This window comes from Meleagris gallopavo, chromosome 1, assembly GCF_905368555.1.
Source record: "Meleagris gallopavo chromosome 1, MGAL_WU_HG_1.1, whole genome shotgun sequence".
NCBI lineage: Eukaryota > Metazoa > Chordata > Aves > Galliformes > Phasianidae > Meleagris > Meleagris gallopavo.
In genome coordinates this window covers 125,314,950-125,387,038 of record NC_139404.1, presented here as the reverse complement: position 1 = coordinate 125,387,038, position 72,089 = coordinate 125,314,950, and the positions used below count along the sequence as shown (strand labels likewise).

Here is a 72,089-nt window from a genome sequence, read left to right as displayed (position 1 = left end):
ATGATTTATTGTAGAAATGGTGTAAATGTAGTAAAAATAAAATAAAATAAAATAAAATTATTCCGTGTTTAAAATACAAGAAGGATGTTTTTTCAAAGTATATGGTAAAATTAAAAAAAAAAAAAAAAAGTATCCTGGAATCGCAAATTAAATCATTTTAACCACTATCCAAGTAGAAATTAAATCATTTCTTTTATATGTCTCTTATCATCTGAACAGAAATTCTGATGGTTTTAAATGGCATGAAGTATTTGGTTATATATTTTAATACAATAATTGAGGAAAATTAAAAAATAAAAATAAAAATGGTATCAGTGTAGTCATCTAGTCAGTGTTATCCTTAATCTTCAACTACAATAGAGATTACCTTCTTTTATATAAGAGTAAACTGTCTGAAGAGTAACAGACAGAAAATATTTTTATGTCACAAGGAATCACAAGATTTTATAAAAAGGGTATCAGAAACCAGTGTGGACACTGGGCACATTAAAGCTAAAAAGAAAGACAAGTGAAAATGTCAGACTATCATGATCTGCGTACACAGTTTAACAAATAGAGAATCTGATGAATCTGTATGGATTCTGACATAACCGAACAACGGGCGATAGCCTCCAAGTAGCAAGTCTACATTTAAGAAATGATTTACACAGTTACTAACATGAAAGTGACTCTAAAAGTTATATAGTGACCTATATACAAAGTTACATGCAGCTCTCAGCAGTATTCCAAGATCTAAGCACCCATGTGTTCAGACAAATAAAAAAGACAGGAATATTTTTAAAGCTAATTTTGATAATCATTAGAAATTATTTACCGAACAGTCTCAGACCTTGTGCACTGTGTTGATCCTTCATCTGTCTTTAAGTAATTAATGGCTCGGGTCCTTTTCAACCCAGGCCATTCTATGATTCTATGATTCTATGATTCTATGATTCTATGGCACAGGTTACACAGGTTACAATGAAAGCAGTTCATTTCGTACCTAAAAAAGAAGCTGCAAAATAATTAATAATTCTAATGATCCTTTGTTTTGAAGATTACTAACAATAAAAAAATACATATATTCTTACTTTTCCCCTTTCACCTATCTCATCTCCTTTATTCTTTTTCCTTCCCTTTATCTGTCCCTTTCCCTTTTCCTTCAGCTGCTTTTCTGTACGAGGTTTGTTTTACATGATTACTGCTTTACTTCTTATTAGGATATATTCATATCCTACATGAAGACTTTTCCATTGTTTGCACCATTTTTTTCTGAAGCAGAAATGGTATTAAATATTTGATTAGTAGTCTTGCTTCATTTCCTCATCTGTCCATATTCTGTAAGTGTATTAATTTTTGTTTCCCTGTTCAGTTCAATCAGTAAGACAATTCCTTTTCTCTCTTTTTCTGCTCATTTTTAAGTGTTCTCAGCCATGACTTTGACAGCTGTTTTCTCTCTTTTTCCTCGTTGATTAACTGGCTCCACCATGAAGAGTCAATAACTTGGAATGCATTTCTTTCTTTTCAGACTAGACCATTGTGTACTTTACAAATAAATTTTGTCCTGTACTTGGAAGCTTTGAGAGAGTCTGGAGGGACCTATTTGCCGCAGAATGAATCTCTGATGAGCAGCTCACTCACTAATCCTTAAACACTTGGCCTTTCTAAAGTGAATAGATGCTTCAGCATTTCATCTGTTTCTGTGATTCAAGCTGTGGCTGATTTTGCAGCCATTGCTTTCTTTTAACAATATCACTGACTTGCCCTGATGATGTTTCTATGGCAACCTGTAGTACTTTCAATTTGTTTGACCAGAGAGCACGCAATGTGAAACTGTAACTTAAAAACAGCAGGTGACATTTTAAAACAAAAGAGTAAGCTCCAGTAAAGTCAGAACCTCCTGCTCCTTTAATAAATGCGATCTCCAAGCCTCTAAAGCTTTCACTGGTAATCATTTATTTCAGGTAAGAAAATGACATCAAAAAGAAAGAAAAGCATACATAGTGCAATGACTACTACCATAAAAATACTGAAATAAAACTCAAGAACCCACTAAAAAATACATATTTATTTCTTTCAGATTTTCTCATCTCTGGGGTTTCACCTTGAACTAAAAAATTTTAGAAACAACAAAGAAAAGACTGCTTCTTTGTATTGTACAGTATAATTGTGCAGAACTGCCACATAGATATTAGTGACTCATAACATTGTGACTGAGAATGGAACATAGTTATATTTGGTCACTGTTGACAAAAGAATTAAAATTACAGTTTCATAAATAATCTTATATTTCATTTGCTTTTTTGCTTCCCAGAAGAAATGGGAAAAGGTTTCATGTATTATAAAGGTTTAGGGCCACATTAACATGGGAATAGGGGAATATGAACTCAGCTCATACTGATTCATGCTGATGATCCAGTTACTTCTATACCTGTGTTGAAGTCTCAATTTTTTACCTATAACTCCTCTTGTATTCCTCTTAATATAGAGCCTTTGTCAGTTATAAGATGAATAAAACTATGTGGCCTAATGACTTGAAAATCCTTCTAGGTATACTAGCTGCTTGAGCAAAATCTTTATTGAGATCCATTTTATATTTCATCTAATTTAAAGTTTACCTCTTTAGGGACGCAACATAAGAGAAGCAAACATACTTAGGCTCTCTTAAAGGATCTTAAGGGAAATTATCTGCTATTTTCTTAGGATTTAGCTTTTATTTAACAAGAAATAAACATATTTGAATTATGTATATGTAACTATACATATATATATATAAATAAAGAGATTTAGATACTTATACATCTTCTGTTCCCTCGGAAAGCATTATTGATCTTCTTTTGGATGGTTGAATGTAACTTATCTTTATAGCATATGAAAAGATTTAAGTGATACTCTTGAAATCTCACCTCTTTTTCAGGTTTAGAGGGTTTAGATATCCATCTATGAGACAGATAAAAATCTGAAACAAGTATAAAGGCTCTGAGCCCTCTTAGATTAAAAATTAAGATTCAGCAGTGATACAAGATTTAATTGATCTAATCTAATTTATCTCAAAATTTGATCATCAGATCCTTGTTATTTAGACTGTACTATAAGAAAATTTACCATCACAGTGTATGTGACATTAAAAAAAACTTGGAGGTACATAAAGCATTTGTTCAAATTAATTATCTTAATTCTTATTCTCTGTAGAAAAGTAGATGTAAAATGAATTTTCCTTGTTTTCTCACAGTGAAAATAAGGAGGCAAAAACATGTGGTGTACTGTGAAGAAGTAGATGTATGTGCTACATTTCTAAAGTGAGTTTTCATTATTTATCAAGATAACTGCAGTACTAGGAAACAAAGACACAATACAATACACAATACACCATGTCTTGGTGGCTTCTGATGATCTCCAAGAGCCCCTGAGCTCTCCTGGTAGCCTGTTATACACTGTTTCCTCTGTTCATCTAAATTGGATCTGAGGCATACAGATCCTTGACACAGATCCTCATAGAAATGTAAAATAAGATGACCTGTTGAAAACTCTAAAAACAAACAAACAAAAAAAAAATAGATAAAAGCTCTTCAGATTCAATGTACTCCCTCCAGTAAAGAAGGTGCAATTTGAATACTCTGTGCAATTTGATAAAATACACAGACCGAAAAAGAATGTAGTTTTGTTAAAAAAATACCTCATGATAGCAATAATTCTGTTGGAAGCAGACAGAAAAGTGTTTGTTAATACTGAATATATATATACATTTCAATAGGAAATATTTTGTCTTACAAAGTATGCAATTACAGAACACTTGTAGGAGATCTTTAATGAGCTGCTTAAGGATTAGAGATACAAGCAACCAAAACCAATTCATAGATAGGGAAATAATACAGAAAAATATGAATGGGGATACACAAATGAGGTATTCAGGAGAAGACAACTATAAGATCAAAATACAAACATACATCTGTCTTTTATTTGTTGAAGCGTAAGCTATATTTCAAAAAACTAGAAAGTGAAGATGGAGAAAGGTTCAGGAAGAATTTCATGTTTTGGGATATTGGTTTGAAAATAATAAATTATGTTCTACAAGAATTTTCTTCAAATGAGATGAAATACAGGCTGATTAATCAAAATATTTAACAAAAGTTAAGAAACAAGAGTGTGTCTCAGATTAATGACAAGTGAATGATGAAGTGAGCAAATGAAATCTTTTAGATCCTGTTCTCCGTGATCTTTCAAAGATGATAGAGTGGTTCTACAGACATTCCTGCCAGCTCCATCAACACACATGGTTGCATCCTGTTGAGGCCCATGAATCTGTGTATGTTGAGTTTGCCTAGGTGATTTCTAACTAAATCCTCTTCAGTCAAGGGGAAGTCTTCCTTTCTCCAGCCTCTCTCTTACTTCCAGAGTTTGGGAGGCAAGACTGTTTCAGAGAGTCTAGTCATATTTGGATACGGTTAGAGATGGAGCCAGACTGTACAGCTAACTGGGTTGTACTATAGTCAGTAATTAATTTATGGTAAACAACATCAGAAATTTTGTAATTCATCCTAAAGAAATTCTGATCTTCAGTCTGAGAAACCCTAGTAGGTACAGGCTAGAACTAGGAATTCCTAGTTTAGGAATTAAGGAGTTGGGTTTATGGAATATGGTTTGCAAGATTTCTCAGTTTTAATTTAGACTCTATTTACAACCAAGCTGAGCTTTAATATATACACATCTATTAAAAATATATGAGAGATTCTACCTATGAACCGTTCAGCAAAGTAAACTCCTATTTTCCTGACAAAAGATGAAAATGTCAGCTCAAATTGTGAACAGCTTCTCCTTCATTTTAGTCTTTACTTCGGCTTAATTTATAAAAATTCCTGTTTGGAAGAGATTGAAAGCTACTTCTTATGTATTCCCAATCTTCCATCCTTTTTAAATGGAATTCTATTTTCCTAGACTTTAGCTGTCTTTCAGGTTGTAACCAAACGCTGTCCCATGTTGATGTCCATAGAACAAGGTTTGAGGAAAGTGAGGTGGTAACTGATTGGTACTGCCATATCAAAAAAAAAAGCAGATTACGGCTGAGTTGATCGTGAACTTTTCAGAATCAGAGGAGAAATATTTAAGTGAATCATATGGATAATTATAGCTACAAAAGGATCTTGTAGCCATCACATTGTGCTCAATATAAATGTGGGACACCAAGCATGATCTCATGGTAAGATGTTGGTTTTTAGCATGCATTTGTGATGGAGTTTTATGTAGGGTCATATATTATTTTGGCAAAGATATTTGGCAAATATCTCTTTCAGCTCATGTAAAAGTATTATTAGATTGAAATTTACTGCTCGAGATAAAAACTTAATTAGTACAAACGTTCTGGATATTTGGTATAAACATGTACTTTTTATGTTTAAAATCTGATCTAAAATAGAAAAATTCCTTTTGTTTAAGATTTTATTATTGTTTTATTGTTATTCTTACACTTTCCTGGATGAAATTAACCCCCTAAGGGTATCTCATCAAGGCAGGGATATCTCAAGATACTTGCTGATATGTTTTCTGTTCTTATTATGATCTCTAGGGATTAACAAATAGAACCACAGTAAGTTTCAGTAAAGCAAACAGGACTAGAGTCTATTGTTTGCCTTCAGGATTTGATTAGGACTAAATGATTGATATTGTAATATAGAAGCTGTACAGACTCTTTCTGCTCTCATGGGCTATCCTGGCTGGTTGGCTTGCTATCAGGGTAGAGTTTCCCAAGTCTTTACTTCTGAGAGCTCAGTTTATGAAACTGGTAAACAATCTCCTTGAAGCCTTTTTTTTTTTTTTTTAATTTCTATTTTATAATCTGGTCTCAATCTGGAAATTATGGTACAAATTCTATTCAGGAACCAACCAATCAAAAAATAATAATGCAATAAATAGATCAATACTTGTAATGTTTTAGCATGAAGGACATTAACAATGGTTAGTAGAATGCAGCAGATAACATCACCCTTCCATTTACCATGTTTTCTCTCAGTAAACGATAAAGAGCAAAAGTGTATTCAGAACTTACTGTATGTAATGGGAGATACTGAAACTCACAGTTTGTAATGTTATTTGTCATCATGTGTATAAATGCAGGGGTTTGACCTTGGCTAATAGCAAAATTCCCATGCAGCTGCACTCTCACTTCTCCTCACCAGGACAGGGAAAAAATTGGATGAAAAAGCTCAAGTCAAAATAAGGACAATGAGATTGCTCACCAATTACCTTCATGACAGAAACAGACTTGACTGGAGAAAAGTAGTCTATCTTCTTGCCAATTAAAAATAGAGTAGGGTGGTGAGAAAGAGAAAGTAAGATTAAAAGAATGTGTCTCTCCCTTCCCATTTCCCAGGCTTGACTTCACAGATTCATTCCAAACCTCGCTACCTTCTCCTCTGAGTAGTGCAGGGGGATAGAGAATGGGTACAGAATAAGTAACTGTTCCAGTGCAGGGCCTCTCTATGAGTTGCAGTTCTCACAACACAAAAGAGCTCTGCAGCCCTCACCACCCTGCTGGCAACACTTGGGCACCCACAGTGCATGCAAAAAGAAATTATAAAATTAAGATCTCTGAAGTCTTCTTTTCAGTAGTAACAGTGAACATACATTACTGTAATGTGCAACAGAGTAAGAATAGAAACCTACTGCATTAATGAAACAAGTAAACCAAACACAGGACAAAAAGTAAAAATATAGTAAAGTTCTCATTCACCTTATAAAGTACTAAGATTTTTTTAAATAATCCATTTTTACTCTTCTAATGAGAAGAAACACAAGTAGATTATGAAAAGATGTGAAGAAAAAATGGGTATGCTTCTTTTTTTTTTTTTAATTCAGTTAAATAAGTGAAATTAGTATTTACCTTGTAAACTTGAAGAATTATTAGTAATGACATATACCATCCATTCTGTAGTGCTTTAAGTTATCATGGAACTAGTTAGACCATACAAGCCAATATCTGTCACGTAAAGGCTGAAAAAATGTCAAAAATGATGTGTTCAAGCTTACACAGGTGTGATCACCAGCTTCTGGGAATAGAAGAGTGCCAGAAGAAATGAAGTTTCTCAAAACTCAGGCGGATAATCATTCCTGACAATTTCTAGAAGCATTACATTCCACCCTCAGTGGTTATTTTGTTATTCTACATTATATTCCCATTTGTTTAGTCAGAACAGAATAGAAGTCAGCACATGAGAACACAAAGTAACTGAAATGTTAGTGATGCTTGTAATTAAATTATTCCATATAAATTGAATCAGTGTACTTAGGTGAATTATAAATATTCAGAAGTCTCTGGGTCCTCTATGATTCAAGTTTACAGCCATGTATATCTTCATAGCAAAACAGATGAAAACATTCAGAGAACTTTAGCAATAACCATTGATACTCTTGTCTCTTTGGAAGTTTTACAACTTCCAAAATCCTCCATGGGCCTGTGTAAGAGACAGATTTTTTATATTGTATGTAGTTTGGGCCCACACTTTTCCATATTCATACTAGGTTTAAGGAGAGTAATTCAGATTTTCTGATAAAATCCTTCATAAGAATGAATACTTTTTTCTTGTGCTAGACCAGGTCTTGCAGAAAGAGTACAATTTTACAGCAAAAGAAGTATTTAACAGCAGAAAGTATGCTAGTTCTATGCTGAAATATCATTAAGGACAGATTAAAATGAAGTCAATAAACAGAAAATGTTGAAATATATGTCTGACATTTAGTGTTTAATGTAAATCATATAACAAGTTAAGGCTATCTATAGAGACTCACTCTGATTTGATGCCTATATTAACTGAATTGACCTATATAGTCTTGATTATTCCAGAACATGTGAGATGGCATTTAACATTCTACCTAGCCATCTGAATTTTGTCCCTAAATAATACATTAGGTATTACAGAGAGATTTACAGTTCATACTGAAATATATAGTAGAGATCATTTGTATTGCTCATTCATGGGTTTCTAATGTTATGCCAATTGCACTAGGCCCTCAGATCCATCTGAGTCCATCTGGAATTGTTAATTTGCCCCCATGCACCCCAACACTGTGCATGGGTACTCAACATCTCGCACTGGTCCCAGGTTGAATAGGCATCTTCTGATTAATAAGTTAATGTGTGCAATTCTCAGCACCTCCAAAGGCTGCTTCTTGTCTGCCTATTTTAACTTGAAATGAATGTCCATCTGGGAATATTTAATTGTTTTTGTTGGCCAAGACAGGGAGATTAGACTTGGTCATTCAACTTCTCCATATCAACACTGGGAAAAAAAAGTGAATCAAAATATCAGTTTTTCTGAATAATTTCCAGCTTTATTACTTTCTGTTTTGTCTTAAGAAAAAATAAACAAAACAAAAAACACAGTCCTTTATGTATGAAACACTGAATAACTGGTTTAAATATTGCATTAAAAAAAAAAAAAAAGAACCTGATCTAAGACATTACGCAATGTTAAAACACCTCAAAGGTCTGCCTATTTACGTCTGTTGTTTGTCTTGAAAGGGTATTAAGAAAGAAAACAGTTATGCAAAAATTTAGGTTTCAGTTGGTGAGCTGGAGCAATGGGAAAATTAACAGATATGCACTATATATAAGTAAGAAATAACAAACATCCATTCAATAATTTCAAGAATTATATTTTGAGAACTTTAAATTTCTTTTTAAATGATTTAACTGAAGAAAAAACATTAAAAGAGATGTCCTCCAAAATAATACATAGTATTTTTGGACAAATAGCTCTTCTTACTGAAAAAAACTACTACGCTGAGGAATTCCTGACCAATTCTTACACTGCATTACCCTCTGCTGTGAACAAATAAATGGTCTGTGTGAAAGGTAATGAGATAGTGGCTTGGGAATAATATTATACCATAATAGCAGAGAGTCACAGGTTATGCCCATACTGTGCAACTGAAGGAAGTGCAGATTTACTTAACTAGTCCTGACTGATTCAAAGCTGTAGCAAACAGCAGGATAGTTAAATACAAGGATTATTCTGTGTGGTTTGATTAATCATGCTAACAGCGATATAGTATTACTGGGGCTGAATCATAAAACACATTTGTGGTGCTATGCTATGCCACATAGAAATGATTGCTGCTCCAACCAGAATTAATATTGCTATAACAATATTTTATTCTGTAGCATGATTTTTTTTATTTTCAAAGGGAAGTTTTGCAACTCATTTTTTTTATTATAATTGTAACAAAATTGTTTTGTTTTGTTATTTTAGGAGTAAGTAAATCCATACTTTTTGTAAAAATAAACTAGAGGATATCTCATTTTGAACTGAATTTTGGAATAATTTGAGCATTGTGTCTTCAAATGTTAGTGTTCGTTATAACACATAATTATATCTTGCTTTTAAGAAAAGTGCTTCTAAGACTCTTGGCTTTAGTATGTATTTGTTTTCTAATACAAGTCTGATATATTTCACTGGCCTATGCAGTAATGCAGATTAAAAATTGATTTTACAGTAACACGTTACTGATTAAGTGATATGAAGGAAACTTTTCTCCTCTTCTTCAAAGTTAGACTTGTCACATTATGTTTCAATGTTCTTATTGCCCTCTTGCCATCACAATCTTCATTGAGAGAATTCAAATGAATGTAAAAAAATTACACCAGCAATTATACCAGTAATGCCAAGCATTCACTCATTATTCTCATTCACTTCACAGTTGGCTGTAAACCATTCTCACTAGGTAAAGCTGTGTCCCAAAATTTTGGAAATTTTTCCATTCTGGATGCTAAATCCTGTAAGATACTAGCTGTTACTGGAATTAGAGCAACACTACTTGTCTGAAGGTTTCATACTGAAGTTAAGTTGTGTAAGTATTTGTGAAATTTGTGAGAAAGAGAAATGCATAGCAACGCTTAAAATACGCAGACTCCAGAAGTAGCAACAGACTAAATTAGTCGCTGACAGAATTTAGAAGATTCTTTCTTCACTGATTACAACGGAAGCTTAGAAAACAAAGATATTTGAGAGAGGTGATGAATTTATGTATCTATATTTGTGGAGTGAATACATTTCAGATTCTAAAGATAAGTTCTGAAATTAATGCAGAAGTTCTCAAACATAATTGTACGTAGGTGTAATGATACTTTTTTTGTTCATTATGGGATACTTGTGGAATGAACAAATCACCATAAACTTGAAGTCTCTTAACTGAAGACTGTTACTAATATGTAATAAAGTCCTAATGTACTAAAAATGGAAATTCCAAGAATTCTGTTCTACATTTTTCCCCCAGGATCTACAACTTACAACCAGAATCTCTCTCTTTCCTTCCTTCCTGCATCCTGTATGTCCTGTCTCCCTGTCTTCCTACATCACCTTCATTTTCGCCCTCCTTTCCTCCAAAAAGGAGTAATTTCTTCCTCGTTTTATCCTTCCTTTCATGTAACAAAGCTGTGGTTTCTGCACTCATCCAGAATTATTTCTCATGACTGAACCAATTTTGACAAACACTTCCCACCTCCCTTAAGAACATTTTTACTTGAAGGTTGTGGAGCACAAAAGACAACTACCAGCTATCTTGCCAAGAGAAGTCTACATATTTCAAAGTTTCTAACAAAGTCCATGCCAAATTCCTGAACTAGAGTAGAACAGTTTTACAGCAATTCAAGCGCTGACTCTCATAACTCAACAATTCCTGCAGCTACACCTATGTTGTAAATATTTTGGAAAAAGAAATGCATAGGTAGGCTGGTGACTGCAGTCTCATGTCCTAAGTGTGGTCATTTAGCAGTGTTAATAATAAAATAAGCTAAGAGTTCTTCTGGGCTTACACAGTTCTGCTACTTATACCATGCCAGCTGTGCATAAAATATACTAAATTTTCACATATTTGTTTCACAATTTCTTTTGTAAAGTGAACATGATGCACAATACTTTTCTAAACCTACAAATATATGACTTTTATAAAGTACATATATTACTTTTTTAATAAATTTTTAACATATTTAAAATATCTATGTAAATGGTTGTCTACTGGCATACATAAATTTACCTTTTAAAATATTCATGTATCAATATTGTTACCAACTTAATTTTTGTATCTCTAACCTACATTTGTTCTAGCTTTTCTATATATCTTCTTTATTATCAAGAAAACAAGCCTTTGGGTGGAAACTTCTGATGAAGGAAGTGTTTCCTTCTATGGTAAGTTTTATTTTTTCTCTCTGTCAGTAGTAGCAAAAGTGACATAAATTCTGAAAATATCACCTATATCAACATTTAATGAACCGTAATTAACTGACTTCTTTTCTTTGGTGTGCAGCAATGGAAGAACTGTTTTCACTTTAATTTCCACCCTGTAGTCACACTGATCAACATAGCAGTACAGAGGAGAGGAGGCAAGGGGAGAGAAGGAGAGGGGAAAGGAAAAATCAAATTGCAATGTAGAAATACATTTAAATATAGTCACATTTAAAAAATACAATTTTCCTGGATATAAGGGTAGTCACTTCTTCATACGTGCAGATAACTCATCAAGAAAAAGGGAGCTACAGGTTCATCAAAAGGAGAAAAAGCTATATTTAGAACTCCTTTTTTTTTTTTTTTTTTTTTTTTGTACATGTACAATTTTCTATATCTTTTCAATAGCCTGAATACTCACTACAAGTATGAAGCCATGGTGTAATTCTGAGATTGCTTGAGTAGTGAGTTCATCCTCACTGTATGCTGAGAATGTTGCTCTATGTACTGCCATCTGACACCACTCAAATGTCAGGGGACCCATTTCCATATCTTTCTCTGGAGTAATGACAAGAAAGATTCAGAAAAAGAAAAGCCATGGTGATGTGTATATCATGTCGTCCTTGAGGGATTTCTTTAATGGCTCCTACAACAGTTTGTGTTATTCAAACAGTGCCGAGGTATTCAGATGACAACATTTTCTAGACCTTACAAATGCACATAGACAGCAGGGAATATTTTTACTTCCTTCTGCAGCCCTTGCTGTGCAAATAGCATATATATGATCTTAATATACTTGTAAATATCTAAGGTGTCACTGCTGGCAGAATGCCCATGCTGTCATCAAGATTCTGAGCAACCTCACAGTGGAACAAGAGCCATGAAGCCATGACTCCAAGCCATGACTTCATTCATCTAAATGGCAATTAAGACCACAATGGTACATGTTCATGAAGAACTGAAAGCATCTTTTGGCCCTCTTTCTTTGAATCTTGCTACTCATGGATAGATGTGAATATCTGTACAACTCTGCATAGCTCTAATACATCTGGAAATTTCTAATGTATACTTATTTCTCATAATGAGAAATGCATAAATAATTATACAGGGTCTTACTGAAGTTAAGTATGTCTGTAAATGATACTCAAGCATCATGAAAGCCATCCCTAAAGCCATTCTTAAAGCCAAGCTAGTTTGTAGTTGTACATTAGTAGCACATGGCACATCAGTGCTATAAAGTCAAGCTGTCTGCTCATTGCCAATTCTATTCCTGATCACTACTGGTGACATTATTATTTATCTTTGTCAAAGATAGGGTATTAACAGAGAATGTATTCTCATGAAGTGTGCATATGATGACAAGACTGGGTAATAAACATACTAGTGAATAGTGTTCCTATTTAGATGGACTCTGACAAGCAAAGGAAATGTTCTGACAGGAATCCCAAGATGTTGAGGGCAGGAAAACAATCTTGGAGTGGAATAATACGTATGGTAGAACAGAAGATTGTCTGTCCAGACAGGAACTTTGTGGAAAAGAACTTGGGATCCCAATGGATGAATTACACATGAGTCAGGACAGAAGGTCATCCTGGATATCCTGGATTGTATCAGCTGTAGTATTACCAATAGGTTCATGGTAACTTTGCATAATCAATTAAGTATTCTCTTTCTGGGGGAAAAAGAAAAAAAAAAAAAAAAGGTAAGTTAAAGATAAGTTGCCAGGACACTTTTCTTTTTAAAAGTTTTTGTTCTCATTTGTGTTGTAGCATTTTCATGTTGAAACTGTTGAAAAAAAAGTTAGAAAAATATTAATTTTGTATTCTGGTGAGATATAAACACTAATATGCTAAAGCCAATGGCATGTTTTCAAATTATTTCCACAATAATCACAAATTAAAATATCAATTTGAATGTGGTTTTCACCACTTAAGCTTCGTTTGAGCATAAACAAAGAATAAGAAAATTTATGGAAAATGTACACATTTATTAGGCAATATTTTACTAATTTTTCTGTTTCACTACATTCTAGCAATTCTCCCAAACTTCTTTTCTTCTCATATTATTACTAATTATTCCTTTTTAAAGGAATCAGTAAGCTAAAAGGAAGCTGTGAACATCTTTGGTTATAATCAATTTAAACGGTCAAAACAGACTGAGCAATGTTCAACTTTATTAACATATTAGAAATAATATATATACATAATTCATATATATTTATATATGAATATTTTGTATATTTCATCTCACTGATACTTAGGCAATTTTAAACTTTTAGTCAGTTATCAAAACATTCACAGTCATAATATAAATTATTTTTAAAAGAATTTTCAGTGCAATTCTGCAAAAAATAAGTGTCTGAAAAATGTGAACTGAAGCACTTCTCTAGTTCTCTTTAACTTTATTGAGAAATCTCCACTAGTTGCAACAGTTCCTTAGACACTTAGTAGATACTGGTCTATTCTTAACACATAGGACTCAATATATCTACAAGTACATAAATATTCTGAAGTATCTTCCCTTCGGCTGCTGTCAGAAAATTACGGCCTTCTCAGACGGTTATTCTTTACATCCCAAAGTCACGGTGCTTGGATTAAAATAATGTCAAATGTCACTTGCTGTGCCAAGAGTATCCGAAGCCTCTGTCAAAAAGGACAGAAAAAAAAGGAGGATAACTTCTAGTTATCCAGAGAAGTAGATGACCTTGTGTGAATACATGAATCAGACCCCAAGGGCTGGAATTCATGCATTTGAAGAGAGTTACATGTTGCTATTTGACCTGTTGTAGGGTGCCCAGGAATACTTACATCTGGCAGATATAGAATCATAGAATCATCTAGTTGGGATAAAACCTTCAAAATAATCAAGTCCAACCCAACTTCCAGAGTCCTGTCACTCAACCATACACATCTTCATCTTTGTTTGTAAAAGTCTAGAGCAATTCTTTGTAAAATTGCAAACTTAAGTAAGCAGTAAGAATGTCAATTTCATTCTCTGTGTAGCATATAGAAAATTGTATTTGGTTGCAATATTCATAGAGATATCTGTTATCATTGACAATTTTATATTTAACTCAAAAATTTAAGGTTGTAGATGTTGTAGAAATGTAGTTGAGACGAATTTATATGACCCATCTCTCACATAAATTAACAGCTAATAAACCATTTTGTGCCCAGTATACAATTCAATCATATAGAAAGTAGGCTCAACATTATCTCTAGTAGACAGTCCAAAATCTTTAATGCTTTCAAGCTGTTACTATTAACTGCTTCCTACTGTAAACACTGAGGTTTGCTATCTAGTAATTGCTAAAGGAAAGTAAGCCAAATAAATCAGGATGACTGTAATTCTTGCTATGAATTCCTACTGGTCTCTTTCATAAATAACTGTAAAACATTACAATCGAGCATTTGGCTTTCCTCTGTATTTTATCTTTATTACTTCAATCCACATACTGAAACCCCCTGTTTAATTTAAGGGAACCTTCAGAGCTGAGCTAATTTAATCAGTAGTGGTAAAGTGATTGTGTTGATGCTTAAGGTAATATTTCATAAAGGAATACAGCAAAACTTATCACTCTGTGTTATGTGATGTTTTCCAGAGTGTTTTCACTCTCTCTGCTTTTATCCACTTTCAGTAACCCGAGTGTGATAACGTGTGCCAACTACTAAAGAAAAGACAGACTATAAACATAAAAAACACAGAAATGTTATTCCAATCAGTTAAATTTACGCGTGTTGATATCATCACTGCTATGGAGACCAAACCCCAAAGACATTATTACTATCCCACTGTCAACACAGGTTAGCTAGATAAATCCATTCTGTACTTTGTAACAAAATGCTTTCAAATATCATTGCTTTGAATTAGAAGCAACAGAAAAGACACAGAGAGATGGTTTTTAACGTAATCATAGAATTTACTCCATTTACTTACCAGGTATCTGAATCTCCTGAATGTTTGTTTATAAACACAATTCAACCACCCATTTTAGATCTATCTATGCAGACAGTAATGTAAAAACTGTGCCCATTTTCATATTTTGACCCAAAATATTATCAAGGAGGAATGCAATTGTCTGAGAGCAGCCACAGCTTGCTTATTTGTGAACCCTCAGACATGGGAGATCAATCAGGCCCCTGACTTGAAGGTTTAGTTGCTTCCAGGTGGCACAGAACCAATCCAGTGTCTGTTTTACTTTTAAAGCTCTATGCTACTGGCATGTGTCAGTGCCAAAGAGTGCACTCAGTTTAAAATATTGGTACAGACACTTACATACACAGAATGTGCTTAAGAATACTTATATGCAAATATAAGTGCAAATTCTATTATCTAGTTTGGATTGCTGTCATGCAGGAAATCTTGGAAAAATAATTAACTCACAATTCTTAGATGATACATGTTTTCAAATATATACTTTAGTTATGCCCAGACTGAATTTCTCTAAGTTATTCCAATTACAGCTCTCAGAGAATGTCAGCATGTCATAACGCAAGAACAATCTAAGTAAAATCAGATGGAAGCTTTGCTAGCTGTGATCCTAGGGAAAGACCGCTAAGCAGCAAAATCCCCCTCTGCTGTCTCGTGCTCTCTCCAGGGTTTCAGAGAACCCACTTATGTCTCATTTTAAAGAAAGGAAAGAGGTGAAGAATCTCATTTATTAACAGAGCCAGATGTGCACTCTTGTGATGAATGTGCTCCAGACAATCATTTATATGTTAATAAGTCTGAGTATCCACGGCTGGGAGGGATGGACTCCTTAAGCAGCTTGGTAACTGCTACATTTAACAATACGCAGAGTTGGCTTTTGGTGCAGCCTGTATAAGATGCATACCTGGTACTAACTTAGCTCAGAAGTGGGGATTTGAAACAATCATAGACTGCAAGCTGTTAGACAGAAGACTTCCTGAATCTTAAATATTAATATTTTTCCATCACAGAGAACTACAAATCTAGTTCAAGACACTGCTATACGTAAATTGAAAAATACTTCTGCTCCACTGAATGCAAGTAACTATCTAATTACAGAATAATTAAGAAGTTAGAGTTCACTCATCTTTCTTGAACCACGAGGCAACATAAGATCCATTTGCACTGCCTTGGCTATCATATTTGATTGAATCTGTATTCAGTAAAATATAAATTTGCAGACTGAACTAATTTTTTTAAAAGCTGCACTGGGTTTCACCTTGCTGTTCCTTACTCTGCAGTACATTTTTTTCCATGTTATTGTATAACATAATGTACTGTTCAATTATCTGCCTTCTGAATAAATTAACATAAAATGAAAGTATGCACATTAGCATTTGGCAAGATCTTTCTTCTTTCTTTTTAGAACTTCAGGAACTTAAAGTATTTGTGGATATTTGGTATGTCGTATTTATTTACTTAGGAATGCCTATTGACAAATATTTTGTAGATAAATGAGATAATTTAAGTCACTCTATTGTAAAGGAGATAGGTTCCAACTTGAGTCAGAATCTGCTATCATTAGAGAACTGTTCTCTCCAACTGGTTTTCATCTCTCTCTCTGAGATAATAAGAATACCCTTCAGTTGGCAACTGTTCAGTTGGTAAGGTACTTCTTACAAAGTAACTGCTGCTGAAGGTTAGGTTTTTTACTTACTAATACTACTTTCTTAACTCAATATTTTCTACTACTTTTATGTTCAGATGATTTATCATAATTTTACCTTCAGAAGTGTACAGCTTCTATAAAGTTTCACCAAGATTTTTTATTCACTGTCTTCCTTCTGTTCTCCTGTGAGAGATTTCATCCCGCCCTTTTCAAAATCAACAATCTTGATTTCATTGATTTCATCTTCTTCTCACACTCTGTGACAGCATTGCTATCCGGAATTTATAGCCAGCATTAGGGTATTTTTTTCTTTTTCTTTTTCTTTTTCTTTTTTCCTTTTTCTTCTTGTTGCTGTTGTTTATTCATTTTTGTTTGTTTTCTTGTTTGCCCAGTACTGTGTCTGAGTCTCTTGCTGTCCAAGAAAAACAAGCATGTGAACTTTTTATATATTGTTCTAAATTTAGGATCTTTGTGATACCACCGCTTCTGAGAAATCCAAAGTTATGCCACTCACAACTTAAAGATATTAAAAAAATAAAAAAATAAAAATAAAAATCAGAAATTGCTAACAAATTCAAGTATTTGTCATGAGTGCCCATACACTTCTCAATTCTAATAATACAATAAACTTTTGAAATTCAAACTTTAAACCTATATTCTTAAATCTCTTCAAATAAATGCTTATATTATAGTTCATCTGACAAAAACAAAACAAACAGAAACAAAAACAAACAAACAAACAAAAAACAGCTCAATACAAAGGATTCTCAGCAGAAAATAGTAGCTACTGTATTAAATTTTGTTATTATCCAAACATGCTTTTGTTCCAAGGAACCCCTTTGCATTTCAATATCATTCTAAATAATACACTTGAAGACATTTTTATAGAAAAAGTACAGTCTGCATTTTACATTGTGTATTGTATATTCTTTAGCTCAAAATCAATTTGTTCTATATAAACAGAATTTGTTTATGTAACATATTACCTAGGATCAGACTAGGTCAATCTCTGTTGACACGGTTTGGAACTGTAATTGGTTTCTCTAATTGGTAACTATAAACTAGAATTTAATCAGCTCACATTAAGTACAGCCCATGCCATTAACTAGTGAAGTCTGTAGTCTCCTGGGAAAGCTTTGCAAATTGAAGACAACAAATAGGATTAAAGATCTATATGTTTTTGTTCTGTTGAGAAATACATTTTGTAGAAGCATTTTATGCAGAATTTGCATTAATCTTTTTTTTTTTTTTTTTTTTTTCCCAAACAATAAAGAATCATGTTAACAGTTTCACCTTGACATGGAAGACTCCATTTTAGAAAACTGATCTATATATTATATTCTTTTGCTAAATGTAACTGAAAAATCATTTTTCAGGCACGATATTCTTGAGTGGCACATTACGTGCATCCTTTAAAAAGATCTGCCTGTAGTTAAAAAAAAAAAAAAAAAAAAAAAAAAAAAAGACACAGAAGTGAGCAAAAAATCAGAGAATTCTAAATGTGAAAATCTTTAGGAAAAAATCACTACAAACAAGATGTATGGCCAGGTTCTGTGGAAAGAACAAGTACTGCTTGTACTCCAAGGGCATAATTTAAAGAAAAATGTGTCACCACCTCCACTGACTGACGCCAGACTGATTCCTACTTGTGAACCCTCATAATCTAGAAATGTAGTCCCTAAGAATATTAGCTAAGCCAACAAATTTCATTTCAGAAGTCATAAATTCTATTATATACACACATAAAACTAGAAGGTAACTTAGTCTGGACAAACAGGTCACTACAGTTCAGTGCAGGAGTAACAGTGAGAAAGTCATATGCATAACAAGAGAAAGAATGTAAAACTTAAAATTTAACATTAAATTTCACTTTTTTCTTTTCAAGACTAAATAAAGATTCTTTGGTATAGCAATGCATATTTTGAATCTCTGAATCTGTAAAAAAAAATAGTCAAGCTGAAATATCTAAATGTCAAAATTTATTCCAACGAATTCTGAATTTATTGTTGGTCATTTGTGTTGGAAGATATTTTGCAGCAAGCTGAAAAGTAATTCTCTTATCGGTATGTCAATCTGCATCATAGTTACAGACAAATTGTAACCAATGAACTATTTTTTTGCAGGAAAGTATGAACACTGTTTTCATGTGCACACTACCTAGTGTCTTATTTCTGCCCTAGCTGCTGTTTCTTTATTTTGTTTTGATTTTGTTTGTTTTCATTTTGAACATCAACAAATCTTCTGATGGGAATAAGCCCCCTGTTAGGACCCCTAAAGACTTCTATTTCTTCCTTCCATTTTCCATAAGGAAAAGAAGGAAAATAAACTTTTCCAGAGGAAAAGTTTTCCAAGGGAATAACAATGAAATTGCAACTTGGCATATAAGATGTTCTCATAGTTTTTAAATGAGTTGTTTCTGCAGATTTTAGGTGTGCTTCCTCAGTAGTACTAACAGCATATGAAACATGTACATAGTTCTGAAAATCATGAGCAAAACCTGCTGAGACCTAAGCCTTTATTTGCAGAAGTAAAATAATAATAATAAAAAAGTAATGATATTTACAAGCTCTTAAACTATTCTTAACATACAATATCTTTCAACAATACAACTTCATCTAACATGCGTTCTGCAGTATTGCAAGGGAGCTATGACACTTAAGCCATTAAATGTAGCTCATATAAAATGTTACAAACTTGAAAGTCTGTTACATCCCACTGGAGAAGGGAGGGAGGAATGACCAGATTCACAAATTTACTCATTAGATTAAGGTAAAATGTCAAGGTCCAAACACAGTCATCAATTTTAACGAGAATCTCTGTGCTACAATTACCTTAAAAGTATTTATGCTCTTACGTCTGTCTAAACTGTGTGAATATATAAGAAATCAAAGTGAGCCTTGAGTTACTTAACAATTTGACAAGAGAAAAAGAAAAGAAAATGGAGGCGACGGGGTAGGGACAGAGAAAGAGATTACCAGCTGGGGTTCCAGCATTGGTCCTGTCACTGGGGAGAGGAGAGAGGTTCTTGTCTGAGAGTGCTTGTCCCTAAGTTTCAAAGTATCAAAGTTTCAAAGCCACTGAGAGCTTCTCTCAGGCATCCTCTTACGCCCACTAGATATACCTGTTAGCTATCACAAGTTTGTCAATAATTTTACAACAAAAGAATTTTCAGTAAAGACCTTTAACATAAACAAGTTTGCAGTCAATTCTTTTGCGGCTAATAGGGGAGTTTTGGACAGAGCAAGGCTGTCCTGCCTCCATGGGGCTCCATTCTCCAACCAAGCCTTCAACCTGTTGTCAAAATGATAGTCTTACCTTGCAAGTGTGTGAGTCAATTCCAGGCATACCACAGATAAAGTGTTTTACATTGGTCTGCTACAGTCCACCCCATTTTTCGAAACACTTGCACTTAACAACCAATAGGTGACAACAGTAGGTGATCTGTGTGGCAAGTTAGCATCTCCATCCCCCACAGTCTGAATATAGCAGATAGAGTAAAAGAAGAGAAAGAATGAAGATGAGGAAAAATAAGAGACAGTATTCTGGAGATCATAATACCTATGACAATACTATGTTAATAATTACAGACAGGAAAATATCTAAAATAATAATTTCAATATTTATAAGCCATTTTTCCCCTACCTCATGAGTCTTAATAATCTTAATGAGGAATCAACCCAGTATGCAAGAGATGAGTCTGACAGTTGCATAGCTTGAAACAACTCCACAGACTTTCCGTGAATTCTCATTTTAGAGCAGGCCTGCACACCATTGTTCAGATATCTCACAATTCATCTTTAGTTGTGTTGATTCAGACAAAACACACAGAAAATAAAGAGGACAAGCTAGCATAGACTTTAACCATGAAAATGGGATACAAAATAGAAGCAACATATAGATGACAATATGTTTCCTATTTGTAGAAGTGATACTCATCCACCCTTTGAGTGAAAGTCCAAAACCACATAATGCCACATATTCCATTTGACAAAAGTTATGTATCATCAATCCTGGGACCCTTTTCAAACTTAATACTAATGCTACTGCCTCCCCATGAGAGAAATAAAACAACATGTGGATTACACATATAAACTAGAGTATGTTTCAGAAACTTTTTCCTTAATGCTAGTAAGGGTATTCATATCAAAATTAATCATAATTATGCCAGTGATAAAGGGGCCATGTGTAGAAATTTTTAGCACCTAGTGGCAGTGGTTCCACAAAACAAAAAATGCCCCAAGGGTAGGATTTAATGTACCACAATATAGATTATATTCATTGCATCATTATATGTGAATAGTTCCCTCACCATATTCACCTTTGCTTCAGTGTGATTTAAAAAAAAAAAAAAAAAAAAAAAAAAAAGTATTTCCTCCTGTGAAATGTTTTCTACTCAAAAAGTAAGTCTCTGAAGACAAATATTTAGATAAAATTTCCATGTCATAAAAGTTTAAAGCTGTGGCATTAATGTCAAAAAAATTTAATATAGTGTAATTTTGTAAAAGGGAGAGCAGTGTAGGTACTCCTTGAAAAAATATCATTAGTATATAATCAACTGAACATTTACCAGACAAACAAAACACAGATACATTATCTGACTGCTGAGATAGATATGTGGGCTGGTGGATGCTCCACCAACTCAACTGCCATTTTACAGCTTTAAAGATAATAAGACTGTAAATTGCAAAAATCCATGTTGTTAAAATTTGGGTTTTCATATGATCCTTAAAATTAAAAACAGTAACACGATTATTACAAACACCAGAGGGCACTCTAGTTTAGCATGCTTCAGTCCTTGTCCCCGGAACCATCTGGGTTTCCTATAACGTAATCAGATACAGGAGCTTGGTCATAAGTAGTCCAGCATAGATGGTTTAAAAAGTTGGAACTATCTATAGGGTCAGAGCTTTACCTTTCTATTTTGCCATGTGGACTGCTCATTCCCCAGGGGCATATTCTGTTTGTCTCACCACACTTGGATAAGTTTTTCTAATGCTGCTGCAGACAGTTTGTCCATCAAATCATGAGAGACCCCTTTCTCAATACCTTTGACCATAACATAATTTTTCTTGCCCCTAGGATGAAGGGAGGACAATTTTTACCTCACTGTTCCACTGATTGTTCTACTAACTGTTCCTCTAACAGCAATACTAGATTTAATATTACTCCCCATGATTCCCACCCTTCTGCCATAGTTTATCAGTTCCTGGGCTATTTCTCCCTAACTCATGGGCTTTCTTTGATTTATCTCTCTCCCTCAACTGGCTCACATGGCCAGCACATCCTGAAAATAGTCTTGTAACTGAATTGCATATAACTTCAAATAATCTGTCAGCCTCCAGATCAGATGGGTCATTCTATCAGGATTAGACTCTAATAACACTGGAGAAGGCTGGTTACAGCCTAAACACCCATCATGCATCAAGAATGCTAGCAGAGTCTGACACGGTGTACAGTCTTAGGGTTCCTCTTGGTAATATTTTCATGCCTTTCTCTATTATTATATAAGATAGAAAATCTGTATCAACTTCCATATTGTTGAATCAAACTCAAGAAGATGCATTTGTATAATGATGAAGTGTAAATATGAAAATATTTTGGCATAATTAGATCACAGAGAAACATCTTGCTCTGGTCTACTAACTGAATCTAGGTTATCATTTTAAATCAAATCTCTTGTTTCTTTTTTGCAAAATTCCTATAGGAGTTGATGGAAAAAGAAAAATATTACTATTAAGCCAAGTAATATTTTCCTTATGAAAAAAAAAAAAGGCACATTATTTATGAGTATAAATATTTATTTAAGTGATGGATGCTCAAGTTGAAACACTTTCAAAAGTTTACAAATTTCAGAAAGTGCCAAGTTATCTGTCCTAATTGAACTTTGCCTTTTTTTACAGGAAAGTTAGAAGAGAATGTATTTGCTTAAGTGATTACTTCTAAAATGAGATATTACTACATTAATATTTGTTTTTAAATTTTAAAAATCAAATATTACAAATTATTTGATTTGAAGTGTAAATTCATATAGACTGTCATGTTATAAGACTATATTCTATACAGTTGTTAAGGAAAAATAAATTCTTAAGTAACTGATAAATCATTTAATCCAACTCTGTTCAGTACAGAAGTCTAGAAAAAAAATCAAGTACCTTGAAAATTTTATCTGTGGAGCATTTCACATTACGTACAATTCATGACATTGTTTTAATTATTTCAATTCTAGATCACAAATAAATTAGCTCTTATAAAATTATTTTTGTTCTAATTATTAATTTTCTTCTTGTTTTTTTTTTTGTTTTTCAAAATAATATTTTAGAAATTAATGAAGGAAAGACCATAACCTTAAATGTACCTCACTGTAAATGCAAACAGAATTTAAGAATTGTGCTCAGTATAACAAAATGTTCTCAGTGTAAAACCTCAGAAGGTTTATTTTATTTGTTCATTTCAGTTTGTCTACAGTGCTGCAAATTATAGATTGCTCAAATCTGAAAAGTGCTGCATCTCTGAGAGTATTAAGCAAACATTCTTTATCTTCTTTACATAATACTAATTTGTTTGCTATTATGCTGAATCAAGAAAAGGCAGTGAATATTAATAATGCCCTTATTGCTCACCAAGTAAAACTAATGCACATAACAAGCATTTCAAGTGCTGAATGATAAGTGATGTATTTCCTTAGTGCCATATCCTTTTACATTTGATTCTGTTTCATTTCATGGGAATGCATTTACACCTAGGTAGAAGCTTTCTGGTAATTAATGGTTGGAGGGAATGCTGTAACTCACAGTGAGGGCAAAATGGATCAGTTACAGCATCAGATGCTCATATCTACAGGAAATGCTTATTTATTTATTTATTTATTCGTTATTTCTCTACCTTCATAATTTTTAGATTGCATTGAAGGACTGTCTGAAAGAAGGCATCCCTCAAGTATTTTTCTCTAACAGCTATAATAAATTCCTCATAGGCATAGTCAGTTCCTCAACACCAATTACCAGCAAAACTCATTACTGCTAATAGTTAAGAATCTTTTAAGTTGCTGTACATAAATAAAGACAGAATAAAATAGACTAATTTTTTAGTGCAGTAGAATGCTTCAATTGCAATGTAACTCATTTCAATTATAGCTGAATCATTGCTTAAAAATTTAGGATAATTTATTTAGGATCACGCTGTCCTGATCTTCAGGACATCTGTTTCTCTTCAACACTTTCACAAGCTGGCTGCCACCTTTTCAATTTAAAAATAAAAACCTGAATATTTCAGCTTCTTTCTAAAACATTAGACAACAACCAAATTTATAGAAATCAATTGAGAGAATGCTTTCCAAAGGAAACAGATTTGGGGGACAATCCTTTTTGCACACAGACAATCATACAGTGCCTTTTGAGATGTTTTCACTGATTTCCAGATGACACTGAAAAAATTATTTCACCTTGGTTATATCTTGTGTCACATGTTTTAGCTTCATGCATATCCTTGCTGTTATGCTATCTTTTTTAATCACTAGAGATAGTAATGTTTAGCATAATAGAGATAGCTTTGTTGGTTTAGATCAGGACTCAAATAGTTTGAAATTCTATGCCTAGTAAAAATAATGACTTTTGGAAGGTGATAAACGAAGTCTACTCAGAAAGATATGGAGAAATATGAACTAAATCATAAGTTTGAAAATTGTAGAAGTGTCTTATTTCCAATTTTTTTTTGCCATAGCAGCAAGTAACTCAAGGACAGCCAAAGTTAGATGGAATGGATCCAGTTGGCATTTTCTTTGACTGTTGATGAAAAGAAGACATTCATTAAGTGGCAGGAATATTCCGCAGGTCAGCACCTGTACGTAAAGCTTTTGCAGACAACCAGATCCTCGCCTTTTATAACCTGGGGATCCTCTCTAAGAAATTAGGACTGCTGGATGTGCAGAGGTTTTTCTGGCAAAGCAAGGAAAGTGTATCTTTGACTGAAAGCTTCCTTATCTGGACACTGGGGATTTAAATTGTACATGCCAAGGTATGGCAGTTAAAGAGGAAAGAAAGAATGGGAGCACAGCAAATAAATGCCTCCATTTTTTCTCATGTCAACACACAACATCTAGAGATCCATTTGAAGTGTCACTGCACAAATGCATAAGTATGAGCAACAGTAGAAGATTTCAAAATTCAGTAGCAATGCAGGGCTACAATCCCAGTGGGATTAAAAGAGATGTGGCAAGATATCCCATGTGATTAGAGTGCTTCACTGAATAGACACAGGCTTTAGGAAGATTAAATCCACTAGCAGCAGGAATGGTACTACATCCCAATGGAAGATGAGTTCAGAAAACAAGGAAGCATAAGCAAAGGCTAGACAATGTTCTCACCAGCAGTATGCTAACCTGCAGCACCTCAGACAGGTGAACAAAGTAGGATAAGGTCAGTAAAGGTAACTTCAAAAATCAAGTCCAGAAATGGGTAAATGCCATTCAGTTCAGTAGAATGGTGACTGACTGGACATAAATTGTAGAAAAGGACTTAGGGCCACAGTAGACGAGGTACACACGAATCAGCAGTATGTTTTTTCAGGACAGAAGGTCAACCTATGCCAGCCACAGCAATGACAAAAACTCTTGGAAGTGATCATTTTACTCTGCCCTTGAGAGGACCCATCTGGAGTACTACATCTAGGTCTGGGCCCCCCATGCAGGAAAGATGTAGAGCTTTTGCAGAGGGTCCAGAGGAGGGCCACAAAGATGACCAGAGTGCTGGAGCACCTCTCCTATGAAGACAGAATGAGGGAGCTGGGCTTGTTCAGCCTGGAGAAAAGAAGGCTGTGAGGAGACCTCATTGCAGCACTCCACTATTTAAAAAGGAATTATGAGAAGGAGGGGAATCAACTTTTTACTTGGGTAGATAGTGATAGGACAAGGAGGAATGGTTTTAACATCAAGGAGGACAGGTTTAGTTTAGATGTCCAGGGAAGTTCTTCACAGAGACAGTGGTGAGGTGGTGGAACAGGCTGCCCTGAGAGGCTCTGTCCCTGGAGGTGCACAGGACCAGGTTGGATGGGGCCCTGGGCAACCTGGTCTAGTACCAGATCTGGAGTTTGGTGGCCCTGCCTTTGTCAGGAGGTTAGGAATTTGATGATCCTTGGTGTCCCTCCCAACCCAAGCCATTCTATGATTCTGTGATTCTATGATTCTTCCACTGAACTTGCAGAAACTATTGCAATCTCCCCAGTATAAAGATATTGATCTACTATAGCAAATCCAGGGGAGGTCCACCAGGATGGTGAGGGGCTGTGGTAAATGATGTCTGAGAAGACTCCGACAGCTGAGTCTAAGCCACCAAGGAGATCTAATTGTGCTTCAGCTACCTAACTGCACTCAGACATCTCATAGGGGCCTTCACATCAAAAGAAGCTTGGCCAATAGGTCAAAGAAGGTGATCCTACCCCTCTACTTCACACTGATGACACCCCCCTTGAGTACTGTGATCATAGGTGGAGTAGCTATATTAATATTCACAGTTTTTTTCCAAGTTCTTATACTTGATAATAATTAAAACAAAAACAAAACAATTCCTCATAGATATATTTTTTGAATTGTTTTTTCTACTTTGCCTTTAGGAAAAAATGTTATTTTCTACCTACGAAGGTATCATAACTTAAAGCAGTTTTCAAAAAAATAAGTTAGGCTCTAGGAAACACAAAACTTGTGAAGTATCTCTACCAAATAAATAAATAAATAAATAAATAAAACAAATAAACAAAAACCCAAAGTTTTATTTTCCATGTAGCTCTTATTTTTGCAACAGTTTTTGCTGGAATATTTTTCCAGGTAATACAAAGATTTACAAAGTAATCACCCAGTTTCCATGAGAATTTACTTGCATTTTATCTAAGCTTTATCCTATGGGATACGTATGTGATATACTTTCACAGTTGGGTCATGGTAAAAAAAAATTATTGCATTTGAGTTCAAGTTTACTCACTGAAAATTACATTATACTGTATTGGTTCAGCATTTGTCTTTATAATTGTAGTGGTCCCTGATGTCTCAAATATAAACACACCTCTTTCTGTGACAGAAATTTTTTCTTACTGTAGGCAATTTGTATTAAGATTTTGTTGGGAGTCCTGCTGTGCGTTGTGCTTCATTTTCCCCTTCGGGTAGAACAACAACAAACGAGAACACTATAAAATTGTATCAACAAAATGCTTTTTGATCTGTTTTCTTTTATCACTTGCCCTGGCCAGCGGAAACCCCTTGAATGGCTTTCACTACAGTTATAATAGATCATTCAGCCATTTTTGTAGGTCTGAAGTAAGCAATCATTTTTGCTGACTGATTATAGGCTTGTCCAAATTAGAGATGTATTAGGTAATCTGTCTTCTTTCTTATGAAAGATTTTGCAGCAATATCTGCATTTCTGATCCCTTCCCTCCCCAACACACCTCCCCCAACTCCTGCAATTATTTCGACCTTAATTTTTTCAGCAGTGAAGATAAAAGAACTGAGTTCTAAAAGCTAGTATCAGATGAAAGGAGTTTTTCCTCTACTCCAACACTTCAATTTACTTTATTACATATCAATTTGCGATCAGCTAATATGTGTAGTTGGCTTGGTAGAGATCTTGAGTGCTAGGGCAACAAGCACAATACCTGGACAATTTTATTTTGTACAGCATTATATATTTTCAGAATGATTTCTCTGATCTCAACTATTTTTTAAATAAATCTGCCTTTCCTCCCCCCCCCCCCCCCCCCCCCGAGACATGCATTTCAGGATATTTTTCAGAACAATTTTTTTTTTTCCTAGTGATTATTTCTCATCATCTATTCAGTCACCTTGGTTCTTTAGAACTGAAACTATTCCAGAACATTCTCTTATTACCTTTTTATCATAATTCTGATGGTCTAACTATAAGCATGGTCTGCAGCCTCTAAATAATCTTTTAAGGATTCAAATCAGTTCTTAGCATGATGTGTTGAATTTTTCAGAGTTACATGAAGTGTCTGCAAGTATCTGTTTTGTGCACTTCTTTATAAAGATTTGCTGCTGTGCATGGCACAAAATAATTGAATTGAACAGCATTAAAAAAGCACAGTTGACTATATATTCAAATTTGGGAACTTATCACTTATTTCATACTTATGATACAAACCCCGTGTTTTAGATGAAACATGAATGTTATCAATAGTTAGCCCTACTCATCAGCAACAGTATATCTCATACACTGATCAGGCATACTTGCAATTAAATAATGTGACAAAAACCTTTTAGCAAAGATAAATGAAATTTCTTGTGAAGGTCCATCGTAAAACTTTTTTACTGCTGTAAAATAAATGAGAAGAGAAGAGGTTGTTACATCAAGTAGTTGTTCCTGAATGGTACCAAGATAAAAAATCAAATACATAATTTTTTAGAATATTTATAATGAAACGTGGAAAAATCAGAAGAATATTTCTTGCAATTTCCATATTCTTTCAGAGACACTGGTGTTTTTAATATGTATTTGTCTTGAGAAGATGATTTTACACTAAACACTGAAAGAACATTAGTACTATTATATCAGAGGATGAGAGGCACAGTTGTTATCTAAAAATTAAAGGACTCACGTAGACTATGCAGTTTGGTTCCCTCAATAGACACTGATGAGAAGACTCATTGCCCTTATCAGAAATCTTTTTTTAGGATAAGATGAAATGCTTAATGAAAAAGCTTATTTATTTTTCCTGAAGGTGGAAGAAATCTAAATGAGTCAAAATATAGTAGAGTAGTTCCCAATTCAAGTCACAAAAAAAAAATTAAATAAGAAATGTTCAATTTTTTTTTAAGATCCTAATCTCACAATTTAAAACAAGTGTGTCAATGAGAGGTAATTGCAGAGAATCAAGTACTTGTATAGCATTGAAACTTCATTCTAGCCTTTCTCAGTCTTTTACTGCAGACAGATGGAAGGCCAGAACAATAATCTTTGGCAGTTTATTGCCCTAGTATCTCTTTAGCTTTGTTTTAGGAGATGAAGTCAGGCATTTTTTTGCTCTTCTGTGGGATAGGGTGACAGTATCTTATCTTATCTGATAAGCTCATCCCTTGCTTCCTTGTCATTCTCATTTTTTGAATCAATAATATAGCTGACCATTCTCACTGAGGACAAGGAAGAAATTTGTGGTCTCAGATTCTATAGTTGCTATAGAAAGACTATGTTTGTGTCTACAAAAAATAAAACAGACTACATTCAAAGACCAAATGTGGTTGATTAAAAGAGTCAAGTATCAGACATGCTACAGTTATTTAACAAAAGTAAGCAAATAAACCAAAATATATATTGCTTAATAAGAGGCATTAGCTTTCATGTTCAGACTTGCAGATTGAATTCTGAAGTGAATATATTGCAAACATAATTGTCCTACATCTGTTTACTTGTTTCAGACAATGCATAATTATTCCTGTATAATTTTACCTGTAAAACTCTACACTTGTGAAACTTTAAAATAAATAATTTAGTAATATAATTCACCTAAATTTAAATTCCTGTATTTTATTTAATATTATTTTTATGTTCAGCATGGAACACTTCTGTAGGTGTCTGGATCAAATTAGTATATGCACTTAAAAGGAGAAAAAGGGAAGCTTCTGAGGAAAGTAAAGCAAAAAAAAAAAAAAAAAAAAAAAGGAAAAGAAATTAGATTATGGCATCAAAAATTCCAAGGGATTATAAAGCTGTGTCAAGAACTGTCACTTGCACCTCCAGTACTGAAATTCAATCTTATAATCTTTGTAGCATATCTCTTTGTCACTGATGTATTTTAAAATTGCTATCCTATTCATTACAAAAAAAAAAAAGTATCATTTTGAGACTAAATCATATTAGTAGAACGCTATTAAATGAATGTGGCTTTTACCAGATTATGCTGGCTAAAAAAAAATTAAAAAATCACCAAGACTGTGAAAACTGATTACACAAGATTGCTGCTCAACAGAATGAAAACTGAATCTAAGAGAGCTGCTTCAAAAGGAATTCCTCCTATTTTATTATGTGGACTCACAACATCAGAGGCAAATGTTGATAGTATGGCAGTAGAGGTTGAACCTTAACACCAACCATTCACCTATCACCAATAGTACTTACTAAACCATGTCCCTCAACACAAAATCCAACCATTCCTTGAATACCTCCAGGGTCAGTGACTCCACTATCTCCCTGGGCAGCCCATTCCAGTGCTTGAGAACTCTTTCTGAAAAGCAGTATTTCCTAACATCCAGCCTAAATCTCCCCTGGTGCAGCTTGAAGCCATTCCTCTAGTTCTATCACCAGTTACATGAGAGAAGAGACCTAGTGAGTGTAGGCTCACTACAAACTCCCTTCAGGTAGTTGTAGAGAGCAATAAGGTCTCCCCTGAGCCTCCTCTTCTCCAGACTGAACAATCCCAGTTCCTTCAGCCGCTCCTCATAAGGCCTGTGCTCCATACCCCTCACCAGCTTTCTCGCCCTTCTTTGAACCCACTCCAGGGCCTCAATGTCTTTCTTGCAGTGAGGGGCCCAAAACTGGACACAGTACTTGAGGTGCGGCCTCACCAGAGGTGAGTACAGGGGGACAATCACTTCCCTGTTCCTGCTGCCAACACCGTTCTTGATGCAAGCCAAGATGCCATTGGCCTTCTTGGTCACCCAGGCACACTGCTGGCTCATCTTCAGCCGAGCATCAATCAATACTCCCAGGTCAATTTCCTCTACGCAGTCTTCGAGCCACTCTATCCCAAGCTTGTATTGTTGCCAAGGGTTGTTGTGGCCGAAGTTCAGGACCCAGCATTTTGCCTTGTTGAAACTCATCCCATTGGCTTCAGCCCAGCTCTCCAGTCTGTCCAGATGCCTCTGTAGGGCCTCGCTACCCCCAGGCAGATAGACACTTCCAGCCAACTTGGTGTCATCCGCAAACTTACTGAGGGTGCACTCAATGCCCTCATCCAGGTCATCAATAAAGATATTGAAAAGAACAGGCCCCAGCACTGACCCCTGGGGAACATCACTCATGACCGGTCACCAGCAGGATTTAGATCCATTCACTACTGCTCTCTGGGCCCGGCCTTCCAGCCAGTTCCTTATCCAGCCAAGAGCATATCTGTCCCTGTCCAAACCACGGGCTGTCAGCTTCTGCAGAAGAATACTGTGGGAGACAGTGTCCAAGGCCTTGTTGAAGTCTAAGTAGACTACATCAACAGCCAGACGGGTCACTAGATCATAGAAGGAGATCAGATTGGTCAAGCAGGACCTGCCCTTCGTGAACCCATGCTGGCAAGGCCTGATCCCCCAGTTGTCCTGCACATGCCGTATGATCTCCATCAAGACAATCCACTCCATAACCTTCCCTGGCACTGAGGTCAGGCTAACAGGCCTGTAGTTCCCTGAATCCTCCTTACAACCCTTCTTATAGATGGGAGTCACATTGGCAAGCCTCCAGTCTTCTGGGACCTCACCAGTCAACAAAGAGCGTTGATAGATAATGGCGAGTGGCTCGGCTATCACCTCCGCCAGTTCTCTCAGCACTCTCAGGTGAATCCCATCCGGCCCCATGGACTTGTGACAGTCCAGCTGGAGTAGTAGGTCTCTGACTGCATCCTCCCAAATTGCGGGGGATTCTGTCTGCCCTCCAGAGGGCGGAAGAAAGGGTTGTCACTGAATTCCTCCTTGAGGAAAAAATGGCACACATTGACATTCACTGATGCTTGCTGAATGTTTCAGGAGACAAAACAGTGGATGTGAGTACAGTGAGGAAGTGACTGGTGCGTTTAACCAGTGGCGAAAGCAATATTGGTCACCTCTACTGGTGCAGATTTTTATGACTTGTGCAGGCTTTTTTTGCTCATTGCCGGCAAAAAAACACACAGATAATGGTGGTGACTATGGTGAAAACTAGCATTTTTTAGATAAGAATTTGTTCTATCAAACAGTGTTATTGTGCTCTTTTTATCTATTGTAATTTCCATGGAAATAAGTACAAAGCATTATTTTTGGTGTGACTATTTACATAAGAATAAGGAAATGACGAACATGCTATATCTCTTGTTTTTAATGCAAGCCAAGATCCTACATCCCAGCCTAGAGTTATCAAATTATTGTAATAGTTAATTAGTGTTGAATTGTTAATTATGTTTGCTGGCTGCATAATTAAAGTAAATCCAAAATTTCTAACTGTAAGTTAGGAAACAAACATGAAAAAAAATGGAAAAAAAAAAAAAAAGAAATAATGAAAAAAAAAGAGAAACTTTCATGTAAAACAAATTTTCTCATCTTTAAGATCCTTTGTTTATGACAAAGAAACAGGCCACTACAGAGTTAAATTTCTAGAGTGGATTTCTAGTTCAGACTGAATACTAATATACAGAGGAAGATCCTATATGCAAAGAGGATATACTTCCCACACTGCAGATTACAAATTTATACGTAACTGAGAGGCAGCTTCTTTCTACCCAAGATCATGAGAAATACAGAGAAAACAAGTCATATATGTGAGAATCCTTCTTTGTTTTTTGGCTCAAAGCTTGCTGCCTGAGGTATTTCTTGTGATAAGACTGACTTGTCTAGAAGATGAGTGATGGGTGTTGCCGTGTGGCAATCAACATCACTGTGTGGCTGTTTGCCTTCGGAAGATAGTGCTCAAGGACAGTTTACTGGCAGAAGATCTAGCCTGTGACCAAATAACTCCTGTTTGCTATGGGAGACTGGGGGGTAATACCATTGTATCCTGTGAAGGCAAGATACAAGTTGGTATCTCCCTGCTCCCTCTTATCTGCTGGCAAGGCCAGGAAGATAGGAGCAAAGGAGTCCCCTGCAGAGATCCCAGAGCCAGAAGCTGCCACTCCAAAGATAGCTGATTCGACAACTTTATAAGCATTGAAAAGGGGCCATCATCGCCATGGTTGCCGTTGCCGGCATCGTCGTTGCCGTCGTCGTCGTCGTCAACAGAACAACAATGCCCGATGACCCACCGCTACTGAAGATCAGTGACTGAACTATGAACTACGCTGGATCCATGGTGGTGACTATCCCCCTCTTGCTTCCTATAGAGACTGCTTGCTTCTTCTTTTCTATCTTTTCTATCGCCCTCCTTCCCTTCCCCATTACCCTAATTCATAATAGTGTCCGTCCTCCACTTCCCCATCTCCCTAATCAAGACTTATAATAAACTGGTCAGACCAACATTTGAACCGTTGTTTCTTAATCTCAAGCCGGGTATATAATGTTAAAAGAACCTCATCTCCCTCCTATAAATCGGAGTGAGACAATATATTAACTTGAAATTCTGAATCCTGGTTTTAGGAATTTGTATCTCATTAATTTATTACTTTTGTACTGTTTCATTTGTTTTACACTGTTGCAGCCAAATAATTTTCTAGGTTACTAAATAGTCAAATTCTATATTTAATGTATTAAGCAATAAAATAAAATAAAATAAAATAAAATAAAATAAAATAAACTATTCACTTATTAACAACTCTGTGATTTGAGCTCCTCTGCTTTAATAGGAAACTTCTTTGGGACACAGCCTGCATGAGAGTCCAACTCCTATTACCAAGTTACCTGTTTCATTTTCTTACCTCCTTCTCCCTACACTTACAGACTTCTGTCAGCACGTCTAGATGGCTGAGAAGTAATTCTTCTCAGCAGCGATGGATTTTGCAGGCCATTGTTCCAAGCTATTATGGCTGGACTGGAATTAAGGGAGGGGATGAGAGTCTAGTGTAATACAAGATAATGAACAAAAGAAATGATAATGACCAATGGCTATATCAAGTATACAATCATAAAAAAAAGAGTGGAAAAAGTTTCAAGGTCCTAAGAAAAAAATAAAAGGCCATTTAATTGAATGAAAAGACAAATGGAGCCACTGTCCTCATTCTTGTATCAAGAAATAGGGAAGTAAGAAATCTGTAGTAACCAGGACAATAATCAAGCAAGAGACTGAAAATGAACTGAGGCAAGAGACAGAAACTATAGATAATATAGATATACTTTGCAAGAATAAAGTAAAAGAAATAAAAATTAAGACAGGAGCAAGAGTAAAACATCTAGGAATACAGCTGTCATCAACTGACAGGAAAAAACAAAAGTTAGTGATGACTTTTACACACAAAGCATAAATCATCTGCCTAACGGGACGGTTCTCAGTCTCTTGACTGACTCTCATAAAGCAGTAAGAGAAGCTCAATAACCTAGATCTGACACTTACTGACAAGTGCCATGTTTGATTCTTCATGCAACTAAAGCCACGAGTCACATCTGCTAGACATTTTATTTTCTCTTCCCCTATACTCTCTGCTGTAGGATAAATAAAAGCCCCGAGTGAAATTTTTTTCTTATGACTAAGACATTTAAAAGATATTTATTGTCATGTAAATTATCTACTGTCTTCCAAGGTATGAGTTTAGGACTAGGACTTTAATGCTGTCAATTTTCTGTATTCTGTCATCTTTTGATGCACACGTAATTTTTACAAAATATCTTCAGAAGTAAACACACACAAACCCTCAATGAATTGCCATATGTAGTTGAAATGAGTTAAAAAAGTACAAGAGGAAAAAAAACTCAGAATCTCAAAGCAAGATGATTACAGAGTCATATTTCCGTAGGATAAAAGATAAAGAAAAGATTTTTACACTGCACTTAGGTATGAAAAAGAAAACAAACCCAGGAAACTATGAATAAAAAAGCAACTAATTTCAATCTTTGAGCTGACAGAATGGAAACCTGACACAATGGAAAATTCATATGTATTTTTGCTACTGGCTTCAGAATTGGAAGAATTCCAATTTCAATCGCAATCAAAAGAGACAGAATGGAAAAGAAATTAAAACCAAGCAAACCAAATAATCCATAAAAGATCTATGTAAATGTTTTCCCTTTGTTATCAGTTATTCTGATATATAAGAAATTATTTTGTTGTAAGTAATAACATTCCAAAATTAACTTTCATTATCTCTCTAAAACTGAGAAATATCTTTCTTTAGATAACACTACAAGATCTCATGTAGCTAGGAATAATTAATTCCCTCCATTCAGAGAGACCTTGACAGTCTTGAGTTGGGTCTAAGTAAACCTCAGGAAGTTCAACAGGGCTAAACTCTGCAGAGAAGGACTTGGGGATACTAGTGGATGAAAAACTGAACTGAACTGAACATGGACTACTATTGTAGTCCAGAAAGCCAATTGCATCTTGAGCTGCATCCAAAGAAGAGTGGCCAGCACAAAGAGGAAGTTGATTTTCTCCTCTCTGCTCTCGTGAGACCTTACCTAGAGTACTGCATTTGATCCAAGATAAGATAGGCTTGATAGAGTGGATCTAGAGGAAGGTCATGAAGAGGAACAGAAAGTTGCAGCATCTCTCCTATGAAAGTCTAAATTGATCATCTTGGAGAAGAGATTGGTTCCACATATACCTGATAATGACTTTCCAGTACCTAAATGGAGCCTACAATAAAGCAGAAGAGGGACTCTTTATAAGGGAGAGTACTGATAGCACCAAGGCATAGTGGTTTTAAACTAAAAGAGTGCAGATTTAAATAAGACATCAGTAATAAATTATTTATTCAGAGAGTGGTAAGGCACTAAAAGAGGATACACTGAGAAGCTGTGGATATTTCATTCCTGGAATTGTTCAAATCCAGGTTGGATGAGGCTTTGGACAGCCTCAGTTAGTGGAAGGTGTCCTTGCTGCTGGCAGGAAACTTGCAACTAGAAATCATTCTATAATTCAAGTGAGATATTTAAATATTAATGGGAATAGATATTAGAAGGTTTTTTTTCCTTCTTTCCTCATAGATGAGTGCCCTAGTTAACAATCTCTGTCACTTCTCTGTCATTTTAATTTTCCTGTTTCAGTATCAGTGAAATATTGTTAGTAAGACTCTCAGTTCAACACAGTCTTACCTCCAGATTGGTCTGGTGATTAAAAATGAAAAAAAAAAGAAATCACAAGAAAAGCAACCACATCAGCTAGAATTCTGTATTTGATGTGCCCAAATAGAAAAGGAAATTAATATAAGCAAACAACACTCAGTATGAATATTATCATAGTATTTTCAACAAATACAGAATCTCAACTCTTCTCCTGAGTTCATTGAAGGCTAGTAATCGTGCTGAGATGTGATACAAAGGTGAAACCGACTTATAAATCTAATATCTGAATCTTCAGAAAAGTTTGGTGCTCAGCTGCTGGAAACAGCAATAATTGTGTTCTGAATGTGTCCTGTAAAAGAGCTAAAATGTCTTCAGAATCTGAGAAAATACACGTCTAGGTTCCTCATATACTAACATCCTTGCAGAAGAAATTGGGGGAAAATTTGGAAGGATTCAGCTCCAGATTTAACAAATTGAAGTATAAGTATCACCTTTATATGTAAGCTAAGTCTCTAAACTGCTATTCCTATTTACATACTATTTATTTATCAGTTCACTAAGGAGAGTCCCAGTATGTCATATGATAATATGTATCTTTCTGCTTAGTGCGATGTTTAAATTTAGGCATCTGGTCTGAAGTGTCAGGATTTAGAGCTAAATTCCACTTTATGTGTACAAAAACAAGATTCATAGAGCTTGCTCCAGGGACTACTTTGAATTCCATTTTAGGCAAATATTGGAATTTTTTTATGGATTTGGAGGAAGGAGTAAGGATTCATAAGATCCTAATGAAAGGATTATTTCTGTTTATCCATAAACCTTTACCTGGTTCCTACTTTGTTCCTTTGTTTTGCTTAAATCTCTCACTTCTTTGATGTTTTCTAATTCTTCTTATCTTTGCCAGGAGGGCAGAAAGAAAATAGCTTGCTGATTTTTGCAAACTACGAAAGTTGCTTATGTGATACCAGTTTTTCATTAAAAAAAAAAAAAAAATCAGGAATAAGTCACACTTGGTAAGGGAAGTCATCTTCAGTAAGTTCACAGATAGGCAAATATTCCCAGTATGCACACATCAGAGTCATTTTAGGGACATTCAGATGTGCATTTCTCCAAAATGGAAGATAACAAAGCAGAATTAACCATAAGTAATTCTTGTGTAAATCCAATATCGACAATAATTATTGACACTTTAAAAACTGAACAATCTCATTCAAATACTGATGTAAACACAATGCTGACGTCCATGGAAGTGTCCTGCTGCAACCACAGTCTGTAACAGATATGCTGCAGTGGGAGGTGATATTGTGGATGACTATAATTGATCTTTACCTCATACTTAGTATTTACACAAAGTAATCATTTTATCATAATAGTTTCTCCAATTTCTTGCTGAAGAACTCAGGGTTAAGTTGTATAATTTTGAAATTTTACCATCATAGTTGTTTTGTGACAGCAAGATTTTTTCAAGAGATAGTGAACTCTCATACTACTAAAGTCTGCTTAAAAAAAAAAAATCAAAACAAAAGATACAAAATCCACAAACAAACAAAACCAACCAACCAATCACAACCACCAATAAAAACTAACAGAAATCTGTCTGAAAACAAAAAGAAGGAAACACAAATATAGTATCAATTAAAGACATGAATATCTCAGACTTGAGATTTGACTGTTTCAGAAGCTTGTTTGTGGGTATGATTTGAGCACTGTGCAACTCTAACAGATTTTTAAGTCTCTCTGAATAGGAGAAAGAGGAATGAAAAGCCAATTAGTCTCCTTTACATTTGCATTAATAAATTTTGTGATGGCTCAATTATTACACTAAGTTACTCTGTTGTCTTTAAGTCCTTTAGTATTTCTAAAGAAATGCTATTTGAAATAAAATTCTCTTTTAAACTTTAAAACATAAGGAGATAATACAGATATAGTATAGATACAATGACATTACAGCTGTTCGTTATCTTAAAAAGAACTAATTCAGAAAATTTCTCCAAACAAATTGAAAAAGGGATCTGAGAAATAAATGGGGTAGTTATTTGAGATTCAGATTCTTTGCCATTAAAATCAGTTTAAAATATTTAGTTTCAGTTATTACAATTGACTGATATTATTATTGACTGATAATACAGTCAATGAGAACACCATCTTGTGATAGAAGTACCTTAGTAGGAAGAAAGAACCAATACACAATTAAAAAAATATACTCTTTTTATTAAGAAAGCTTCTATAATTGTGCAAAATATGGAGAATTTTGTGGTTGCAGCATAGAACAATATTACATTTCTAAAAAGCAATGATAGATGCTTTGAAAGGATCAATTAAGGTACAAGTTCTAAAAGTTCTTGTAAAGTGGAGAAAATGATAGGTCTAATCAAGATAAGATAATTTGGAGTTATCAGCATGGAAAGATATTATCACTATTAGAATGAAGAGTTTCTCAAGCAAGGGAAACCCAAAAGGAAATGCTACCTCCTTAGATAGAAAAGTCCTGTGAGAATAAAGAATGAACAGGAAAAGTCACTTTTTTCAGTAGTCTGAAACTAACTTGAATCCAACCTGTCTCATTCTGACATGGCAAGACTTATCAGTTATAAAATCGCTAAATAGAGTCCTTTAGTCTTAATGACAAAGAGTTAACCAAGGCTGCTAGAGTTTACTGCGATAGCTGTATTGATTTAGAAGGATAACTGGAATCCAATCTAAGATTATGTGAGAGAAATAAAGGCCTCCTGGGGAAAGAGGCCTTATAGTCAATACCCTATAATACTGATAGGAGTTTCAATTTTGTGAATAAAACCATGTTCACACTCCTGCAAATTAGATACATGCGATATAAGACTGACATGTTTCTGAACTGAAAAGCCATTTCAGATAAAGGACAGTGGTTTCTAGATGAAGGAGAGGCAGTGAAAAGAGTATGATTTGTAAGCACTGTAAAAAAAAACAGCTATAACACCAGGGAGGTAAAAGGAATTTAATATCTATAAAATAAACAGGAGACACTGTCAGTATGCAGCAATATATGTTACTTCACTATTTGCCGTACAGATATTTTATACTTTTAATGTACACACTACTTAGAATATATTTTTAAATACATCATACAGTATAAAGCTATGAATGTATTTATTGAACATTAGTAGGAATCCATTGAAGACAGTGTCAAAGGGGTAAAAGAAATGCCTTAATAAAGTTAGCAGTCTAACTCTGTCAGATAAATTTTCAATACACATAGAAAAAATACTCAAGAAAAAGCACATACACTTGCTTTGGAAACTTGGAAGTGGAAAGGGAGTGGGACAGGAAGATAAGCTTCTCCTCCTTATCTAAAAGTAAGCCTCCTAAATTCAGTTTATGTCTTAGCAGAACAAAACCTCAAAGCAAGTGTTGACTTAACACAACTAACTATAGGATTTTTTCCATGAGTTTTCCTGAATGAGGCATCTGCTGAAGGTGTCAAATCAATTCATGAACGATATGAACAAAAAATAAGCATGTTTTTCAACAGGAACTTAATCTTGATGAACCAAAGCTGAAAACTCAATAAACCTGTTAACAAACATTTTTCCAAGTCTTAGTATGTTGTTTCCTCTTATGAGAAAGAAAAAAATATTTGTGGTAGAAAACAAGCAAGTAAACAGCCTTATTTCTTATTTTATTTTTTTCCCCAGTGTTGTGGCTTTGTGATTTTTTTTTTTTTTTTGTCGGTATTCCACATCATAACATTATGTAAAGCAGTGGGAATTAATGTTCTGGTTCCGTGGACTGCCTTTTTGGGGCATTTTGGGTTCTGGGAGGGGAGGGGATGAGCAGCATTCCTGAAGGACCTGGTGTGCAGAGGAAGAAAGGTGGAGCTCCTGGCAGGACATCAGCTGTTCTCCCTCTTGCTCACTCGACTCGCTGCGGAGAAAAGCAGGTGCTTCCGATATAGTCTACTAGCATAAGACCTTGTATTTGGATATGTTTTTCTCTCTCATTTTGTTTGATTTTGTTGGATTTAGTAAATTACTGTTCCTCCTCAGATCACTGCCACTGTTTTTCTTTTTTAGACCCATCTGCTATCTCCCTACATTTCCCTCTCTTCTCCTCTTTTGGAGTGCATGGCCCGCAATGCCTTGCCTCATTAGTCATGGGGCCGAGGCTGGCCAGGCAAATACAAATGACTGGTACCCTTTCTTTTACCCCTCTCTTTTGTCTCCTTCTGGGCTTGTGCCCACACGGCACAGATTATGGACACACATCTAGAGATAATTCTGTGACACCCAGTTACTCCCATGTCCTCTTATTTGTGTAGTTCCAATGGAAATGATCCTTGAAAAGGCCACAGTGCCCTGACAGGCATATGCATAGTTGATCTAGCTGTGTTCAGCCTGGCAGTGTGTAGGGCTGTTTGACAAATCAATCCTTGTGCACACTGACAAGCGTAGGTAGGCTCAATGGCATGGGCCACGACAGTTGAATAGGGACAGCAGAGCCTCTTCCTGAGCCCTGCCTCGTGACACAGGTTTTTCTGTTCTGTGTCTGCCAATGCCCTGTGCCTGTGTCTGGCAGTGCTGACAGTGGCCCTACCGGGGGACAGAGCTATGGCTAGGGCTGGGGCCAGACTCAAAGAGACTGAAGAACTGCAGAGCTGTAGCTATGAGTACAAGCTGGAGCAGGATCGGGGGGCACAGGGCTTGGGGCTGAATGTTGCACTACCACTTGTTTCTTCTAGCTCAGTCTGCGGCATTGGGTGTTCCAACTCAGCCTCCAGGTTGACCGAAGGACCTGGAGTTGGCTGAAACAAAGGTCATAAGTCTAGAGCAACTACCAGCAAGACCTCTGTGCATGTATGTGTCTGCATTTGAGCGGTGATGGAAGGACTCAGATCAAGAGATCAGCTACTTGGTAGATTGTTTAAAGCCACCCCTCCATATCAAAGGGATCCACATTACTTGTATAGATATATGTAAGTAAGTATATATATTTAAATATTTCCTACTGACAAGTTTTGTCCCATACAGTAAGAGTAATGGTGTGGAGCCACAGATGCTGTTCTTGTCTGGAGAATGATGTGTGAAATCAGCTGTAAATATGTCTATCTGTAACTGTTTTGTGTGTGTACATGTGCCTGCTGGGAATATGTGCTCAACCTCAACCTAAGTGCAGAGTGCTGTGGCAAACTCACCTCTGTTGAGTTGGTGGCTTCAGCAACTCCTGATCAGTGGATTTTCAATACTGAGATTAACAGTGCAAGTAATTAGTAAGACATCAAACATGATGATCATTATGAATATCAATTTATCACATGATTAAACACATTTTTCTCCTGATCTGGAAAGATCAGAAAAGAAGGATGAACCATCACTCCGTTCAGTGTTTCTGCCACAGATTATTAAACTTGGTTATTAACTTCTAATGTTGGTTCCATTACAAATGGTTTGAAATGATATGTTTTTTTCTTAAAACAGATGCAAATCAAACATCTCTAACTTTTCATCATATTTGAAACAAAGTTTGTTTGATTGTTTGTTTGTTTTTTAATGTTTTTGTGTGGGTTTTTGTTGAGAGTATGGGACCAGGCTCTTTTTGGTGGTGCTCAGCAACAGGACAAGGGGTAACAGGCACAGACTGGAACATAGTTCCATTTAAATATCTTTATTTTGAGGGCGACGGAGCACTGGAACAGGCAAATTAGAGAGAGGTTATAGAGTCTCCTTCTCCGGAAATATATCAAAAACCTGGATACTTTCCTTATTATCTTTCTGTACAGAGCTTACTTTAGTGGGGGGTTGAACTATATGATTTCCAGAAGTCATTTCAAACACCTATGATTCTGTGATTCTGTAAATAAAACAAATGAATGGAATGGATTGCCAAGACAAGCTAAGGTTGCCCCATCCCTGGAGGCATTCAAGGCCAGGTTGGAAGGGGCCCAGAGAAGCCTGATCTGATGGGTGGCAGCAGGGATTTTGGAACTAGATTATCTTTACTGTCCATCTCAACCCAGTCCATTCTATGATTCCTTGAATTTGAAATGTATTTTGTGGGTGAGGAAGAGTCTTTTTGGAAAAGGAACAAAAAAAGGCTATTTTTTAAAAGCAATTTTCCAGAAAAAAATATTACAATGGACACATTTGATAACGTGCTGTTCTTTCTTTGTCTATTTCATATTTGGCTAATCTGTTTATTATGCTTTCATGGTGTTGATATTTTATATTCTTATTCTGACTTTTAACGTCCTTAGGAAATAACTCAATGTACAGATGACAAAATAACTTTTTTTTACCTTAAAATACTTTTTTTTTTTTGCATTTTTTGTTTAGAAAGTAAAAATAAAACAAAACAGATTTTGCAACTTTTTTTCCCTCTGAATTTTTCAAATACAGTGAAAATAACCAAGCAAACCAGTTATTTCTTTAAACATAGACATATTATTTTTCTATGTATGTATTAAAAGTAGAATGCTTTTAAGAAATTGAGTTTTATAAATTTTATATCAAATTATCTCACAGTTTATATCCAATATCCCTCTAAAACAATTGCTTCTTTTGTATTTCAGTTGTTAACTATTAACCACTATGAGTGACTAGATTCAAATACAGGACCTGTGTAAGTGATGTTTCTTTCATCTAGTTGAACCTGTGAACCTATCACAAAACTGATGAATCTAAAAAACCTTATGTTCTGAATGCTGGTTAAGTGATATTTTTCCACTTCTACAAGAACATTCCAAAGGCTTTGGAAAATGTTATTTATTGTCTGCTGCCCAGTATTGCCAGATTATTTTTACGTCTGCAAAGGCTCTAGCTGTTTTCAGATGGCGATTAATGCTCCCATAGGCAGACTACCCATAAGACCTGATAGATAATTTACCCTGCCTGTTCTGTTGCTGATTTTTCTTCAGCTACGATGAGACACTCTAAGATGTCAACTTAGCCTTAGTTTATTGCTTGTTAGACAGATAAAGTGAGATAAACTTAATCCCACACAATGTGGTCATAACTCAGTTGGAATATTTGTTCAAACTAAGTCTACAAAATGGTCTCATTAATCATCTTTCCTTATGAATTATTCATACAACATTTCATGCTATCTAATTCTAAAATATCCACATCTTTGTCTAAATTAAGCTAGGTATAATTATACTTTAGTAGATTACAGGCAATTAGTTTTATTATTACTGCAATCAACAGAACAAATGCAGAAAAAAAACAGTTTTTCAGATCTGCTATATTAACTGCATTTAACATGAGAAGAAAACTCCTAGAGGCTTGTTTTCAAATTGTATCTCTACAAATTCATAATAAGTGATTAGAGGTTTGCATGCAATAATTATCTTCCAGAATATTACTTAAAAGTAAAACTAAGAAGTATCTATGACAGTAAACCAGTTATCAGTTAAATAGAGGGTAGCAATTAGTTACCATAGAGATGTAAATTTTTAATAATGAAGTAAATTCCTTTATTTTACATACTGAATATAAATATTTCATTTCCTATTTAGCAAGGTTTGACAGCCCAGATTCCATATATGACACACACAAGTGCACAACCTTGGCTCAAACAGCAAAAAAGAATTTCAGTTATGAGAAACAGGGTTGAGAAGGTCTGCAGAAATGTCAAAAAAAATTAAAATTGCAGCAGATATCTTGTGAGATTAAGTCATTAGTAGATCGATGATTCAATAGGAAAAACATCAGCATGGAAAGATGTAAAAAACTTAACAGAAAAATTACAGAATGTCAAGTCAGGCACTGTTAGATCAAGTTATCAGCACTCATGTCAGTGGAGCTGGTGGCAGCTTCATAGATTGTGAAAGGACCGTGGGCCTGGCCTTTCTCCATGGACTGATGCTGCTTCACTACCAGAGTTGTACCAGGTACACTGTCTGAATGTGGACCCTTGATGTTTCATTAATTTGCTGAAGTCTCAATATCTTTACATTTTTTTAATATATGTATCATTTATATGTTAGCCATACATGTCATATATGAGCTAGCCAATAAATGAGTGATATATGTAAGTTGCTTCAAAAGTAGTGCTTTTGTATTTATTTCCATGGAAAGCACAACAGATAAAAAGAGAACAATAACACTGTTTGATAAATTCTCAGCTACAAATTGCTATTTTTCAACATAGTCGCCACATTTAGATATGCATTTTTGCCAGTAATGAACAAGAACTTACATATTTCATAAAAATTTGCACCAGTGGAGGTGACCCACTGTTACTGTTGCCACTGTTGTAACACACCACCCACCACCTCCATGTGCTCACATCCACTGTTGGATCTCCAGAAACATTCAGCAAACATCAATGAATGTAAATGTGTGTCCTTTTTTCTGCATGGAGGAATTCAGTGACACACCCTTCCTTCATAGATCTTTCTATGCCAGACTCCATTTTTTCAGACTGTCTCTGTGCTGCCATCTGTTACATAGCAACAACGTGTAATGGAATACTATCAGGAAAGTTCAACCTCTACTGTCATGTTACCAACATTTGTCTCTGATGCCATGGGTAAACAAAATAGAATAGGAGGCACTATTTTCAGGTAAGCTCTTGTATTTACTCTATGTTTTATGCATTCTGCCAACAGCCTGTGTGTGGTTAAAGATAACTGAACAAAGGAGTATGGGAGGTGAACATAAGTGAACACTTTAACAAAGATAATGAAGGTTCAAACACATAAGCTATTTCTATTTAACAAAAAAAAAAAAAAAAAAGAAAAAAAAAGAAAAAAAAAGAAAAAAAAGCTGAAAACTTGCAACAAAGCTTTTTAATTCATTGTGATAAAGGCAGTGAGAAAGACAGGAGATCAGTGAATCAATATTGACATTGCAGATTGCTAATGTCAAAATATGCTCTACTTGGAACTTCAGTAGATGTTACCAAATAATTATTAAAAAAGAGAAATGTTAAAGAAGTTTAACAACTTGAGGATAATGTTTTACTTCTTTTTATGTCATTTACTGATACAGAATTAGAATTGGACATTATGAAAAAGTTGAATAATTTTACTATAAAACATTACTCCTGCAAAGCAGCAGTATTAAACCTCTATTGCACCTGGCACAAAAATTCTCAATAAAACATTACATCTGGGCAGTATCATATTTTGATCTAATACTGGAGCTATGGATAAACTCAGACAACCAAGTGAAGCATATGATTCATTAAACTGGCTGTATGTGAGTACTTTTCTATTCCTGAGTAGTTCTATAATGCTCAATATCTAAATTCTTTAAACAAAATCTTGCAGTGGAATGAAGACTAATTTTTCTCATGTATTCATAGCTTTAAGCTGAATTCTCAATTAAACAACAATTTAGGTTCTTGTGTGAAATAATATTTGCTTCACAGAGACCTCTACTTAGAAGATGTTTATGCCATAAAAAGGAAACTAGAAGCAGCAGGCAATATTACTGTTAGCAAATAATAAATGCCTTTTTAAGGTATAAATATAATTAGCTTACTTGCTTGGTCTGTTGGAATCTACCAATTCTGATTCCATTTTCTATTTTCCAAAATCTTTCTGATCAAGGAAGAGGCACTCCTGTGAGTGCTAAGCTAATTACAAATAAAGTGTGTAAATTTTACAAATATAAAATGTACTTTTTTTCCTGACATCAGCTTAGAAAAAGTACTGGTTTCTTACACATGACTATAATGAATTCTCAAAGACTGCACTACAGTAACCAGAAATAAAACCATACCTATCATTTGAATATAAACCAACAAGTTTATCATAAAACATTCCTATGTATTTAAGAGAAATCTAGCAATTTGATCTTGAAGGATTACTCTCCAGAAAGGACAACGTGCTTTCAGCATCATCAATATTACTCCACCACAAAATCTTGGATCTTGTTTAATTCCAGGTTTCCACTTTGACAACATTCCATAAAATAGAAACAGGAAAAAAACAAACAAATGAACAAATAAACAACACATGAAATTAAAACAACAATCAGAAAAGTCATTGATAAAAAACAAATAATAATAAAAAACCCTACAAACAAAATTATTTTTATTTGTTCAGAAATATTACTGGGAAACTAGCACATTTTTAAAATACTTTAATATTATATGAACTGTTATTATGTCATTCACAGTTATTTCCAAAGGTTAGAAACTTGACAAAGTTTTTGCTAAAGCATTTATTGTGTAACTTCCTGCAGAGGGGAAGTGCAGAGGGAGGTGCCAGTCTCTTCTCTCTAGTAACTGATGACAGGACTTGTGGGAATGACACAAAGCTGCACCAGGGAAGATTCTGACTGGACATGAGGAAAAAATTCTTTACTGTGAGGGTGGTTAAACACTGGAACAGTTTCCTAGAGGTCACTGCCCCATGCCTGCCACTGATCAAAGAGGCAACTGGATAATGCCCTCAGTAATACTATAATAATGCCCTCACATATAATGCCCTATAATAATGCCCTCAGTAACAATAAAAAAAAAATTAACTTCTGTTTAGCTTTGAAGTGGTCAAGAAGTTGGACCAGGTGATTCTTTCCAACTATTTTTTTCTATTCTGTGTCTGTGAATATATCAAAGAGGTATCATGTTACCAAAAGTGTTTCAATATTATGTATCAAAATTAGCAAAACTAGCTATAGAAGTTGAAGAGAAAAACTACATAAAAATTCAAATTCACCCAATTTACCTTAATTCAAAACAAGTACAAATTCCTGTCGTTTTAGGACTTTACTAATAAACCAATTGGAAGGCTGAAATGGAAAGTTCAATTTGACATTTCTGAGTGCAATATTCTACTGTGTATATGTGTGCACACGTGTTGGCTTTGTAATAAATGAATGTCACAACTGAGCTTTTAATCATTAATCTTCCTGTCAGGATTTAAGAGGTGTAGGACTTCTAAGCGTTACCAAGGTATCTTGAGATTCATGTTCACAGGCTTCCACTTGACTTTGTACGCTTTCATCTCTAACTGACATTGCAAGCTACTAATTACTCCTAGTGCTAGTAATTTATGCAGCATGTATAATAAGGGAAGTAGCAATATCTTTTTTACCAAAAAAAAAAAAAAAAAAAAAAAAGATATACTCTGAATTGGTGGTAGAGGGAGAACAATTTTGATATTTGAGTGGTCATGCTGCTGTCAATTATAACCATAATTTGCATTTCAGAAACTAGTATGCAAGGAAATTTGCCCATAGCAGTTGTAGTCTATTATCATTTAATTAGTCTTCCACTGTATGAAAAGCACTGTAGTGTTATACGTAAGCAAAGTCTTTTTGCTCAGCTAACAATAGCTAATATCTGAGCTCTGAATTACTGAATTTAGCTCAGGCATAACTCTGCTCAAAAAAGCTGAAGAACAAAGGTGAAGGTTATTATTATACTGGGGTGATGGAGCAAGTACATGGTGATAGAAAGTGTTATACAGCTTACTTTAAATCGTGCACAGTGACTTATTTCATTAATGTGTCTTAGAATCTCACTTTTTAATTGGCAGCAATGCTTAGATGAGAGAAATTTTGTAGATCAGTGTGCAAGAAAAAAAGATAAAGCAGAGAAGTTTTATTATTCTGGGAAATTTACAATTGGAAAATATATACAGATTACCCAGGTCACTATTACGTGTAATTTATAATTATTACCTCTGGGGTGCTTAAAACATTCTAAAATTATTACCTCTTTATGAAGCCAATGAAGCTGCTAGTCTGACACCATACATATTTACGTACTTGAACATTACCCTTTACACATTTAATTTGGGGATACAATATTAACTAAAACTCTGGCCTCAAGACTCAAATTTTGTTCTTTGCAGATGAAACTTGATTCCTTACAGATGCTGATGCTGTATGTTTTACACTGCAATTTTTATTTCATTATTCATTAATTACAACAACAATAATAATTCATACATCCCATATGAGGTTGCAGGGTCAAAATTTGAATATAAAAACATGTATATGCATTCTAATCCAATTTTCTGTCCAGCTAGAGAAATGAAGTAATGCAAGAAATGTTTAACAGATGTGAAATTCAAACATTTATCTCTATGGAAAAAGTGTCTATAAATAATATTTTGAATGAAAATAATTCGTTAACATGACATAAAAAACTAAAATAAAATTGAAAAACATGTAATTTTCTTAGTAACCTTGATTTATTGACAATTTTACCTTTTTAACAAATTTCTCTTGTAGTACCTATTCTCCATTGTGAGCTAAGTATTTTCCATATTTTCAAGTTTCTGGAATTATTTTCAGTGTTGCACCAATTGGCAGTCAACTTTTCTATCAATTGAATGCTTTGCTGCTAGTCAGTAGGTAATGTGTTAAGCTTAGTTGTAATTTGGTTGACTGGTAAGGTGACCTTCCAGAAGTTCAAAACGGTAACTTAAACACAGTTCCTCAGTGATCTCAGTTTGTTTCACCCTCTGTACTATACAAAAATCTAACACAATACCAATCTTTTCCACTCCCTCAAACATTGTGTCTTTGGTGGTATGTCAAGTGAATAATATTTTCACTGTCAACAATGAAAATAAAAGGTAAATCTTGATAGTATCATATCCTTGGATTTGAGGTTAAGTACTCCAGAAATCTTCAATATTAACAACATTCAGTGGTTCAAAAATCTATTCAACTGGAAGCCTTCATTAAAATTCCTTCCTTTTAGACATGCTTCCATCTCAACACATCATTTAGTCAAGGCAGCCTCTATGGCTTCTCCTCAAATGTTCACACTGTTTCTGAGAATAAGTTTCAATCCAATAGAGAATTTGTTGACAAATATTTGATTACAGGGAATCTCAATGGTAGACCAAGTTCTCAAAATATAGGAATGTCAAGAAGAACCCTGAGGAATTGCTTACAAATTGGACTTGTCACTTTAAAATATGGCTTTTGACAATACTTTGAATAGCTGCTGGCCACTTCACAATTTCACATCAGACATGATGAGGAAATCAGGAGAAAATATTACTCGACTCAGTCTTTTCCCAATATATGCCTGAGGTTAGAGAAAAAAACACTGGAAACAGCCCTTTTTGCCTGGTGATCACTCATTCATCAGATTACATTCTAAACTCAGAATAGAATATCTGCTTAATTTTGCACGCCGAAGAAATTTTGAATCATTGAAGTATTGCCATTAATGTAAAAAGAAAACACCTCTGGCAATTTACAAAAGACAAACAAACAAAAAACATTGGAAGTAAGAATTGCAGAAGATGAATGCAGCAAGAAGAACTTAACTTTATGATTTTAGTGAGTAACAGGGTCCCAAGGATTAAATCAGAATACAAAATGTGATATTTTTTAAATTAAACACTATACAAAGTAAACAAACAATCAAACAAACAAACAAAAAAAATCCACATTTGTTCATATTTTTGAATAATTCGATCTTTTCTTGACATACAACTCTGTTGTAATATGTACTTAAAGATGCAGAAGTATCTTCTACAAATGACTTTAAAACAGCTTTTCTGGATTTATGGAAGTCAAAATTACTTATAGTTTAAATGCATAAAAGGAAAAAATTATGGATTTGAAATGCAAAGAATCTAAACATGTTCTGTTTGTGTTCAATAGCATTTAATTCATAATTGTAAATCAGGCTAAAATGATGAAAGTTTTGTTTCATTGAAAATCTAGGAAAGTAAGACAGTCTGGAAATGGATGAAAGTTATAAATAAAAGAACAGAGAAACTCGGAGGTTGCACTTTCCTTGGTGATGTCTTACACTCCTGCAGATATCTTGGGCATCTGCAGTGTTTTTCTTTCTATGAATTTTGGAGAAGCTCCAGAATACTGTACAATGATTCTAAGATGAGTAGAAAAGAAATAATATATACATACATTTTGAATTATTCTCACAGAATCATTCACATTGATTATATTATTCTAGTTTATGTATGTGGAAACCACACTACAATAGAGAAGTAATTTTCAGCCAGACTTTTTTTTCTTAACTTCAGTAAAAATGAAAAAAAAAATAATTAAAAGAACTTCTAATTTTTGCTTCATACATTATTAGAAAAGCCTTTATATTTCTAATGTGTCATGGATCAATTTTCATTTTTTCATGAATTTGGACCATATATATTAAATTAATTTATTCCTATAATAATTTAAAAGTTCATAAATCATTTTCCTAGAGCTGAGTTAATCAGTGGCAAATTTTTTTAATTGCCCTTCACAAATAAAACATTTTGACTTCTCAGCAATTTAAAACCAAACAGCTGTTCACTTTGTTGATTAATTACATAAAGATAAAACTTATCACTAAAGTATTTTAATGATATTTTCAAAGGCATGTTAATCTTAAAACTCCATCTAGAACTATTTTTATCTTGAAGGTTTTGTTAATGAGGTAGGGCTCTGCAGAAAGGCCTCTGTGAACAGAGCCCAGCAGTGCTCCATGTCAGAGCAGATCAGCTCCAGCTGTTCCAAAGGGACCCACCACTGCCACGAGCTTACATGGGAGAGAAGGATGAGAGATAGGAGCGAAGCAGCCCTGAGGCACCAAGATCAGTGTGGAAGGAGGTGATCCAGGGTGGAGAAGCAGTTCTCTGCAGCCCAGGAAATGCAGGAGCAGATCTCCCCGTGCAGCCATGGAGGAGCCCACGGAGCTGCACCCATGGAAAAGGCCTGAAGTAGGGTAGGAGGGCTGGGGGAGCTGCTGCCTGTGGAGACCTATGTTGATAAGTTCCTTCTGCTTTGAATGTTGTAAAGTCTAAATACAGGTTTATACTGTATGCTAGAATAGAAAAGAAAAATAATATTTTCTATCTGTAGTCTAGTAGTTTAAAATATTTGGATATTTTAGGAATGTTGACACTGAATATACATAAATGCAGTGCTATACATTTGTGTGTATGAGGAAATTAGAATTCATTGTGATCAACAATCACTGACAGATCAGGCTAATTTTAATTTTTCAAAGTTAAGTTTGCTACATTTGTCCATCAGCAATGCACTTCTTGCTAATGGTATTACAGTGCTGATTATCATTTTCCCTACATCTGCAAAAGTGTTAGATTTTAATCGTGTTCTACTACAGCTGTGACTACAGCCTGTGCTGAGGGCTATATAATTCTTGGAGGCTGCTAGTTGCTGAGGTTCAGGTAGTCAGGTGTGAGTACCTTTTTGTCTGGAAACTTTTTGCTAATTGCATGGCTCTTAAAGACACCTACATCCATCTTTTTTTGCCCTTCTGTGTTCGCATTGCTCACATATTTCTGTAAAACTCTGTCTGGCAATGCCATCACAATGTTGCAAAATACTGCTACCAGTTACAGTATGTCAGTACTCTTCGATAGCATTCAAGGCTAGTTTGTTTTAGTATTTATTGATACTCAGTTTTTAGCAGCAGTGAGTTTCATCCTTCTTATTAACCTTGCTCATATATCTCCATTCCTGCCTGAATAGTTTGACTCTTTTTACATTAAAAATTCCTACATTATTCCCGAAATTCTCATGTACTTTACTCCAAGTAGGAATGCAAGCTCCATTATTTTCAGTCTTGTTTAACTTCTTCCATTTTTGTATCTCTCAAGAATTTTTAATCAATTTTATAATGACTGAGAAATTGAACGGATCATACACTGATGATAAGCTAGTTTACACTAGCTCCACTTAAGAGTGGAGATCACACATAAACAAGTGTACTTTGTGTCATGGTACCCACTTCCAGTTCTGATGTGCTGTGATGCTGGCATCTGCACTGCCTGTGTCTATGACAGGAGAGGAAAAAAGATCTGGAAAGTTCACTCAAAAAGCTTAGATAACTTCTGATAAAAGAAAATACAAACTATCTACAGAAAAGGAAGTTATGACAGATGAGGTGAGAATCACAGCAATTAGGGAAAGTAGCATCCAAATGTTTTAAAGCACCAGTAAATGCTAAATATTGTATATGGACATAAACTTTGAAAACGTGCATCAAATGAATGCTAAGATTATGGGAACACGAGAAAATTGCCTGAAATATGTAGGTCTCATGTTGAAATGCTACAAAATCATGAAATTGAGAAAATACACCACAAAACACATTTTCAGATACAGGGTCAGGATGACTTCAGTACCAGAATCTGAAAATACCAGGCAGCAGGATGGAAGAACATAATTCATAAGTATGGAAAGGTTAGAAAGCCTGAAGTTTGCCTTTAAAAATTACAGTCTTTTTCAGACTCGGTATTGCATTTCCATAAGAAACAACTGTAACTCATGCAGGAGGAAAAAAAATGTTCTGAGAGTAACTTGGAACCAACTGTAAATTGACTTGAGATATGGAAGTGAGCAAATAGTCTTCTCTGGATGCTCCCAATTACATATATATGTGTGTATATGTATGTACTCATATACATATACATCCGCATATATATATCATATGTCATTTTCAAGTTACAGAAGTGATACTATCATGCTTAACTGCAGTTATTAATCTTCTAGAGATGCTGCCAAAAACTAATTTTAATATCAGCAAACTGGAAATGTTTGGTAGAGGTTGATGCACCACTTTACCACATTTCATACAAGTATGCTGTAAATTAATAGTGGCATAAAGAGGAAAGCCAGAATACAGAATCTGTAGAATTGAAATGTGAAATTGCAGATGTACTGCAAAGGCTGGGAAGGGGAAATTTACAACAGGATGTGTCACGTGGCTCAAATCTAGCTGTGGTGAAGTGTAATTCTAGCTAGAAATGAGAGCCAAAATCTACAAATCAAGCACAAATTGGAGTTAAAATTTTAAGACTTTGTTTGTAATCCAAAACCACTTACCATTCCACAGAGAAATCTAACAACAAATGGTCAAATGGACCAAAGATGGAAGAGGAACACAGGAGCAGAAAAAAGGCAGTAAGAACACAGCTGATTGGAATGAAGGTATTGGGTGTTTTGTTTTGTTTGTTTTCTTTTGTTTTTCCTCCTTAGATGAATCATGTTAGAAAACTTCCATATCTTGGATTCCCTTGCTTACAATTACTCTCTTTGGCTGATAAATGTCACTGGAGTTAATGGAACATATTAATCTAAATATATCTATTAATTCCATTGTTAATGTATTTTGCTGAACAGTTCATGTAGTAAGAAAAAATATACATATCTGTTTCTAAATAAATTCCAGTGCACTTTTCCCCAGATTGAAGTACATTATATTTTAGTATTTTTGCTAAATGTTTCAGATTGAAAAAGAGAAGAAAGTATATTGGTCAAGCATAAACATGTACATTTATATACATACATCTATCTTTCTCTCTCTCTCTATATATATATACATATATAATTAGATAGATAGATAGATAGATAGATACAAGGAATAAATTAGCAGAAAAATGTGGGAACAGGTTCACAGCACCAAAAACAAAAACAAAAACACTTTTATATATAATGGGATTCAGTCATATAATGTAGACCTTTCTGAAGTTCATCTCTTCTAAATGACTTTACAAACATTTTCTTTAGAATCCAAGTCACATCTCAATCTTGTTCTGGGAATGGCTGTTTGTGAACCATGACCTGAAATAACCGCTGTAGAAGCTGTGCCAACATTTTTCCATTTTACTATTACCCTATGTTTTGCAACAGGGCAAGTTACACAGGCAGTATAAAATAGGCGTATTCTCTAATTTTAGCAATGAATCTGTGTCTAAGTGCATCATTGTTGTTGCAGAGTCTATTGTATGTAAGCCTTCAAATAAATACAAAAACAAACATGGATTTTTTTTTTTTCCCAGTTATATCCATTGTATTATTATGCTTGATTTAGCATTCATTATTTTTCTCAGGTATAGATTTATATGTTTTAGCCGCTTCTGAAAAGAATAGAGTTAGACAACTCATTTTCCTTAGAAATCCTTATTTCCAGTTTGTCTGATATCATGTGAGGAAACCAGTATGAAGATTTATCTTCTATCATTTTTTATATTGACCACATGCCATAGCTATGCTTATCAGCAGTGCATTCCACATTCACATTCCACAGTTGCTTCCTTCTAAAATGCACCAAGTCATTTGTCTTCATTCTGTTGAAATCTAATGTGACTTTCTCATCTGTGTTCTTTAATGCAGCTTGACCAAGATGGTTGCAATCTAACTAGTACATCAAATCAGGAAGCCTTGGTATTTCTTTAAAATAGGCATACAGTGCATGCAGAACATGATAGAAGGGCAGCTTATTGTTTTTGTGAAGTTTTCAGGTACATTCTGCTTTTAGTCTGATCACATAAATCTCCTACAGTACATCTGACTTCACTGAAGTTTTGCATGTTTACTGTAACTGATAGCACAATTTGTTTTCATATCCCCTCCATATCTTTTTTCCCTGCTTCAATTTCTTTCAAAGAATTAGCATATTCTTCATCACACAGTGGTAATTCATACATTTAAATGCACATATATGTGCATGTGCATATTTACTGCTAACACATGCTTAACATCATTGCTCATTACACATGGGGTCATGGTGTTAGAGCAGCTTTTCAACTATCGAGATGCTGGATTGAGTAAACTCTAAAAGGCAGATGAATTTAAAAATCACCTCCTTCTTTTGGCAACATTCTTGCTGTTTTTTGCCAAGGATCCATGTCTAGCCTAGTATGAATAACAACCACCTCCACTTTAGAATATTCAGGAGCTAAAGTGAAAAAGTACATCTAAGTACCTAGAAGAACCTGACTTGGGAGACCAGTGTTCTTTGGAAGACTGCAATCAGAGCTTTTATTATTAGTTCCAGAAGACATTCTAGAAAGATAGGAGACAACTTGCTTTTCACTATACATCCCACTGGATAGAGCAGTTACTCAGGAAGCACAAAACTAAATTTAGTTGGTAGTTGAGTTTGTTGCTTTTTTTTCCTTTGCCTGATACAATTTAAATATATTTTCTTTTTCTACTTGGCTATGCTTCAATCACTTTGCTGAGGTTGAGTGGCTATGGAAGACAGCATTCACTGAAAATCACGCATTATATATATCTCTTTGTACTAGAAAACTGACTTACACGTTGAAAGCACAACAAAAGGAATTCAGTACATAAAATTATGAATTTTAATTGACAGATTTAGCATTTGACTCCGAAGAATGAATTCCAGAGGATTATGAAACTCACTTTATTTTTTTGCAAATGAGGTAAATCAACCATTCTTACTATATATTAATAATGAAATTATTTAATGAACATGTTAATGAGTTAATGTAATTCAAGCAGGAACATTTTTCTATGTTAACAAGGATATGTTTAAATGACAATTTTTGAGAACTGCTGTGCTCTTTTATATAATTTTAATTTGAATGATAGTTTGTAATAATGAACTGTCAAGACTTGATTAGAAATACAGCAACCATTGCCAATGCACAGTATGGTAGTGAGTTTCTCAACTACATAAGTAATTGCCTAGCAATAAGAAGACCACTGGTAGACATCAATAACATTTCAGCTGACTAAAAAAAATTAGAGAGTTAATGAAAATATTCAAATTCTGGAGCTGAATTATACATGCATTCTGAGTTTGTTTTTGTTTTTGTTTTTTTTTTTTTCTGTCTTGATCAGCTAAAAAGGGAGGAACAACTTTGGAATTGTTGATTCTGATCTGATATGATATACATTCTGATATGATACAGCTTTTCTCTTTATAAATTAAAATTAAAGAGTTACTCTGCAAGAAATAAAGAAGGAATCAAGAGAAAAACATAGTGATGAAACAACTAATATTACATCAAATTATTTGGCTTAATTACTAATTAAAAATACACTATTAGACTCACAAAAGGAATCCAGGGAGATTTACTTGAATTAATTTATCTTCTTAATGATAAAACACATCAATATTTTTCAAAATTTTAAGTTCAAACAGGAAAAAAAATAGTACTTTTATTTACTCTGATAGCATTTGACCTTAACATCATGTGTGACCTTACAAAAGACAAATAATCTTCTAAGCTTTGATAAAACTAGAAAAGTAGATACAGTCTGCCATAATCTTACACGGTTGAAATTTGGGTGTCAAAACTATCCAAGTCATCTCTATGTCCCTATATGCATAAGGTCATCCTGTATGTATCGTAAATAACTATGGATTACTCTATATAATCCTACACATTCAATTTCAGCTGATATCTTACATTACTTATAATAATATCTTCAGTTTCATCTTGAACTCTGTGTGGGGTTTCATCCTGAACTCTGTGGTTTACACAACACTCACTTATGACATTTCTGACAAAATTCAATTTCTGAAAAACAGAGATTTAGATATGAAACATATCACAACCTCTGTGATTTAATTTCAGGAATGAAATTGGTCAGTTTGTGTAATAATACCTATCTGTAAGACTGTTACAAGAGATCTGATAATATGGTATTTTTTATTGTTATAATAAATAATGCATAGCACAGATATCAGAAATACTTTTTTGAAAGCAGTGTTGATGATGAGCTGAAAAATAGGGAAGCTTCTGAAGTCTAATAACCACTGCTTCACAAGATAGTGTCCTTATCCCAATGTTCCAATGATGGAATGCTAATTCTATTAGTACTTTTCATATCTACAAATTCTGAGTGCTCATGTGAGAGAAGCCTAGCCATTTAAGAAACATTAGGAAATGAAGATCAGAAAACCAGATATTGCAGCATGTAAACTTGATAAACAAATACAAGATTAGAGAGGAGCAAACACCAAATGTAGCTCTTTTATTTTTTTATTTAATTAAACTAACTTCAGACATTCTGATGTAGTACATCATATTGCCTTTGAAGTGAGTTCATCTGAAGTTTTTAGAGGGGTGCAGTACACAGAGTTGAAAAATTAAGTTAAAAGATATTTACTATATACAAAGTGTAGAAATTACATACAGGTTAACACTTTGCAGATAATATTATAATATTTAGAAAATGTAAGTATGATATTCTAGTATTGCACTATATATTGATAATTCATCAGGCACTGAAAGAGTTGATAGATGCTGTGCACAGTGTTGTTTTTCTTTGTACTAATAAGAAAGAAGAAATCCTCTCCTAAAATGTTTTTTAAAAGTCTTGAAAATATCAGTTTCTGAACAAATGCACTATCTATTTACCTGACAGACCTGAACAGCTGTTTTTGTAAGTGTTTTTTCATGATTAAGCAGTGATATCTGAAATATGATTCAGCTGTAAGAATGTAATCAATCTTTGTAAATATTTAAGTCATATAGTAATCTGTTATTTCAACTAGAATTTTCCATTAAGTCAATTGTCCTCTGACAGTAGCCATCAGTAATGTTCAGTACTATCTCTCAAAGTAATAAGTGCCTGTACTTCTCTTGGCATTATAAGAGGCCTTACTTTTAGGTCTTTCTAAATTTTGGCTCAGTCATTTTCAATTCAATCAGTGATGTTTCAAGCTAATAATATAAAATATTAAGAAAATTGGTCACTATGACTGTATAGATAAGATGATAATGTATCATAGCAGATTTTTGCTAGCCTAAAATGTGTATATAATCTGTAAACATAAAATGTATTTCTGGTCAGCTATTAGCATTTGCTATTTCATTAATATTACATACTAGATTACTGAAATGTGGCCATAAGATTTTTATGACCCATTACACAAGATTCATTTTACTCTGAATGAGAAAATCTTTCAAAAAATAAGAAATAGTTTTTTGCTTGTATATTCTGGTAATGTTATAAATACATTTGAAAAGACCAATACATTATATAGACTGCTCTTGCTTTGCTTGTAAAGTTTTCCTCTTGTGATCCAAGAATCACAGAATCTTAGAATGGCCTGGATTGGAAAGGACCTTCATGATCATCTAGTTTCAACTCCCCTGCTACATGCAGTGTCACCAACCACTAGATCAGGCTGCCCAGAGCCACATCCAGCCTGGTCTTGAATGCGTTCAGGGCTGGGGCATATTGTAACTTGGGAATTACACTGGATGCAACTGTGTTTGGATGTTAATTAGCAAGGGATCAACTGTCTTTCATGTTCTCAGATGTAATGGAAAGATCAGAAATACAACGAATAACCTACCTGCTATGTGTGGACAGAACTGCACTATATTCTGGGCTTCTGAGTACAAGAGATACTGAGTTACTGGAGAAAAGTCCAAAGATGGTTAAGGAACTGGAACAGCTCTCCTATGAGAAAAGGTTTAGAGAACTAGGACTCTGAGAAAAGAAGGCTCAGGGTGTATCTCATAGAATTATATAATAGTTTGGGTTGGAAGTGACTTCTACGATCATCCAGTTCCAGCTCCTTTACAATGGGCAGGAATGTATTCCAGTAAATCAGATTGCTCAAAGTCCCACCTAACCTGAACTTGAACATTTCCAAGTAGGGGAGCATCCACAACTTCTCTAGGCAATTTATTCCATTTTCTCATCACTCTCATAGCAAATAATTTATTCCTTATATCTAATCTAAATCTCTTTTACTTTAAAATCGTTATCACTTTTCCTATCACTGCATACCATGTTAAAGAGTTCCCATTTCTGGACTGGAAAGCCACAGTAAGGTCTCCATGGAACCTTTTCTGGGCTAAATTAGTCCATCTCTTTCAGCTTCTCTTCACAGGAGAAATTTTCCTGTCCGCTCATTTTTGTGACCTTCTTCTGGACCTGGCCTAATAGGTCCATGTCTCCCTTTTGCTTGGAACCCCAGAGCTGAGTGCAGTACTTCAGATAAGGTCTCATGAGAGCAGAGTATCATCTGGAAAACTGAAGAAGGTGCATTCAATTCTACTGACAAAAATGTTAAATAATACTAATCCCAATAGAAACCTCTGAGGGACACCACTTATCACTGGTCTCCTCCTCAACACTGAGTCATTGATTGAAATTCTTTGGATGTGACCATCCAGTCAATTCCGTATCCCCTGAACAGTCCATTCATCAGATGTATGTCTGTCCATTTTATATACAAAGACACTGTGTGGGACCATATCAAAGTCTTTGCATTTGTCAGTGTAGATGTCATCAGTTGCTCTTCCCAGTGTGTGTTGGAAGTGAGGGCTTTCGCACCCTACGAAAACTGGAGGGAGGATGAAAAGAAGACAGATCCAGGTTCTTTTCAGTGGTGCCCAGTGACAGGACAAAAGACAATGGACATGAACTTTCCTTTGAACATTAGGTAATGGTTTACCATGAAGGTGACCAAACATAGGTTATCCAATCAAGTGATGGAGTCTCCCTGAACATAGTCCTGGGCAACAGGTGGCTCTGCTTGAGCAGGGTAATTGGATAAGGTGAGCTCCAGAGGTCACTTCCAACTTGTATTCTATTCTTCACTGCTATTCTGTGATTCTGTGATTCATAGTTGTTTAACAATGTCTTTGGAGTGCCTTACTCAGCTTTGGCCCCGTCCTTATAAGACATTATACCTCCTTTCATGCTCAATCCTTTTTTTTCCTATGGAATCTGATATTCTTACTGGCACAGGAAAATACTGGTTTCATTATTTTTTGGCAATATGATTCCTAGCTAAAACAAACAAACAGATAAATAAATAAATACATACATACATACGTACAAGTATCTTACTGAATGATTCCACACTTGGTAAACTCAAAAAATGCTTGGTTTTAAAGATTTAGCTCCATAAGATAAAATTACTACAGGTTCTCAGGGGGCAGAGAAAATCAAGAACATTATTTTCTGAACAATTTGTCCATATACAATAAAGCCCCTCATGAGTTCACGGAGTGTAGCCTCCTACTTCAGTCATTTGTTCATTGTTTAAGACCTCAGGGACACAGCTGCAGGAGATGAATCTGCTCCAGGTGGTACCCTACAAGTTGTAGGGGAACTTTTGCTCTACGCATGGAGCACCTCCCGCTCTACTTCAGCGCTGATCTGGTGTCTGCAGGGCTCTTCCTCTCACGCATATTCTGTCTGACTCCTCTCTGTGAAAGACTTTCTGGTATTAAATTATTTTGCAGACAATATCTAAACTAAATTCATATTTATTTAATGATCTTAAAATAATCCTTTTGATTACATTTTGGACACTGTCTTCTTTTTATTTGATGACTTTGTCTCAGGACTGCTTTCATTTTTCCAAACAAAAACAGAAGCAACCAACAAAAAGCAAGAACAAAAAATACAGAATTCTTCTATTATGTAGTTTGTTCTATCTTCATAAGTCATGTTTTCAGTTATTTTATCTAGTCTGACAAGCTAGGCTTTACTGATGATATAGTAATGAGGATAATTTTTCTAATGTTTCTAACAAGTGTTTCAGTCTGAATCAATATATACATTGCATAGGAAGTGGGAAATAAGATTCCTATGCTAAAGATCCTGAGTTTCTTTAGGAATTTGCTGGCTTTGAAAGAACATTTTTAAATGTTGTTGTTTAAAAGAAGATAGATATTCTTTCTGGGACATCTGTTACAATTGTGTACATTAATCACTGTGCAAATGTATGTTTTTGCTTGTGTAACACTGTATGATTTTACCTCGCATTACATGCAGTTGTTTTGTTCTTTTTTGTCCCCAGCTTCATATTTAAAAGTTAGGAACAATGTGATATATCTTGTCTAGGTTTGTAGATACTTAATTAATCAGCTATTTAAATATATATATTTTTAATTTGACCATGTTTTACACAGGATATTGATGGAAAATAACCCCAAATTTAAATAAACATCAGTGCTTTTAAATAATCTTATGTACACTTACAAAAGTGATTGATTATCTTCAAGAGCCTTTTTATTTTTCTTCTTACGTTCTCAAAAAGAAAAATTTGTTTCTGAAATATTGGCCATAAAGGGTTTATAGATGTTTGTCTATGAACAATAAAACAACTTTTGTATTATTCAGCTACTTGACATCCATGACTGGAACTTGTTTCAGAGAACCTCAGCTAGCAACTTCTGCAGCAAACAATTTAAGATAATAAAAAAATCTTCTTCTAACCATAGCCTTAAGGAAAATTCTAGACTACTGTCACTGCAAAAAGAAGATAAAGGAGTGCTCTATCAACAGTCATATTGTTTTTGTTTGTTTTGACATTTCACCACAGCTAGAAATTGAGATTACAGTTCTCTGCTGATATTCTTCTGCTCTATATAGTTATAACACATCATTAAGGTATAACATTTTCATGCATAAATATCATAGAGGTGAAAACTGTTACTGTATCTCTTCTCAGAGTTTTTTTCCAACTTCTCAGTTTGCTTTCTAAATTATCTCTTCAGATCTCGACCCAACTTTATAGTTGGAGTCTTACTATATTTGTTCTTCACATCATATTAATCTGCTTATTTAAAACTCTAATACTTCTCTATTTTCTTATAATATATATGCATTAGCTACAGCTTTACAGTGTTACTTTGAGCTTGTGCACAGCTGCTTACAGCACTTCTTCAGATAAAATTCTTTATCTGATGTTCTCTACAGTCTGACAATATGTATGCTGCTTAATTTTGTTAACCTGTTCACCTTGAAACTTACTTAGATACTTTTTTAAGTCTGTAAAACATCATGATTACAATTTCAGTTATGCTAGCTCATTTGCATAACAATTTTTTCTTTGAGTTTTCTCTTCCTGAAATAGACTCCCATTTTCTTAAGCAAATGTCACTATTTTGCCACCTTATTGCCATGTTTCTTAAATAGAGGATATATTAAGCAATTCAGTTTGAAACATAATTGAATTGTGTATGATTATCAGAAACAGTAAACTGATACATTCTTAACTAATATGCCTTGAAAGTATAAAACGTTTTTCCGAGTAGTTCACAGAATTACAAAATTGTAAGTAACAGAAGGGACCTCCGGAGATCACAAATTCCAGCGCTCTGCTAAAGCAGGTTCCCTGCAGTAGGTTTCACAAGAAAGCATCAAGGCAGGTTTCAAATAACTCCAGAGAAGGAAACTCCACAACAACTCTGGGAAGCCTACTCCAATTCTCTGTTACTCTCAAAGCAGATAAGTTTTTCTAATGCTTCTATGGAACTTCCTATGTTTCAGTTTGTGCCCATTATCCCTTGTTCTGTCATGGGCACTGATGAAAAGAGCCTGGCCCCATCCAAAAGATACTACCCTTTTAGATATTTATACACAATGATAAGATCCCTTCTCAGTCTCTTCCAGATTAAACAGCTCGTTAGCCTTTCCTCTTAAGTGAGATGGTCCAGGCCCCAGTCATCTTTGTAGCCCCTTTCTGGATTCTCTGTAGAAATTCTAGTTTTTCTTGAGTCTAGAACCCAGATCTGGGCACAGTACTCCAGATATGGTCTGACCAGAACAGAATAGAGGGAGAGGATCACTTCTTTCAACCTGCTCAATATGCTCTTTTTAAGGCACTCCTGGGTATCACTGGTCTTCTTGGCCCCAAGAACACTGTTTAGTAATGGTCACCCTATTATCCACCAAGACAACTAGGTGCCAAACTCTCACTCAGCTGTGTTACTTTCATCACCTGCTCAGCATGAGGTGCTGGTGATGGAGCCCTTAACAGCCCCAGGCACAGCAGAAGGAGAAAATTGAGAGCAGGTTAGAGATTGGGCTGAAGACTTGCCCTGCTACAATCTAGCTGTTCTAGGGATTATGCTCCCAGGGATAAACTGAAATTATGTCCTGGACTCTGGACAGGGTGAGAACAGTTCTGTAGGCTGGATTGGTACAGGCAGGCCTTCTTTTTTTTTTTTTTTTTTTTTTTTTTTTTTTTTTTTGTCCTAGCGCTCTTTTATTATGTAGGTCACTTTGGACCTAGAAGTGCATCAACCATATAGCAAGACTAATTGAGAATAATAGGGGAAAAAAGGTTCTCCTTCTGTGTAAAAAATAAATTATTTTTAGAAGCTTAGAGAAATGCCCTAGTTTTCCAATATAGCAGAAAGAGCATTCGCAGACAATAGCAAACAATCTTTTGCCAAATTATTTTGTCTTACTACAGCTCAATATATCTATGACTGACAACCCCAGTACACTTTGAGGTTCATGTTATCATTTTCACTTCTACACTTTTCAAGATGCTCTATGCAGGTAAGCAGAAACTAGGCTTAACATACAAATCTGACAGTTTCATAAACTATTTTCTGTAGTTTATAGCAGAGTATTTGAATGAAAGGGTATATGGAAACCACTAGGTCACAGCCTGAATCAGTGATTAAGCACCTGGTGAAGGGTCATAGCCAGTCCTGAGAGCACAGGTGCAATCAGTTCACTGGTGTCCACTCCTCCCTAATCTCATGTAAGGGTTGGCAGCCAAAAGGGTAGTATCTTTACTTACAGACTGTTTCCTTTGGGAGTTTCTAGTCGGTCTTGATCCTTGGAAATGAGTTAACTATTCATTATTTATTAATAAATTGTGGCCACTGCTTTTCTTGAGTGATCCAGAACTAGTTAAAGACAACTATATCAGCTTCTTTCTATACTACAAAGGGCAATTAGGAAAATATATTATTTGTCTTTTATTTAAATTTATCTTTTAAGCAACCTCAAAGGAAAATATATTAATAAAATTAATTTGGCTATTGCTTAGTGATAGGAGCATGCCCAAGATTAGTCTAGGCCACTAAGCTGGGGAGCCCATTCCCCATTATGGGCTAGGGTGGTGTCAGGACAGCTGGCCTGAATTAGGCAAGGGGTTATTCCATACCACTTGAAACTGTGTGAAAGACTTTCAAGATGTAGGCACTTGGGTGAAGAAAGAAGCTGTTCAGAATCTGGCCAGGTATTAGTTGGTGGGTGGTGAGATATCACATTGGTCAGGTCATTGTCCAGTTAAACTGCTAGCTGGTAGGTGAATGGTAGGTAATTGCATATAGAGTTAACACTGCATTTTTGCTTTATGTTTTCCTTTTCTGTTCTAGTAAATAGTTTTTACCTCAACCTACAGGTTCTATTTTGTTTTCAGTTTGCTCCCTCATCCCAGAGAGGTCAAAGGGGAGTGAGTGAACAGCCATGTGGTGCTGAGCTGTCTGCCAGGTTAAACCACAACACCAAATTACTGATATCCACAAACCTGCTTAATTACCTTCAGGTCCTGTATACAAGTAACTTATGAAAACATTAAAGAGAACTGGCCCTAAAATGGAGCCCTGCAAAACCTGACTAGTGACTGGATACCTTATTTGTTATAATAAACTTATTTGTTATAATACTTTGATCCATCAGCCAACTGTATGTTTTTAGCTAGCATGAGTACTCAAACTGAGGCCAAAGTGTACATTTATTTCAACATCCATTCAAATTTGGTTAGTTTCTTCATAGTTTCCATCATGAATTTCTTCACTTTGCCTCTTTTTTGAACGTTTTATAAACAAGTTCATGTTTTTCTTACAGGTTTGTTTGCTTTTTTCTTTTTTTTTATGATTTCAGGGTATAATTCTGTAATAGTAATTGACAGGTCACTGTCTCGCTCCAATTTATAGGAGGGAGAGGAGGTTCTTTTAATATAATGTGCCCGGCATGAGATTAAGAAACAACGGTTCAAATGTTGGTCCGACCAGTTTGTTACAAATCCTAATCAGGGAGACAGGGAAGAGAAGGATGGCGACTATTATGAATTAGGGTGACAGGGAAGGAAAGGAGGGCGATAGAAAAGATAGGAAAGAAGCAAGAAATGTGTAAAGCAGTGATCCTGCTGCATGCTGTTTAGAAGGTTCGAGGCAAAAGCGCAGGGGGAGAGCAGCAGCAGCGTGGCCAGCCTTGGGCAGCAAGCGGGTAGCAGGAAGAACTCACAGAGCTAGTCTGGGAGGAAGCAGCAGGACTCAGGTAGCAGGCCCAGGAGAGTCTGTCAGCATGCAGGAATTCCGTAGTGAGGAATCTGATGGCAGACCCCAATGTTCTTCTTCAGCATGCTGGTAGAGTGCAGAGCAAGTCCAGGAGGAAGAGAGGCAGGTCGTGAGGCTTTTCATGTCAGAGACCTCTTCTTCTTCATGAGGAATCTGTTGCCAGAAAACTTAACCTCATGGTTGTAGGTCCCCTTTTTAATCCTTCTTCTTCTGCCAGAGTGGCATTCCTGGGCGCTTGGGTAAGAGTCACATGCAGCACCTCCTGAGATGGCCATCTTCCTTGAGATAAGCCCACACAAAAGACTGCTTCCTGGCCATTGTGTCCCTCTAGTTGCCCCTGGCCTTGTCCACCTGCGTCCCTCAGACAAAGGATTTTGCAACCCTTGCCCAGGACTTGCTTGGACTTGTTCATCTGTGTCTCCAGCAAGCTTTGAAAAAATGATGTGAAAGTATAATCTCTTACTGTCACAAACTATTTTCATATATGTAAAATTAAGAATATTTTGAGTGTGTTACTTTTACATTTCTTGCATTAAATTTAGTCTACATTTTATTTTCTAAATTCTCAGCACTGTCAGGACTATTTTCGTTTATTCAGTTCAAGTTTAGATCTACATTCAGGATGTTTTCATTAAACACTCACTGTAGATAGAATGAGGTTAAGCTACTCAGTAATAACTCCATAGGTGAGAAAAATCTTATGTTTTCTACAAGAGACGGAATCTCTTCAGCAGACCTAGAGTTTTACAGGTGAAAACAATCATAGAATGCCTTAGATTAGAAGGAATCTCAAAGGTCATCTAGTTCCAACCCCCCTGCCACAGGCAGGTTGCCAACCACTAGATGAAGAACTAGATCAGGTTGCCCAGCGCCTCATCCAGCCTGGTGTTGTATGCCTCCAGGAATGAAGCATCCACAGCTTCACTGGGAAGATGTTCCAGCATCTCATCACTCTCTCAGTGAAAACCTTCCCCCTGACGTTTAATCTAAATCATCTCCCCTCCTTTACTTTAAAACCATTCTCCTTGTCCTAGCTCTATTAACGTGTGTAAAAAGTTGACTTACCGTATATTTGTAATCTCCCTTTAAATACTGGAAGGTGGTAATGATGTCTTTCTACAGCCTTCTCCAGAGTGAAAAAGCTCAACTCCTTTAGCCTGTCTTCATAGGAGAGAGAGGTGCTCCAGTCTTCTGATCACAGAATCACAGAATCACAGAATCACCAAGGTTGGAAAAGACCTTCAAGATAATCCAGTCCAACCATTCACCTATCAGCAATAGTACTCACTAAACCACGTCCCTCAACACAAAATCCAAAAGTTCCTTGAACACCTCCAGAGTTGTTGACTCCACTACCTCCCTGGGCATCCCATTCCAGTGCCTGACCACTCTTTCAGAAAAGTAGTATTTCCTAACATCCAGCCTAAATTTCCCCTGGTGCAGTTTGAAGCCATAATCGTCTTCATGATCGTCTTCATGACTTTCCTTTAACCCTCTCCAAAAGCCTGACATCTTTCTTGTGGTGAGGGCCCTAGACCTGGATGCAATACTGCAGATGAGGCCTCAGTAGGGCAGAGTAGAGAGGGACAGTCCTGCTGGCCACCCCTCTTCTGATGCAGCCCAGGATACATTTGGGTTTCTGGACTGCAAGCACATGCTGCTGGCTCATGTTGAGTTTTTCTTTTACCAAGACCCCTAAGTCCTAGTAGTTGTCTGGAGAAGTGGAGGCTCAGGGGAGACATTATTGCACTCTACAACTTCCTGAAGGGAGGTTGTGATGAGGAGGGGTTTGGCCTCTTCTCCCAAGCAGCAAACAAGACCCAATGAAACACCTACAAGTTGCGCCAGGGGAGATTTAGATTACGTATAAGGAAAAACTTTTTCTCTCAGAGTGGTCAGGCGCTTGAATGGCCTGCCCAGGGAGATGGTGGAGTCGCCGTCTCTGGCAGTGTTCAAGAGGCATCTAGATGAGGTGCTATGAGATATGGTTTAGTAGCTTGTGGTCATAGTGGTGGTGGAGGATAGCTGGACTAGATGATCTTGTAGGTCCTTTCCATCCTAGTGACTCTATGATTCTGTGATTCCTTTTTCATAAGAATGATAATAGAATGATAGAATTATTCTATCATTCCTTCTTCTGCTCTCAAGTTCTTCCCCCAGTCGGTACACATACCTGTGTTTATCTCAACTCAAGTGCAATATCTTGCACTTTGATTTGTTAAACCTCATTACGCTTACATAGGCCCACTTTCTGAGTTTGTCAGGATTTCTCTGGATGGCATCCCTTCCTTCTGCCATATCAACTACACCACTCAGCTTGGTGTCAACAGTGAAGTTGCTGAGGGTGCACTTGATCCCATCATCTTTTTCTATCATCTATCATCTATGATATCACGTACTGGTCCAAAGATGGACCCCTGAGAACTACTGTCCCTGTTCTCCACTTGGACATAGAGTTATTGACCACAACACTGCCTGTGACTTTCCAACCAATTCCTCATGCACCAAATAGTCTGCGTTTTGAACCCATATATTTCCAATTTTGAGATAAGGATGCGGAGTGGGACCACGTCAAAGTCCTTGATGATTTTCCCCAGTGTACAGGGACCATTCCTGACAGCCAAACTTCTCATAGAATCATAGAATGGCTTGGGTTGGAAGGAGACTTTTTAAAATATGATGGAGAGTGGCTTATCATCCACTTTTTTCAGAACACTGAGATGCACATCATCTGGTCCCATAAGTTCTTCATTTCATGCCTAGAAAAAAAACATTCATTGCTGTTCATTCAAAGTAAATGCACTCTTGCATAGATTTCTGCAGTAAAACATTAAGAATACATGTGCCTGATATATCTTGTTTTGCAAGTTGCATATTTATGCATGCTTTAAAGTGCAGACAGAGCCAGTTTAATGGAAAAACCATCCCTTGATTACACAAGCTACATTATAAAGCCAAGAAAATCCTACATAGGAAATGTCTGATTATGCTCATTGAAAAACTTTGAAGACAAAACAACGTTTACATTATAAGCAAAACATGGGGAGCATAAGCCCCCTTCCTTCTCCATACCAGTGACTGAGAATGCAGTCTCCAGAAAGATAACCTATGTTCCTGCAAAGTTGTAAAACAAGCTTATTTTTCTTTTCAGGGGCATCTCTGGAAAAAGTATTCCAACATTGTTGATGAGTACGAACTGCATGAATTAATATTAAACTATGAATTACTCGTGCACTGAATATGGATCAGCATATTTTCTGAATTTGCTAAAATGAAATTTACTTGGATGAAAGTGTTGGATGAATTAAAAATGAAGATTCTTCTCTATACCCCCCTGCACTGGAACTGGCTTGTAGAAATTCAATTTATATTTTCCTATGTTATTGTGGAATGAAAAAAAATATTTTCCATTTGACATTTTATTAAAAGAATTATGATTTAGATCCTTGGGGGGGAGGGGGGGGGGTGGAGGGAATAATATCAATCTGCATTTTCTGTTCTCTAAGTTATTCATAGACTCATAGAATCATAGAATCATAGAATCTCAAGGTTGGAAACAACCTGCAAGATCATCTAGTCCAACCATCCTCCCATTACCATTGCTACCACAAGCATTAAGCCATATCTCGCAGCTCCTCATCCAGACGCCTCTTGAACACTGGTAGGGATGGTGACTCCATCACCTCCCTGGGCAGGCCATTCCAGTGCCTGACCACTCTGAGAGAAAAAGTTCTTCCTTGTGTCTAACCTAAACCTCCTCTGGTACAACTTGTAGCCATTTCCTCGGGTCCTGTTTGTTGCCTGGGAGAAGAGGCCAAACCCCTCCTCACCACAACCTTCCTTCAGGAAGTTGTAGAGTGCAAAAATTTTTCATATAAATGTTACATATATGAAATATTATGAAAATATATGAAAAGGCCTACATATATGAAATATTATGTCTAAGGATGTCTAAGGATAGAAAGAAAAATTATATGTCTAATAACAGGAAGATACACATTGGTTTTCCATGCGAAGTCTTAAGTGTTTCAAAAGCTTCCAGACCCTGGACAAGAAAACAGTCATTCTAAAGCAGTTTTAGCTGAAGGAATACAGCTAAACTAGGGGAAAATATGAGGAAAAGAAATAAAAATGTAAATATAAATGTCCCAAATGTTTGCTGATAAAATTTATAAATAAAAAGAAGAATCTTTGCATAGGGGATGGATGTGTTTTTATGTTCTCTTCTTTATATAAATGAAACGACTATAAGTTTCAATTCACAAGAATTGCCAGAGCAGTGAAGATAATTAATCTGAGATTTTATTAGTTACCACCACTGAGAGTTCAAAATTGTGTTTGTTTCTTATGATTTGGACAAACCCAATATCAATAGAGCTGGGGAGTTGGTTCCAGTATTCGTGACTGTTCTGCCATATTAAGAGCTATATCATGTCCTTCCCATACAAATACAGCAATTGATCCTATTCTGGGGATTTTTTCTGGTTGGTTGGTTGATTGGTTGGTTGGCAGTGGGTTTTTTGGTAGCAATCATGTCTTAGACTTGGCTATGTCTAGAAGTCATTTCACATTCAAAACATTATGCAGAGTATCCAACATAGATTTCAACTTCTTTTCAACCCCAAATTCCTTTTCCTCAGAAAATTTTTTTCCTCAGAATTGCTTGTAAGGAAGATCTACAAGTGACAGTAATGTGAGCCTGGACAATACCTAGAGAGAATTAAGCCACAGAGAGTTAAGCACAGTATCTCTTCTCTTAATTTGACTAATGTCTCAGCCACTCCTGGGAGAGTACAGAACCCAAGAAGCAGTCAAGTCATGGAGGTTGGTGTAACTTCCTTTGATTTGGGTTGTGTCTGTGGTCTCAACCATCCTGGAACTGGGAACCAACTATATGTAGGGGTTAGAGGAGACCATCCCTTCCCTTTATCTTTGTTACTATAAAACGGGGCTAGGGTAGACAGCCTGCTCATTCTCATTCACTCTCTCTTTTTCTCTCTCCTTTTCCTTCTCTCTCTCTCTCCCTGTAAAGTTGTTAAGTAACGCAAAGTTTACTTCAGTTTCCTATAAAGCCACATAGCTTACGTAGATATTATTGTGAGAGGACCGATGCATAATAGTTTTATAGAGATCTACTGAAGATGTGGAGTTGTTTGTTTGTTTGTTTGTTTCATTTTGTGTATAAACCTTGAATGTTGTTTCATCTTAATCTGAGGAGATTTGTGAATTTGGTCACTGTGCCCTTCCCACAGGCAGTATATGGCAGTGCTTTTGGTCTATTCTCTGCCCAACCCAGTCCTGTTTGGGATTGCCTTGGCCCAAGTACAGAACATTGCATTTGGCCTTGTTTAACTTTGTGATGTTTTAATGGGTCTACTTCTCAAGATTTTCAGTGTCTGTCTGGCTTGTACTCCTTTCCTTCACTGTGTTGACTGCACCATTCAGCTTGATGTCGTCAGCAAACCTACCCACACTTATATCATCAGCAAGCATGTTAAGTAGTGCCTGTAGCCTGGCAGGAGCTGGAGGGGGGGAGGGGGAGGGGGATGGACAGGATACCAACCCCTGGGGAATCCTACTTGTCACGATCTGTATTTGAAAATTTTAGCCATTGATTGCAACTCTCTCAGTGTGACCAGTCAAGTAATTATTTATTCAGCAAATGGTCCATTCATCAAATACATGTTTCTTCAATTTTGTTTCTTCAGATTGTTCTGTGGGACAGAATCAAATGCTTTGTATAATTCCAGGTAGATGACATTTGTTGTTCTTTGCTTATCCACAAATGCTGTAACCCCATCATAGAAGACCATCAATCTCAGTAATTCCACTGTTTTAGAAATTAGTTTAAAATTGAATTTTGAGATTACAACCTATCTTCATGCAGATAAATGTTGTGCAGAAGTTTCAATGAATGCTAATGCTTACTTTGTAAATTTTGTGCTATTAAGTTGCCAAAGTTCAACAAAACTTCGGATTAATGAGTAATTATTTGAAAGATGAAATAGGAGATTGTTAAGCTTCATTGTGTTCCCACTGAGAACATTCTGAAAAGAAACACAATTCCTACAAAAATTTCAAAGTTTGACAGTAGAGAAAAAATTCATGGTCAGATCATCATGTTATAAAAAAACTGATAACCAGAATAATTTTGGATGGAAAAAAAAAAAGTGTTGTTCAGTAACTGTTACTGCTTTAATTCCATATAGAAGCCCTCAATAACATTTCACCATATCAGCTGCCATACACTCTGAAATATGATAAAAGAAAAATGAGTATCTTTTAATATGACCTTGAGCCAGTAAAAACTCTCTGATAGATGCAAGTTTGCATTTAGAGTGCGACTGCACTTTCAAGTTGTCAGTAAAATAGTTTTATGAAAGATCAGGTTAAAAAAAAAAAAAAAGCAACATCTTGAAGACTTGCCTAATATTTCATTTATAGTAGATATAAGATACATAGCTGGCTGGCACGGTTTTATATGTAAGTCATATATCATTCACATAAAAGCACTGCTGGCTATTCATGTAACTATCAACACAAAAGGACATATCCAAGGTGAACTGGAAAACCTCTGTTGTAATACAATTTTATAAACTGTAGACACCTCTTTCAGGTACTGATAGGCCTAACGAAGAATTACCCATGTAATATATTCACCATGTCATTTTCCACAATATTCAAGAACGTGAGATCAAGCTAGGGAAACAAACTCCATCAAGTTTATTGTATGAAAGTATGTACTCTGCTGAACATAATTTTTTATCTTTGGAGGAGTAGAAAAGGAAGGAAAAAAAAAGAGAAAAAACAAAAGGATGTAGACTGTACATTTTTATTAGTATTTTCAGTATCAGGGTCTTCTCAGGCAAGTGTGGCACAACATCCTATTACAATCTAAGACTTCTTAAGTGGAATGAAAAATTAAAATTGACTTTGTCAATAAGGAAATATATGCTTACAGGAATCATAATATATCTTTACAGCTCTATAGTATAAAACACATCTTGAAGAAGCAAGAATCTACTAACTCAGTTTCTGAATTTTTGAGAGATGAGGATTGGTCATACATAAGATGGTTATCTAAATTGCATGCGTCTTCAATAACAAAGGAATCTACTAGTTCTCCTCAGCCACCTCTTTAAAAGAAGAAAAAGGAAGTATTCTGAAATATTTCTTTTACAGATTTTTGAACAAAGGAGCCTATTTTATTGTGTGGCTTTAGTTTTCTCTAATGGATCTACACTGGGAAATAACAGTCTTCCATACTGCCATCCTCAGTATCTTTAAGCTCCAGATAGGAATTTCTGGAACAGAGAAAAGGAGGTGAGTTGCTTTGAACTATCAAGCCATCTATCCTCATTGGAAACCAGGGAGTGAAAGAGGTTTATATGTTCCTTATGCAGGAACAGACTGATGGAGAAAAAAAAAGGAAAAAAAGAGGCCTAAGGGCAGCTGCAATTGTGACCCTGTGTATGTAATTGTATTTACAAACATCCCTCCTAATGTAATGTACTGTAAGCTATTCTTTCTAAATAAGAATGTGTTCTTTCAAGACTGGAAAGTAAGTAAATATAAGCTATTATGTGGTCTGTACATTTATTTGATATTTTGTTTAGAAAATGCTTCAAGAAATTACTTTCCATAAGATCTTACTTTCTGCTGCTTGAAGCTTAATCTCTGAATCAAGTATCTATTAATACTGATCAACTCAACCAATATATCTAAAAGTCAAACTGA

At 35.3% G+C, this 72,089-nt stretch overlaps 1 long non-coding RNA gene across 2 annotated transcripts; it reads left to right on the top strand.

Annotated features, from left to right (window-relative positions):
- Positions 1 to 32,229: 32,229 nt before the first annotated feature.
- Positions 32,230 to 67,702, top strand: LOC109370870 (uncharacterized). 2 transcript variants are annotated; one of them, XR_014880330.1, is made up of 3 exons: positions 32,230 to 32,795; positions 52,412 to 52,506; positions 67,504 to 67,702. It is a non-coding gene; the product is annotated as an uncharacterized LOC109370870 (long non-coding RNA). The 2 variants fall into 2 exon arrangements; XR_014880328.1 differs by lacking the exon at positions 67,504 to 67,702 and adding an exon at positions 54,680 to 54,855 and having other exon boundaries at positions 32,231 to 32,795.
- The last annotated feature ends 4,387 nt before the right edge of the window (positions 67,703 to 72,089 follow it).